General features: G+C 40.9%; 4 protein-coding genes across 14 annotated transcripts in view; all 4 read left to right on the top strand.

Moving 5' to 3' along the window:
* Positions 1 to 6,404, top strand: part of TRIM6 (tripartite motif containing 6) — a 15,119-nt gene extending 8,715 nt beyond the window's left edge. For 2 of the 4 annotated variants that reach the window (XM_004779000.3, XM_004779006.3), the window contains 6 exons: positions 1 to 46; positions 731 to 961; positions 3,448 to 3,470; positions 4,766 to 4,866; positions 5,143 to 5,169; positions 5,379 to 6,404. The exon at positions 1 to 46 is cut by the window's left edge and continues 50 nt beyond it. In XM_004779000.3, coding sequence (XP_004779057.1) covers positions 1 to 46; positions 731 to 961; positions 3,448 to 3,470; positions 4,766 to 4,866; positions 5,143 to 5,169; positions 5,379 to 5,938 — 988 coding nt within the window. In that variant the 3' untranslated portion in view covers positions 5,939 to 6,404. Of the gene's footprint in view, positions 47 to 730; positions 962 to 3,447; positions 3,471 to 4,066; positions 4,188 to 4,765; positions 4,867 to 5,142; positions 5,170 to 5,378 lie in introns of those variants that run through there. The other 2 variants (XM_004779003.3, XM_013049245.2) reach the window with 2 other exon arrangements.
* Positions 6,405 to 19,147: 12,743 nt separating this feature from the next.
* Positions 19,148 to 20,110, top strand: LOC101692528 (olfactory receptor 52B4-like). Its single transcript, XM_004779053.2, has one exon. The coding sequence runs from the start codon at positions 19,148 to 19,150 to the stop codon at positions 20,108 to 20,110; it is 963 nt and encodes a 320-aa protein (XP_004779110.2).
* A 10,652-nt stretch (positions 20,111 to 30,762) lies between these two features.
* Positions 30,763 to 48,034, top strand: TRIM34 (tripartite motif containing 34). Of its 6 annotated transcripts, none has more exons than XM_004778997.3 (8): positions 30,764 to 30,909; positions 35,976 to 36,464; positions 37,505 to 37,600; positions 38,466 to 38,696; positions 44,404 to 44,426; positions 45,654 to 45,754; positions 46,060 to 46,086; positions 46,400 to 48,034. In XM_004778997.3, the coding sequence occupies exons 2-8, from the start codon at positions 36,045 to 36,047 to the stop codon at positions 46,963 to 46,965; spliced, it is 1,464 nt and encodes a 487-aa protein (XP_004779054.1). In that variant the 5' UTR covers positions 30,764 to 30,909; positions 35,976 to 36,044; the 3' UTR covers positions 46,966 to 48,034. The 6 variants fall into 6 exon arrangements, with proteins under 6 accessions (XP_044927460.1, XP_004779055.1, XP_004779054.1 ...); XM_004778995.3 differs by having other exon boundaries at positions 35,885 to 36,464; XM_013049242.2 differs by lacking the exon at positions 30,764 to 30,909 and adding an exon at positions 30,933 to 31,108.
* Positions 48,035 to 49,087: 1,053 nt separating this feature from the next.
* Positions 49,088 to 69,563, top strand: LOC101675922 (tripartite motif-containing protein 5). Of its 3 annotated transcripts, XM_004778999.3 has the most exons (7): positions 49,088 to 51,408; positions 59,474 to 59,960; positions 60,847 to 60,942; positions 61,575 to 61,805; positions 66,509 to 66,531; positions 67,899 to 67,999; positions 69,505 to 69,563. In XM_004778999.3, the coding sequence occupies exons 2-7, from the start codon at positions 59,535 to 59,537 to the stop codon at positions 69,516 to 69,518; spliced, it is 891 nt and encodes a 296-aa protein (XP_004779056.1). In that variant the 5' UTR covers positions 49,088 to 51,408; positions 59,474 to 59,534; the 3' UTR covers positions 69,519 to 69,563. The 3 variants fall into 3 exon arrangements, 2 of the variants coding, with proteins under 2 accessions (XP_004779056.1, XP_044927461.1); XR_006604225.1 differs by lacking the exon at positions 66,509 to 66,531 and having other exon boundaries at positions 69,505 to 69,522; XM_045071526.1 differs by lacking the exon at positions 69,505 to 69,563 and having other exon boundaries at positions 49,088 to 51,437; positions 67,899 to 69,471.
* The last annotated feature ends 1,007 nt before the right edge of the window (positions 69,564 to 70,570 follow it).

Raw genomic sequence — 70,570 nt, 5'->3', positions numbered from 1 at the left:
TGAGAGACTGGCCGCGGTTATCATAAGGAAGAGGACATCCTGGAAGGTAAGAAGGATTCTTCCTGAAGGTCTGAAGGTGTCCTGGGAGAAGAATTGGGGCAGAGCATGGGAGTCTGGGTCCTATCTCTTCCTAATTTGGCTGGCAGAGCTGCTCTTTGCATAATCCTTCACTGCAGCCCTTCCCAACAGGGTGTTATTCATAGCATAAGGATAGAGAAGGGGGAATTAGAGAATGAACATATCAAAAAGGAATTCAGATTTTTAAAGATACTTACATAGGAGGGGAACTGTGGCCATTGGCAGCCGGCAATTCCTGACTCCAGACTTTGTTCTACAGTTGGAAGTTCTGGAAGCTCCTGGAAAGACAGGTCACACACCAGCTTATCATTCCCACATGAGTACTCAAAATTGGAAGGGGAGATGGATGCAGAGGCCCAGGAGGCTGGGGAGGCAGCTTTAAATCGAGACCTTCCCCAGGAGCCACAGTCTATGTCTTAGAGTCCTAGGTAAGGTAGCCTGGGGCTCATGGTTTGGGAAGAGCTGAAGAGAGAGTAGAAGGAAAGAACAGCTTCTGAGGGACTTCCTTCCCGTCTCTGCTCCTCCTTTCCCCGTGAGACCTGGCCAGGAGAGCGGGGCTGAGCCTGACCCTCCACCCCTGCCCACCCCCAGCCCAGTTCGAGAGCAGAGACCCTAGCTCAGCAGAGGCTTTTTCTCTTGCATGTTCCCAAAGAATCAGATGGAACCTGAGAGACACCGGATCCAGACAGAGTTTAATAAGTTGAGAAGCATCCTGGACAAAGAGGAGCAGCGACAGTTGAAAAAGCTGGAGGAAGAAGAGAGGAAAGGGCTGAGTATTTTAGAAGAGGCTGAGAATGAACTGGTCCGGCAGAGCCAGTCACTGAGGGAGCTCATCTCGGATCTGGAGCTTCGGTGTCAGGGGTCAGCAGTGGAGCTGCTGCAGGTAAGGCTCATGAGGAGCCCCCACAGGCTGAGAGTCATGGCAAAGGGAGACCAGCATTCGTGACCTGGTAGGGGCAAGAAAAAGATTTATTTGGCCCTGGTGTGCTCCTTGCCTATTAAACCGTATGGAGTCATGGGTAAAACATAGGATGATTTGTACTTGTCCCCAAGTACAAATGCTTGGGGACTGTCTCATTTTTATTTATTAAATACAATGTGTAGTCCCAAAGATTATTTGTTACCGTGGAGATCTGTTATACCCACTGATGTTCTAGAGCAACATTTCTGAATCTCAACACTACTGATACTTTGAGCTGGAAATTTGTTGCCATGAGGTACCTTAGTAGGATGTTTGGTACCTTGTAGGATGTTTGGTACCTTGTAGGATGTTTGGCAAGCCTCCCTGGCCTCCACGTACTGGATGGATGTCAGTAGCATCTCCCCTTAGCTGTGACAACCCAGAATCTTCCAGATATTGTCAGATGTCCCTGTGGGGTAGGTACATAATCCTCTCTCCCGCTGTTGGGATTCACTGGCCACGTGGTACCTGTTGTCTCTGAGGCTGTGTTGGGATTTGTCGGGTACATTTACCCCAGCTTAGTCACAGACCATCACACATCAGGCTCAAGTACTTAGAGATTCTGTATGTCATCATCATTCCTTCTTTGCTTTCACTCTCTCCTCTTGGGCGGAAACATTTAACGTGTTGTAATAGAAGTATAAACAGGTCTTTTTAAGGCACAAAAAAGGCTGGGCTCTGGGGTGTGTGTGCGCTAGGAGGGTGCAAGGTGTCAAACTTGGACAGATTTGATGCAGGAGCTTGAACAGAAGTTGAAATCTTTGCAGGTGCTTTCTACGTAGAGTGAATGGGGTGACTGATGATGGAGACAGGATGTACTTTGTAACATGCTGGAAACTTCAGGCTGTTCCTTACTTTCTTGCTTTCCTCTTGCTCTCCCTTTGTTGGTAGAACAATCACTTCTTGACTTATTTTTGAGCCTTGGCGTTGGGGTCATGCAGAAGCTACACTCTACCTATTGGGGCTTTTCTAACGCGTTGCTTCTGGTTTCCAATCTTTATTATTCCTCTTGCCCTTTTTCTTCAGCTTGGGTATTGGGTTACCCTAACGCTTCTCCCTGCCCCATTCTAGCCCCTCCACAGATTTTTCAAGCTGTAAAAACTTGCTCCATAAGTACAGAGATCATCAGTTTGTATGATTTCACCCAGGTCCCTGTCGAGACCCTCACACCTCTTCATATGACTGCCCAATGGGTCTTTTAACTTGAGGGCTGTTTCACACTCAGGTTTTCTAGAGCTCATCCAGCACACTATCTTCCTCCTCTTCTCCATATCTGTGTGACTTTGTTGCTCATTAAGATTTGATAACCGATGGAAGTCTGCAGCTCTCAAGTTTCGGTGTGACCCTTGAGAATAAAGTTAATGCAAGAGAAGGAGCCAAGGAGTGGCCCCAGATCTGGCCATTTGAGTTCCTCTGTACAACCATGCCTGAAGGCTGATGCATCCTGGATATTCAGTATAAATTGACACATCTTCTCCCTTTGTTTCTTTCTGTATTCAAGCCGTTTGACCTGTGTTTCTGTCAAATGCCACTGAAAATAGCCCTAACGCAGAGAAAATAGTTATTCCTGTGTTGCGTAGATCAAGCCTTTTCTTCATTCGGTGTGGTGTGTAGAACAGAAGTCAAGGGGGAGGCCATGAGGTAGTTTTGCTCCAGGGAGGCTGGCTGTGGCAGTAATGACAGTGAAGCGCAGGTGGCTAGAAGATGGGGACTGGCTTTGTTTGAGATGGGACATCAGGGTGAATAGAAGGTAGTTTTTAGGCTCATGCTTTGTCTGAATTTAGTCACTAAATGGATGGTGGCAGCACTGAGGGAGATTAAAGGAAAGAGACCTCACAGTTGCAGGAAAAGTAAGTGTTTTTTGTTTTGTTTTGTGTTGTGTTGTTTTTTAAATATCTTGATTTTGTGATGCCTGTGGCTCATTTGCTAGCATATGTGAGAGAGATCTGAGCAGAAGGACAGGTTTGGGAATCATGAACATGGGTGTGTTGAAATCAAGAAAACTGGATGAAGTCAGCAAGGGTAGCATAAACGGTGAGAAGAGGTGAAGTTTGAGAAATAACCACTTTTAAGGCTCTTGAATCCTCAGCAACATCTCATCTTTGAGAATGGCAGCATCTCAAAGACAGAAATTATGACTTAATAATGTGGGATTCTCTAGTGCTAATAGATGATGCACATATACACACTCTATCATCAAAATAAAGGTACCAATGAATGAGTTCAGTCATCTCCCAACATCTCTACATGGGGTCTCAGGGACAGTCTACTCTGAGTTTGTATTCTACTTTGTGGCCTCCATTTTGGGTCCATCTTTATTGCCATCATACCATGGGGTGGTGGGATTGGGATAAGGAACATGGATGAACCTATTACTCCCTGACTTAACATTTCTCTTTCCTTCCTAGGATGTGAGTGATGTCATGAAAAGGTATGTTTAGGAGTGAATACAGGGTGGTTCCCTTGGGTTGACAAAAGATTCCTATACCCATAGAGTTATCTTATGGTCAGTGGAAAAGAAAAGGAGAAAAATCACAAGGCAGGGAAGGTTTAGGACTGTGATGTCATGAGTTGCTTATCTTGAGAATTTTTGGGTTCCCTGAAATAAAGGGAATTACCTAGTTTCTATGGTAAGAGAATTTGGGGTAATTTGGGGGGGGATGGTCACAAATTGGGGACAGTAGTGTTCTTAAAAATAAAATTTGCAGCATCACTAACTCCTGTGGTAGCCCATGATGCTACCCTTTGCTACAAAACTACCTGTTTCCAGCCCTGATTTTAGGAGCTTTTAGTATTTTATTGGGGAACTTTCCCATCTGTCTTTCCAAGGTCCAAGAATCAGCACCTCGGCAATTTGCTTTCAATTACCCTTTCTCTCTTGGCTTTAGAAGAGTCCTGCCTTGCTACTTGTTTTTCCTCAGACATCCCATTTTTCTCAGTTCCTGTAAAAACATAGACATGAGGTCTTGAGAAGATTGGTTTTGGCCCTGGAACAAAACATTTTCTCTTCTCTGTCCCATACTCTAGATTCTCATCCATCAAGGTGACCTCTGAGGTTCCCCACACACCTGGCACCTTTAAGCTTCTCACAGACACATGAAATATGGAGCCTGTTGTCACTTCTGAAGTGTTCACTCATGGTTTGGAGGTGAAGATGTCTCCTTTCTCCAACTGGCATGATATTCCCAGAGACTGCCTCCTCAAACACTGTTCTGGAGGCCTTTGTCCCTAGGCCTCTGACAGATCTTAAGGCCTAACCTCACTGTTCAGAAGGAAGCCCTTTACTCAGTACTCTCAGAGCCCCACCAAGCAGGTTCCTGGTGTTCTCCCTGTCAACACACACATTTCCAGCCCCTTACACTAGACCCTTAAGATGGCACTGACTGTAAGTATTCAGTATCTTTCTTAGAGTTAGCAAAAGATTTCCCAGCAATCGTTTAATTTTATATAATCTTAGGATGTAGAGAGAGAGAAGGGGAAATGGTATTTTACAAAAACAAAACAATCCTTTGCAGGATTAGATCTTATCAAAGTTTTCAGATGGTGAGAAGCTATTTTCTAGTCTAGGTCTTCTGGTCCCAGTGCCAGAGCTCTTTGAAGAAGGATGCTAATTTTCTTCAAGAAAGAATGCTGAAGTTCTTCCAGGGGCTTGGTCGATGAGGGGATGGATATTGGAGAAACCCAACACGAGCAGTGTAGGACATTCATAAGGTTTCTTCTCTCTAGAAGTGAGTTTTGGACCTTAAAGAAGCCAGAAGCTCTCCCTACTAAGCTGAAGAGTATGTTTCGAGTTCCAGATCTGAAAAGGATGCTGCGGGTGTTCAGAGGTGAGGAGATTCAGGGGACAGCTTTTTGGAGGTGGAATTATTGTAACATAAGCAATAAATAGAATAGAGTATAGAGTTGGTGTTTGGGAGTAGTGGTGCAGAGAGAGGACAGGGAGAGAAGGACATTCAGTGCTGAAGACGATGCAGTTCATACTTAAGGGGGAAGCAAGAGGGCCAGCTCGCATCCTTATAGAACTCCCTACCTCACCCCTCAACCAAGCAGACCTGACCTGTGTCCATTCTGTACAATATAATTGACTCTATTTATCATTACAGAACTGACGGATGTCCAGAGCTATTGGGGTAAGTAGCAACCATGGCATCTTTGAGCTGGCATGTCCTTATCCTTCCTCATATGCTCCCCCCTGGACATACCACACACACAAGGCGTTAATACCATCTCTCCATCGCCCCACATAGTTCCAATTCCTCCACTTCTGTGTTTTCTCTTCTCAGTGTCTTAAATCCCTTGTACCCATCGTCATCTGCTGATTTTGTACCTTTTCCCACAGTGGACGTGACTCTGAATCCACACACAGCTAACTTAAATCTTGTCATGTCTAAAAACCGAAGACAGGTGAGATTTGTGGGTGCCAAGCTGGCTGGGTCTTACCTGGAAGAGCATTATGACTGTGGTATCCTGGGCTCTCAGCACTTCTCCTCTGGGAAACATTACTGGGAGGTGGATGTGACCAAGAAGACTGACTGGATCCTAGGGGTATGCTGTAGTTCAGTTGACTCTACATGTTTCAACCAGTTTACGAACAACCGGAATGTTTACTCCAGATACCAACCTCAGAGTGGCTACTGGGTGATCGGGCTGCATCATAAACATGAATATAGAGCCTATGAGGAGTCTTCCACTTCCCTGCTCCTCTCCATGATGGTGCCCCCTCGCCGTGTTGGGGTTTTCTTAGACTATGAGGCTGGCACTGTCTCCTTTTATAATGTCACGAACCATGGCTTTCCCATCTATACCTTCTCTAAATATTACTTTCCTACCACCCTTTCTCCATATTTTAATCCTTGCAACTGTGTAGTCCCAATGACCCTGCGTCGGCCAAGCCCTTGAACGTTCCTTTGTCTGCCTCCACATCTGAGCAGGATCCTTCATTCTGAGATTCATCTGTACCTCAGTCTCTCCTTTCTGAACTTCCATTTTCTCATATTCTTACATCTTCCCTTCAGACATTTGCTTAGAGCCAAAATATACCCAGAGGTGATAGTGAACATCCCTAATTAATTACAGATCTTGGGATAGGTTGGGGGGTCGCTTTCAACATGTTAGCATTAAGCATGATATTTGACAGAGTTTTTGTTGTTGTTGCTGATTCATGGGAGCAAATTCAGCAAATTCTTTTCTATTAATTTGTTATACTTTTTGGTACTGAATGGAAAATTGAATTTTAGCAGATAGTATATATAATTATTGAGATAATCCTCTGTCATTTTTATTCTATAACTGGAATACATTGATTTGTTTCCATTTTTAAGTGTAACACCAAGCCCTGGAATAAATCACTGTTCTTCATATTCAATACTGAATTTGTTTTTGCTAATACATTGTTTAAGTTTTATTTCTATCTCCATTTATGAAAAAAATTGACCTGCGTTGTAACATTGTTCTCAGGTTTTATAAAATGCAATAAATAAACAAAGAAATTACTGTATTTCTGTGTAAGTATATATAGGATAGAGTGCTAAAAAGCATTATACAAGTTAACTTTGGTGGATTTAAATTCAAAGAAAGAAATCTTAACTTCCGTTTTCACTGCAACCTTCATGGATTTAAAAATTTAAGGGTAGTAATTGAAATTTAAAACAAATCTCCCAAATTCACTGAAGTAGATAAAGGAGAGAAGAAAATGATCAATCCAATACAGATTTTTCTCCCAGAATGGGAGGGAAACGTACCAAGAAAATATAAAGTGGTTTTAGGAAGAGAACGAGTTTTTCGGGCTTCATGGCCCATCTTTATGCTCAAATGTGAACAGCTTGTGGGTGAGCTGCTATGACTTTGCTAGAGGTGGTGTATGCTTTTGAGCCAGCTCTAGAAGAAATTAGGAGGTGGATGTGAGTGTGGAAACAAATATTAAGGAGTCGACTAGAGCTGCTGTCCAGTATGGTAGCCAAGAGCTACCAGTGGCTATTGAGTACTTCAGATGTGACTAGTCTGAATCGAAGTGTGCTTTACGTATAAAATATACACCTGACTTTGAAGATTTAATTTTAAAAAACAATGTAAAATACCTTTTAGCTTTTCTGTTGTAGATTGCAATGATAATATTTTGCATATTCTGGATTAAAAAATACATATTAACTTCACCAGTTTCATTTTGCTTTTTAGATACTAGAAAATTTAAAATTACATGTGGCTTATATTGGCTTTCTATTGGACAGCTCTTTCTGTAATGTAGTCTCTATCCCTACCAGGGCCCTAGTGTGGGGCAGATAGGTTCATCTCTATACAGACCCCTTACCCTGCTGAGGTATTTTTGTAGAAGGTAATGGCAGAGAAAAGAAGATCTCAACATGTTTAGAAATTTACGAGGTGGAAGATCATAGAAAGGGATCATGGCCAGAGAAAATGATTCTGCCTAGTCCAGGCCCTATCTTTAGCCCTCAGTCTGTTGGACATTTGATGTTTCTTCATGGTTTGAGGAAATAGTAACTAGTTCATCCTCAGGGCTCAGCTCTGGTGTCTATGGGGACATGAAGTACAGGTTACAGTAAAAACCCCATACTGGTTTGCTCTAGGGCAGAATTCCCTTTGGGAGATGAAATTTGTGGGAGGCCAGAGGCCAAATGCACTCTTCATCCTGATTTGCCCTTCAGTGATGAATGGATAAAGAAGATAGGGTCCATATATACAATGGAGTATTATGCCTTCATCAGAAAGGATGAATACCCAACATTTATATCAGAGGGGTAGACAAACCATGCATTTCAATTAGATCTATGAAAGGAGATAGAGCAGGCGACTCGTTGCCTACAGAGCTGATGGGGGTCTGAGGATGAGGGATGGTAGAATCTGCCTGAGTAATTGCTCTCTTCCACTTATTTCCCATTTAATAAGTTCCAGATAAAAAGGAGTTAGCCCAACTGTCCTCTGCCAGTGGAGGTACTCAGTGAATGGCCTTAGACAGTAAGGAAAGACAAAGTACTTGCTGGGATTGTAGGTGAGATCTGGGGAAAGTGGTCCAGTGAGATTTGGAGGAATGAATTTGCAGCCCTGACTCTCCTGTGGGTCTGGGCAGAGGCATAGTGGCCTTGACATTAGACTAACCTGCTACTAAAAGTAAGCCCCAAAACAATGGATCAAATAAAAAAAAAAAAAATTCTTACAAAAATCAAACCTGAGTGTATTTAGTGCTGTGTGGCACTGTTCCATGTGGGTTTTATGTACCAAGCTTACTTTCATCTGAGTGCCATCCCCGAAGACAGTATTGTCTTAAGCATCAAGCCTGCAGAGGGGTAAAAAAAACCTGGGGAGGCAGTTTGGTTCTTAAATTCCTCTCTTACATACGGGATTCATAATTTCTGCTTACTTTCTATGCTGAGAATAGCCACAGGGCAATACCTACTGGCAAGGAAAACTGGTTCGAACTGTCTAGCCATATGCAATTATGTACAATCAAATTTCAAGGAAGGGAGAGTGCACAGATTTTTGTGGAGACCTAGTGGTCGGTTACATGGGCTACAAGAAGCACCTGGAACTTTAGGGTATTCCTCTTTCTCATAGAAGACCCAGAACCTTAGCGTTTTTTTTTAGAACTATGTTTATTCCATCCTGTAGCCTAAAATTGTGAAAGAAAGGGGAAGAAATGAGATGTTTTGCTGTCATACACATGGGCATAGGCCAAGTAACAACCATCTTTTTAAATTAAAGGCCAAGCTAAGATCAAATATTAAATAAGTTAAAGGAGACAGAACAAAAGGAATGGAACTGGTGGAGAGTGTATCAGGACTTTAAGGAGGTTGGAGGACAACCAAATTTGGAATGCATGCTCTGCTTTGATTGGATGGACCCCTAAACAGATTGCAAATGGGTTTTGTCTCTTACCTTGTCACTTTCAGGAAAGATTTTGCAGAGATTGAAGTGAGATCTAGTGAGAGCTGAGCTGAGGAGGTTGTGCCTGTGGACATACACAAAGAGATGAAATACTCAAAAGGAACTACAGGAACAAACATGGATGGATAGAATAATTTATTTAAAAAAGAAATAGATGTCCATTTAGTTACTGAATAATGAAGTTAGAGGGGAACGAAATAGTTGTTAAATAATCAGAAGAAGTTGAATGTCAATAAATTATTGACATGTTTACCTAAAGAAAATAAGAGGTCAAACTTCCTCTGCCTTCCCTTAAGTTATTGATGTGATAATTCCATATTACAGGTAGAACCTCTGTTCACCAATAACAGTAAAATGGTTGATAGGAGGACAAACCTACAACATTAGAAAAACTTAGAGAAGTAATACCGAGAGAAAAACTTAGAGAAGTAATACTGAGAGATGACAATGTGATGGCCTGACGGTCTCAGGGGCAGCTATTTTGCCAGGAAACTCAGAAGTAGAACCACCTTTTTAATATCTCTCCCTGTGACCCACATACAGGGCTACATATTTATGGCTTTTTAAACCTGCACATCCCTCCACAATACCATCCCTAAATGAGGGTTGCACATGTGTTATTTCCAGCAAATGAATTGTTAGCATTAGTGCATCAAATTTCCACTTGAAAGGGAATTAATAAATATTCTAAAATTTGTATGGAACCAGAAAAAATCCCAAATAGCCAAGATAGTATTGAAAAAGAAAGCCAAATCTGGAGGCATCCCAGTTTGACTTCAAGTTGTATTACAAATCATCAAGACAGCATGGTTATGGCACAAAAACAGAGACATAGATCAGTAGGACAGAATAGAGAACCCAGAAATGGACCCTCAACTCTGTGGGCAACTAATCTTCGACAAAGCAGGAAAGAATATCCAATGGAAAAAGTCTCTTCAACAACGGTGTTGAGAAAACGGGACAGCCACATGCAGAAGAATGAAACTGGACCACTTTCATATACCATACAAAAAATGAATTAAAAATGGATGAAGGATAGCAATTTGAGGGGGCGCCTGGGTGGCTCAGTCAGTTAAGCAGCCGCCTTCGGCTCAGGTCGCAATGCTGAGGTCCTGGGATCCAGCCCTGCATGGGGCTTCCTGCTCAGCGCGGAACCTGCTTCTCCCTCTCCCTCTGCCTCTCCCCCAGCTTCTGCTCCCTCACTCTCTCAAAAATAAATAAATCTTCAAAAAAAAAAAAAAAAAGATAGTGATTCAAAGGGGCATCTGCACCCCAGTGTTTGTAGCAGCAAGGTACACAATAGCCAAAATATGGAAAGAGCCTAGATGTCCATCAATGGATCAATGAATAAAGAAGATGTGGTGTAAATGAAGGGGGAAAGCAGGTTTCTTGTCTCAGAGTTGAAGAATGAATCTTGTGGACAATGGAGAGTGAGTAAATCAACCTTTTATTAAGCAAGGATACAGAGGGTCCCAACAGTGTCACTGCTGAGAGCTTTTAGGGTTGGTCTTTTATAGAAAGTTAACTAGGGAACTTAAATCATTTTGGCTTCTCTGCTGGCAGCACCATTGATTAAAGACTACTGATAAAACATCTTTACTTCTTTTTCAGGGTCTGGTTATTTTCTGTTGACCACAGTAGATGATCATAAGACTTACTCCTTGGACACCTGGGGTGGGTGGTCTGAAGAGTTCCCTTATCTCTTGTTTCCTTATATCTCCACATTTTTGGGTATTTCTGTGAGCTTGATCATGGAGCCCATCTTTCTATCTTTCCCAACCCAGCCCCACCTCTTTCTCACATATATACGCATGGGGATGGGGTAATTGAGTGATGAGCATTAAGGAGTGCACTTGATGTAATGAGCACTGTGTGTTATATGCAAATGATGAATCACTAAATTCTACCCCTGAAATTAATAATATCTTATATGTTAACTAAGTTAATTTAAATAAAACAAAAAATCAATATTTAGAACATGAATTACAAAAAATGTATACCTTCATAATTTGGAAAAACATGAACTTAAATACATACCGTATTAAGTAAGTCATTTAAACTGTTGGCATTTTTGATAATAATGTTTTAATATTTACATGAGAATACTGATATTTTGTCTTAATCTATTTATGCTACCTTTATGAGCCAAAGTTATTAGGATGGCTGTCATCAAAAAAACAAAACAGAAGAACAACAAAGTAACTCATAGGAAATTGTAAATGTTGGAAGAAATGTAACCCCTGAGCACTGCTGGTAGGAAGGTAAAATGGTGCAGGTGTTATAAAAAACAGTACGGTGGTTCTTTGAAAAATTAGTAATAGATTTACCATATGATTCATCAAATCCATGCTGGGTATATATATCCAAAAGAATTGAAAAACAGGGTCTCAAAGATCTATTTGTATACCTGTGTTCACAGCAGCATTATTTGTAATGGGCAAAAGGTGGAAGCAAACTAAGTGGTAATCAATGGATGAATGGATAAACATGATGTGGTTGCAATATTGTAATTTATAAGAAATACATGTATCTGGTCCCCCAGAGGCCCAAAACCCAGTCCTCATTTGCATTTGGTCTTCATTTGAGGTTCGTGCCTCCCAGCTCTTTCTAATCCTTGGAATTTCCTGTGATAAGGGCAACAAAGGTATCTTTGTTATGTTAATGAAGGTGACATTAGGACTCCACCCAGGAGCAAGGGCTGGTTCCCCTAAGGACCAGTTTGTGATTAAGGGGTTGGAACTTTTGGTTCTGGAAGGGAGAAGGGCTGGAGGTTAAGTCACGCAATGGCCATGACTTAGTCAATCCTGACTATGAATGAAGCCTCCGTAAAAACCCTAAGACTAAGATCTTGGCTCTTCCAGGTTGGTGAACCTGTGGAAATGTAAGCAGAGTGCTGTGCTCACAGAGCGTGGCTGTGCCTTGTCCTTTCTCCATACTTCACTCTGCATCTTTCCCATCTGGCTGTTGACTTGATCCTTAAGCTGTTACATGTGTTTCCCTGCCTTTTGTGGGCCACCCTAGCAAATTAAAGGACCCTAAAGAGGAGGCTGTATGAGTCAGAAGCCAGGGTAACAGCCTGGGGCTTGCACCTGGCTTCAGAAATGGGGGTGGGGCTTGTAGTAGTCTTGTAGTCTTGTAGTCTTGTAGGACTGAACACTTACTCTGTGGAAGCTGACGTTATTATTTTGAATGTAGTGTCAGAATTGAATGGATTTTTTTGACACCCTGGTGGGGGCCTAGAATTGCTTGGTGTTGTGTGGAGGATCTTCCCCATGCTAGAACTAGGTCTGGGAAAGCTTAAATGAGTGGTATATACATATAAGAGATTATTGAGCCTTCAAAAGGAGGGAAATTCTGACATATGCTACAACATGGATGTATCTTTAGGACATTATTATAAGTGAAATAAGCCAGTCACAAGACAAAGAGTGTATGATCCACTTGTATGAGACCTTTAGAATAGTCACATTGATAGTGACAAAGAGTAGAATTACGTTAGCCAGTGGCTGGAGGACAGGGGAGATTGGTAGTTATTTTATGAGTATAGAGTTTCAGTTTTGCAAAATGAAAAATTCTGGAGTTTGATTGCACAACAGTGTGAACATGCTTAACACTACAGAATAGTACACTTAAAAATGATCAAAATGGTAATTTTTTTTATTATATATGTGTACACACACACACACACACACACACATATATATATATATATTTTTTTTTTTTTTTTTGAGAGGGAGAGAGAGCAGTGGTGCAGAGTGAGGGGCAGAAGGAGAGAGAGAATCACAAGCAGGCTCCATGGCCAGTGCAGAGCCCAATGTGGGGCTAGATCTCACAACCCTAAGATCATGACCTGAGCCAAAATTAAGAGTTGAATGCTTAACCAACTGAGCCACCCAGGAGTGACTTATGTTATACGTATTTACTACAATTAAAATTTATTAAAAATGTAAAAATAATAATTATGAAATGGGTAGGTAAAATATGATTTTATCTTAAATTGACATCTTTTGCATATATATTGCAGAAAATATGTTTGAAATATAATAACTATTATAAATATCTGTAAAAGATTGTCTATGAATATAAAAAATATAGAGAAAAGAGCAAAGAAAAATAAATTAAGCCATACTAACAACAGCTATTTTTCATTATTTCTTATTATTTTAAAGTGAAAATTTCATGATTTTATATGCCTTAAAAAGAAAAATATTATAGGCATCTTAATGTAGTGCCTATTCTGTCAGATGATCTAATAGACTAATGGAGCAATATATATGGAACTCTGAACCTCCTGTCGATTGGACATGTTGGGGAGGAAGAATTTCTTCTACCCTTCAAAGTCCTAGCTGGACTAAGAATCAAATTGACATGAGACAGATTAATAGGACAAAATCAAACTTAATAGCAGTAGTGTAGATATGGGGAATCCACACAGACGTGGAAATCCCAGACCGTGAGGCAACATGAAGCTTATATGAACTAAGGAGAGAGATAAGGGTCTGAGGATACAAAGGAGAGAAAGACCCTTAGCAAGTAGGTGAAAGGAGGAGTTTGGCAAACAGGCTGTCCTTTATGCAGACGGGATTCTTAGGTAAAGAGGAATCTCTCTGTTAATAGCTCTCCTAGTAAAGCTGGCTGTTGAAGGAGGGTAAAGAGTTTTTCCTGAATCTGCTGGGTTTGGGTTGCTTTTTACTCAAAATAATATTCATGACAAAGTGCCTTATCTTGGGGCAGCATACTCTTGTTCCCTACAAACACAACAATAAATAACTAATTACAATGATGTGTGAGAAATGCTTTTTAAAAGAGTGTACTTGGGGGCACCTGGGGTGCTCAGTTGTTAAGCATCTGCCTTGAGCTTAGGTCATGATCCTGGGGTCCTGGGATTGAGCCCCACATTGGATTCACTGATCTGCAGGAAGCCTGCTTCCCTCTCCTACTACCCCTGCTTGTGTTCCCTCTCTTGCTGTGTCCCTCTCTCTGTGAAATAAGTAAATAACGTCTTAAAAAAAAAAAAAAAGAGTGAACTTGGCTAAATTATACATGGGTAAATTATAAATGTCTGCAGAAGTCCATATGTTTGTCGTGGTTATATGTCCACTTTATATTGTTAAGTGAGGAAAATGTGTTCCAGAACAGTGAATTGTATTTGGTATATTTTAAAGGCAAATATGTGTCTAGATAGAACACATACAACACAGAAAATATTTAGCAATATTATCTGAAATGATAGTAGTGTATATCTCTACATTGAAAAAATAATGATTTTTTTTAAAAGAAGTAGCCTATGTTCTTTTTTTTTTAAAACATATAATGTATTTTTATCCCCAGGGGTACAGGTCTGTGAATCACCAGGTTTACACACTTTACAGCACTCACCGAAGCACATACCCTCCCCAATGTCCATAACCCCACCCCCCTCTCCCAAGTCCCCTCCCTCCAGCAACCCTCAGTTTGTTTTGTGAGATTAAGAGTCACTTATGGTTTGTCTCCCTCCCAATCCCATCTTGTTTCATTTATTCTTCTCCTACCCCTTTAACCCCCCCCATGTTGCATTTCACTTCCTCATATCAGGGAGATCATATGATAGTTGTCTTTCTCCAATTGACTTATTTTGCTAAGCATGATACTCTCTAGTTCCATTCATGTCGTCGCAAATGGCAAGATTTCATTTCTTTTGATGGCTGCATAGTATTCCATTGTGTATATATACCACATCTTCTTGATCCATTCATCTGTTGATGGACATCTAGGTTCTTTCCATAGTTTGGCTATTGTAGATAATGATAAGCACTTTATTTGGACTCTTGTCAAATTGTTCTATATTTACCTGCCTTACTAAAAAAATATATTTTTTTAAAAGAGGAATGTGAACATGTTGTTTTCTCATCAAGACAGCATGATTTTAAAATGCTGCATTGGGAAAATGATTTATAACATGGTCTACAAAGAAGCTAAGATTTTAGATGGTTGAGATCTGAGTACAGGTTCACCCATCAGTCAAAGAAAACAGGATATTCCTGGAAGAACAAAATCAATGATAATATGGACACAGAAGTAGTAGAAGCACATGGCGTGACTAAGGAAGGATGAATGATGAATTATGCACTGTGTCTGAGGAACAGTTATGAAAGATGAAATGAGAAATATTTCTGGAAAAGTAACCTGCAGCAAAATGCCTAACTACCGGAGGTGGGAATTCTTGAGAAACTTCCCTATGAATCGAATAGTGAGAGTTTCTCAAATCCCATTCCCTGGCATCATCTAACACCAATCAAACATTCTAAAACTACCAAACTGTCCCTGAATGTGGGATCACCAGGCTTCAGGGTATCCAAGAACCTTAAAAATTATACCCAGCGACTGAAATATTTCTATCCTTCAGATAAAGGTTATTCATATTTCATTCAATGAATATCATGTGCCTACTGTATGCCAAGAACAGTTCAGGTTTATGCTATGAAGAATAGCATAGAATCACGAATAATGGTTTTTTTTAAAGATTTTATTTATTTATCTGTCAGAGAAAAAGAGCACAAGCAGGGGGAGCGGCGGGCTAAGGGAGAAGCAGGATCCCCACTGAGCCAGGAGCCTGATTCAGGACTCGATCGCAGAACCCTGGGATCATGACCTGGACCGAAGACAGATGCTTAACTGATTGAGCCACCCAGGCATCCCTGTTATCAAGCTTTTGACCATTTGTCACTGATAATTTATCTAGTGTGGCTGGCCCCTCTGCAAAAATGGCTGACAGTAATTTTTGCAACTATAGCAAAACCCTTTCCTTTATGGCAGCTGGTGTGCTTCTGTTGTCCAGGTGTCTCTCCACCTGGTCTCTTAGTCATTTGTCTAGCCTGAGCTTTTTAATGGGCTGCTGGCTTCCAAAAGGGCAAAATGGAAATTGCAAGGTCCATATGCCCTGGAACTCACAGACCATTTCAACCCTATTTTACCGGTCAAAACAAGTCATAAGGCCATCCCAGATTCAAGGGGATGGGGAACAGACTGCACAACATGACGGTGGGAACTGGCTTATGCGTGCTGCAGAGGAAAGAATTACTGTCAGCCATTTTTGCAGAGGGGCCAGCCACACTAGATAAATTACCAGTGACAAATGGTCAAAAGCTTGACAACAGGGATGCCTGGGGGGCTCAATCAGTTAAGCATCTGTCTTCGGCCCAGGTCATGATCCCAGGGTTCTGGGATTGAGTCCTGCATCAGGCTCCTTGCTCAGTGGGGAGCCTGCTTCTCCCATAGCCTGCCACTCCCCCTGCTTGTGCTCTCCCTCTGACAAATTAATAAATAAAATCTTTAAAAAAATCATTATTCATGATTCTAAAATTTGCAACTTATTAAAATCCAGGGGATGAATATAACTTCAACCTAAATCTTTATGAGGAACAAAACTTTACAGATAGAAATCATTGGTACATATTTTTTATATTTATATTCCCTTTGAAAATGAGTTAACATTCATTAAATAGGCCTCTAGGAAGGCTAGATTAGGTGGAAAAGGCTTTCCAGAAGAGAAGATTCTCAAGAGGAGAGGAGGGGAGATGGGAAAGGGTTTGACAGAGCCAGCCTATTTGGGAAGAAGATGAGGCTGGTGGAGACTGGCTCTGTCCCTGTAGCCCGAGTGGAAGTGTTCCCTCCACCGTTCCACAAAAGTGGATAAACAGCCCAACTCCAGACCCACAACCTGAATTTTATTATGGAGCTATGCTCTCCACTTTTATTATGGAGAGTCAGCCCAAGGCTGGTGAGTGAATTAGACATCTGAGGGTAGGGAGGTTTCCGGATCAAGGTAAGGACTGGGCTGGTGTTCTGTCCCCAAGAGACCAGAGGTGACAGGACTCTTGGAGGCTATTGATACATGTGGACAAAATGGTAAAGACCCAGGGGCAAATCTGATTGGTTCTAGCAGACGCAGAAAGTGAGGTCTGGGAGGGGAGCTGAGTATATGGGCCGGATGGAAGCTCCTGACAAGTGGCAAATCAGGAGAAGCCATCCTGTCGGTGGCAGATGCCCTAATAATTACACACTAGAGATGAGCAAACAGAAAATGCATTTGCTTAGACTACAGACTCCTGGAAAACCGTGCAAGGAACCCTGAGAATGGCAGCAAGCTGGCCACCTGCCCCAAGCTGGATGTCGGAGGCGACTCTGGGAAAGGAGCCAGAGCATCTCTGCAGATGTGAGAACTAGGAGCCAATTTTCCTTCCCAGAAAGAAAAAAATCAAGGCAGGAAGAGAGGGAGCTGGAGTGGAAGAAATAATGTTAGTAAGTGTACGATTTTTCTTGGCCCCTGAGCTAGATATTTTAAGATACCCCTTCATCTAATATCTTCAGAATTAGGTAAAGTACCTTCAGAAGAAGGTACTTTATTATTGGCTCCATTTCTTCTTCATTCTGGAGAAAACTGGATGAGATATGGCGCTCTTCTCAGGAGCTGCCCTCTGAGCCACACCTGAAACATTTTACTGATCCTGTCTATGTACATACCCAACACTCTCTCAACCCATACACCCAGTTAGGACAGATGCCTGAAATACAGCCCACACTCCAAACAAGCTTCCTGAATGATTACGCTAATGAATGAAGGAAAGTCTGCTAGGAAGCAAATAGTAAAATTACGTGTTAGTTTCTAGCAGAAGAATCTTCCAAATATCAAGTATTGCACACCCTCCCGCAGAAATAATGCCTTTCCCCCCCTCAACTTTGTCATTTCTTATTATTTTTTAATTCTTTTTAAATTTTTAAGTGTCCTTTACACCCAATACAGGGCTCAACCTACAACCTCAAGATCAAAAGTCGAACTATCTGCTGACTGGTCCCCCAATTTCAGTCATTTCTACACTTAGCTCCCCGGGGTGTGAACATTGAGACACAGAAGTCCTGACTGTTACCTCTGAAAGTCCTCATGATTATCTTCCCAAGTGATCAAAATGTATGTGATGAAGTCCAAGAAATTTCAAACCCATTCCATCAATTACTGTTGTGAAATTTGGCAAGTGATTCATATTCTCTGAGTCTCTCTTTAGGTGTGAAATGGACACAATGAAAATATTCATTTCCTAGTGTAGAGGTCTGCTTGCTACATGATGCTACATGCAATGTGGATACTATAGTTCCTGGAAAAACAATGACTAGTAAATACTAGTTTAATTCCTCTCTGACTGTATTACATTCAGTTCCTAGAACACAACTTACTTTTTAGCATCCAGTTTCTCAGTCAATTACAAGTCTAATAACTCTTCAAGACAGATAATGGCCGCCCCCTGGATAAAGGATGAGGTCTAAGTATGAAGTTATGATCAAGGCTCTTCACTGCCTGTGCTCCCCTCCCTGCCTCTCAAGCATTGCCTATGCACCTGCCATCCTAGGCTGGAAATGTTTCACGAACATTCATGCAGGGATCTGTATATTCACCTTTTCTTATGCTGCCTCCCTTCTGATAAATTAGTCAATTTCACAGTGTCTTTTACACTCTTCCTGGTCATGCATAATGAGTTTCCCTGTTTATGTATAATCCTCTGTTTGAAAGTGAAATACAGGGGAGCCTGGGTGACTCCGTGGGTTAAAGCCTCTGCCTCCGGCTCAGGTCATGATCCCAGCATCCTGGGATCGAGCCCCGCCTCGGGTTCTCTGCTCAGCAGGGAGCCTGCTTCCTCCTCTCTTTCTGCCTACTTGTGATCTCTATCTATCAAATAAATAAATAAAACCTTTAAAAAAAGAGTGAAATACATACAGTAATGTTTCTGACTTTGGTTAGTTGGAGGTGAGTATAATTGGCTGTCACTCACTGAGGCACACACCATGTCCTTCATCTTTGCATACTTTCTATCTGCATGTTCCGAGAAGATGAAGAGTGTGAGATATGCCAAAAGCTCTACTATTCACAAAGAATATTAGAATAATTCCCCTTGAGAATATATTAAAAAGAATATGTATTTTCAGGGTACCCGAGTGGCTCAGTCAGTTAAGCATCTGCCTTCAGCTCAGGTCATGATCTCAGGGTCCGGAGATTGAGCCCTGTGTCAGGCTCCCTGCTCTTGAGTCTGCTTTTCCCTTCCCTTGGTCCCTCCCCCTGCTCTTGCTCACTCACTCTCTCTCTCTATCTCAAATAAATAAATAAAACCTCTCTCTCTCTTTTTTAAGAATATGTATTTTGTAAACAGAAAGTAAGATCCCAGGCCATCTGCTCCAGGCATGACTGCCTTAAACCACACTGGTGTTAGCCACACGGTCTTCCACTTACTGGGCGTCCCCGGGCTAGAGGACCAGCACATGTGGATTTCCATCCCCTTCTTCATTTCCTATGTCATCACCTTGCTTGGGAACAGCCTGCTCATCGGCATGATCCTCACAAGGCGCAGCCTCCAGGAACCCATGTACCTCTTCCTCTGCATGCTGGCTGGAGCAGACCTCATGCTCTCCACATGCACCGTACCTCAGGCCTTGGCCATCTTCTGGTTCCGTGCTGGTGAGATCTCCCTGGATCGCTGCATCACTCAGGTATTCTTTTTTTCTTCCACTTTTGTTTCTGAGTCAGGGATCTTGTTGGTGATGGCGTTTGACCGCTACATTGCCATATGCTACCCCCTGAGATACATCACTATTCTTACACCTGCTCTGATTGGGAAAATTGGAGTGACTGTCTGTCTGAGAAGTTACGGTACAATTTTCCCTGTAATATTTCTTCTGAAAAGATTGACTTTCTGTCAAAATAATATTATTCCACACACCTATTGTGAACACATTGGTTTGGCCAAGTATGCTTGTAATGACATTCGTGTGAACATTTGGTATGGATTTTCCATTCTAATGTTAACAGTGGTTTTAGACGTTGTGTTAATTTTTGTTTCCTATGTGCTGATTCTACATGCTGTCTTCCGCATCCCTTCTCGAGATGCTCGCCACAAAGCTCTCAACACATGTGGCTCCCACATCTGTGTCATTGTCCTCTTTTATGGGCCTGGGATCTTTACAACCCTTACTCAGAGGTTTGGACGCCACATTCCTCCTCATACGCACATCTTGCTGGCTAATGTTTGCATGCTTGCCCCACCTGTGCTGAATCCTATCATTTATGGGATCAAGACCAAGCAAATCCAGGAGGAGGTGGTCCATGTGTTGTTTCTAAAGCAGAAATCACTTCAGTTTAAAATCTGAGTTTTTGGATTCTCCAGCCATCAGTGAGGTGATCTCTGGAAGTGGAGGGTGGGAAGGATCTGTTGAAATACTCGGAAATGGCTCAGTGAGTTCTGTCTGTGGGGCAAGTTCACCACGGTGTTGCAGGACTTACTCCTTTGTTGTCAAAACAACCTGAGCACAGCACTCCCGTTGGAAGGAGCAAGCCTGCTCCCACAAAGACCCTGGGACAGGATGTTTGATTTGCAGAAGTCTTATATCCTTAATGACTCTAACATGATCTTTAGAAATAGATGAAGTGAGAGCTGTGCTCTGGGCTGGGATTTGGTTCAACTCTTCCTCAGTGAGCTTCCTCAAGCTCTGAGATGTCTTGTCTTGTGATGTCTCTAAACAATCATATACCCCTTAATGCCCTTCATTTTGACTAATGATATTCTTAGAATCAGTGACTCCTATGTTTTGTAGTTATTCCTATTACATTATAATTTATATCCTGTCCACATGCATGTCTGTAATAAGAGAATGTAAATGAATTGTGTGTTTTGTATTTGGCAGAACAACCTCTGAGGGTTGAAGGAATGGACACTGGTCCCTCCTGTGGTTTCTGAGGGGTGATGTGTCTTGTGGGATGATGAGGGAGGGGTCCTCCAATCTCAATGTCAGGCCATGTTCTTCAGTGATCCCCTCCTCGGTGGGACATTCAAGGCCTTTAGTGACCTGTCTCCTGATGTCCTTTACTGAAACACTGCCCATGTCACCTCCATCGGACACCAGGCCATTAAGATCTCACCATTTCCAGATCATGCCACATTCTCCATGTCCCTGCTCTGCCTTGGAATAACCTCCATCAGCTTGTGGAAACGCCTGTTCCTCCTTCTACACGCAGTTCTCACCTGCTCTCCTCTGTGACACGTTCTCCAACCACAGCTCCTTCCCAGTGTGCTCTCTAGTTGGTACATCCTCTCAGAGAAAAATCGTGTGCTGTCCATGTTTCTTTTTAAAATATGCATTTAATTAAAAATCTATGTCCCTTGTAGAAAATATTAGAAATTATGAAAAGAGACAAACATGCCATAGAATTCATAACACCATAAACGTACAGCCCCTAAGCAATTTTACTGTTAAAATTTTGTCCCCTATGGTTATAGATCTGTATCTGTATACGTACATATCTTTATCTGCATCTGTATCTACATCTGTGTCTGTATTTTTTTTTTCTCCATCTGTATCTATAGCTTGATCTACTCCTTTATCTACCTGGAAAATATTATATGATACATATATAAAATACTGATTGTACTATGCATATGGTCTATAACTACTTTTCTGCTCTGGCAGTACTTGTTGACACTGTTTGTTTCTAATACATATGCATTTATATAATCAATTACTGTGCCTGCGTAGTATTTTACTGCGGGGTTTTACTGTATTTTATAAAACACTATTTTTTTAAGCCCTTTTTGTGTGGCATTATGACTATATATTTACAACTTCAAGGCTGAATTCTATTTGCTGTTTAAGTATGTAGTCCAGATACATTTAGATAAATTATTTTTTAAGTATTATCTTTCAATATAAGGTGCAAATACTCAGTGTAAGAGAGCTGGAAAACAGCAAATGTATAGAGAAAATCCCTAGTCAGGAGAAAACCACTGGTAACATTTTGGTATATTGCCTTACATTCATTGTTGTTTGCATATATTTTTTTAAAACATTTTAAATTTTATTAGACATTTGGAGTGTTCTGTTGTTTTTTTTTAAGATTTTATTTATTTATTTGACAGACAGAGATCACAAGTAGGCATAGAGGCAGTCAGAGAGAGAGGAGGAAGCAGGCTCCCTGCTGAGCAGAGAGCCCAATGCGGGGCTTGATCCCAGGACCCTGGGATCATGACCTGAGCTGAAGGCAGAGGCTTTAACCCACTGAGCCACCCAGGCGCCCCTGGAGTGTTCTGTTTTTAACTATGCATTTTATTGTACTTTTTTTTCTTTACTTTTTTTTTTTTTTTTTTTTTAGTGTAGTTGACACACAATATTAGATTAGGTTTGGGTGTGGAACATAGTGATTGCACAAGTCTAGACACTGTTCTCCGTTCACCACAAGTACTGCAATAAACACTGGGTACATGTATCTTTTTGAATTAGTATTTTCATTTTCTTTGGGTAAATACCCAGTAGTGCAATTGTCAGGTCATAGAGTAGTTCTCTTTTTATTTTTTGTTTTTATTTTTTAAAGCTTTTTTAAAAATTTTATTCATCTGAGAGATATACAGAGACAGAGCACAAGCAGAGGGAGAGGAAGCAGCAGAGACTCCCCTCTGAGCTGAGAGCCAGACATAGGGCTCCATCCTAGGACTGGAAATTGTGATCTGAGCCAAAGGCAGAAGCCCAATTCTCTGAGCCTCCCAGGCACCTTAGGTTAGTTCTATTTTCAATCTTTTGAGGAACCTCCATACTGTTTTTCACAGTGGCTGCACCAGTTTGCATTCCCACCAACAGTGCATTAGTGTTCCTTTTTCATCATGTCCTCACCAACAGGTTGTTTTTTGTGTTTTTGATTTTAGTCATTCTGTTCATCTTTTTTCTTACTATAACATTGGAAGTAATGACTTTCATGTTCTCTGCCTGTTGGAACTAAAACTGCAAGTCTCTGATACTCTTCTCTAATTCTCAGTAGTTCTCTTTCACTAGAAACTCTTATTCTCTTTGCCCAACTAAGTGTTCATTTTTCAGCTTGCTTGCTCACATTTTGACTGACAGTGGCAGAAGAAGGTTCCGGAGTGCTGGGATGGGTGCCGTCAGCAGCCGTGTAGGTGGGTGGGTCAGCATTGCCTTTCGCCTGAAGAGCCTTACTCTTTCTGGTCAGGAATGAGGTGAGGCCTGTTCTGTGCCTCAAGCAACAGAGGTCAGATGGTATCGCCATACTTGGTAATATCCCCAGGTCTTCCGGCATTTTCACTGCGGGTTATCCCTTAACCAACTTCTGAACTGACACAAATAGAAGTAATGAGCTGCTTGACCAAGTTGTTTCTGCCAGGAATTTTTCAGTCCCGCTGCTCCCAGTGGATGACCTTTGCTGAGGGAGGGGATATCAAATAGACACAGCCAGTCTCTCTGCACATGGACACACACCTTTATCTCCAGCACTCATCCATGGAAACTGACAGCAATCAGCTTGTATCTATTTCCTTTGGACCCTTGCATACCAGTCAGCTTATCACCACAATGCAGCACAGGCTCTTGAATTATTGACAAAAAAACTCTCCAGGGACAATCAGGTCATTCATTCTTTGAAATTCCCAATTCCTCAGTTCGAGATGAGAAAGTGGTTACAGAGTTTTTTAAAAAAAAAAAAAAAAAAAAAAAGAAAAAGACTTGAAACAGCAAACCCCAACAAAAAGATCTGCCTGTTAAGGGTCCTGCTCTTTTCTACAGAGCCCTCAGCCCTAGAAATGGCGCCCTCTGCTGACAATACCAGGAAGTCTGCGAGCTGCTTCCAGTTGTTCCATTTTCAGGGAAAGACCAGAGAAGGGATCTGAATTAAAAAATAAATAAATAACTAAAAAAAAAAAAAAAAAAAAAAAAAATTCCTGTGGGTACCAAGTGTGGATTCTCACCACCCAAAAATCAGTTTTAGGACTTTCTCCTTCTCATTATTTCTGAAAGTGTATGTGACAGGAATGCCATCTGGTATTTCTGGGGCCTTAGGACGACGCTGGGCCATAGTTAGAGATAACATGTCCACCATGAAAGTTTGGGGGGATTCAGGAGAAACTCAGGGCATAAGGAACCTTCAGTCTGCAGGACTGAGCAAGCAGCAGTAACTAGAACCACCACCAGAGGGCGATCAGAAGTTTCTCAACCCTGGGAACCTGAGTTCCTCACTGGAATAGACCCAGGATCTGCACCCTTGTGTGAGATTCTTATACGATCTTCCCTTTGTCTGAGGACGACGTTTAAAAAAAAAAAAAAAAAATCTTTCCAGCACACTTGGGAGCTTTCCATGTAAGAAGGAGCATATAATCGTTTGGCTGCAGAAGGCCCCTGATCATCAAGATTGAGAAAATTTAAAACAGAGCATGATTCAATATGTTATCAGGTGTTTGGGGATGTAATTCCCCCTTCTTAATTTTTTGAAGTTGGCGTTTTATTTTTTTTTTTTTTTTTTTTTTAAAGATTTTATTTATTTATTTATTTATTTGACAGAGAGAAATTACAAGTACACTGAGAGGCAGGCAGAGAGAGAGAGAGAGAAGGAAGCAGGCTCCCTGCTGAGCAGAGAGCCCGATGCGGGACTCGATCCCAGGACCCTGAGATCATGACCTGAGCCGAAGGCAGCGGCTTAACCCACTGAGCCACCCAGGCGCCCGGCGTTTTATTTTTTTTAAATATTTTATTTATTTATTTGACAGACAGAGATCACAAGTAGGCAGAGAGGCAGGCAGAGAGAGAGGAGGAAGCAGGCTCCCCACAGAGCAGAGAGCCTGATGTGAGGCTCGATTCCAGGACCCTAAAACCATGATCTGAGCTGAAGGCAGTGGCTTAGCCACTGAGTCACCCAGGCACCCCGAAGTTGGTGTTTTAATGTACATCGAGCACATTCCACAATAACTTGACCCTGAGGGTTGTAGGGAATGCCTGTTTGTAATGTGACCTGAAAAGCAGCACAGAAGGACAAAAAGGCTTTACTAGAATAGGCAGGGGCCTTATCAGTCTTAATAATTTTCCAAAAACCTAAAATAGAAAAGGCATAGAGGCAATGATCATTTACATGCTTAGTTGCTTCTCCCATTTGGGCTAAAGCAACCGGGAAATAAGAATAAGTGTTGGTAATAACATGGACATAAGATTGTTTAACAAAAGATGGGACTTCAGCAATAGCCATCTGCTAAAGGTGACCTTAACAAACCCCGAGGGTCAATGCTAAATGACGGGACAGGGAGAAAGTCAGGGCAAGCAGGGCAGGACTTTATGATCTGATGAGCATCCTCTCCAGCGAGAGAGAACTGTTTGTGAAGAGTGGAAGCATTTTGATGATGAATAACATGAGACTGAATGGCCTGATCGACCTGTACAATTGTAAGGAAAGGTGTATGCGTGAATCTTCTTCTTTCTCTCTCTCTCTTTCTCTCTCTCTCTGCCTACTTGTGATTTCTGTCAAATAAATAAATAAGAATCTTCAAAAAAAAAAAGTTGGATTACGTTGGCGACTCTGTTCAGCTTGCTGGGAAGCTTCTCGGAACAATCTGATTTCCATAACAAATAGTCTCGGGAAGAGGCAGGCACAGCAAAGCATCACCCATCCTTAGGAGGAATAGCTTCAGTAGCAGAGCTACTCACCAAAGTTAAAGTAAAAAGAGCTCTAGGGCCGTGCTGAACCAAATGGTCTTTAATTCTTTAAGAGTCTTAGAAGGTAGTGGTTGATGCTCTTGAATGACCTGACCTTGAGTGTGGACAGGCTCCTGGGAAGCAGCTAAAGCCCGTGGTCTCCTCCCCACATCCCTGTGCCTGCAAAGTGCCCACAGTGAAGGAGACTCGACCAGAGCTTTGAGACAAGCTCCAGCCCATGGTATTTGAAGCAGAGGAGGAGGCCGTGAAGGGCAAGCCAGTGCCAGGGTGGCAGGAAGGTGTAGAGGGAGCAACAGTAACAACTAATTTAGAAAAGGTAGCAAAAGGCTCCTCCTTAGGATGAGGCTCCTCCTCATCCTCCTCCTCAGTATCAGAGGGAGGAGGCAATTCCCTTCCCTTTTCATACTTTCCTTCCATCCTCTAATTCTCTTTGGTATTCCTCTGGCAGAGGCTCATCCTTTAGCATTGGCTCCAGAGGAGCAGAGGGCTCCATTTGAGCCTCTGCATAAGTCTTGACCTGTGTATCCATAGGCCCATTGTGCTTTCCATGCTTCGGATCAAGACACTCACGGACCAGCCTCCACAAGGGGAAGGTGTCTACTGGCACGCGCAAGGGGCCGTGAACGGTATAATGAGCTCGCAAAAACAATGCCCAGCCTTTTCCCAAGTAGCCGAATTAACTGTGTCCTCCTCTGGAAACTAGGGACAAACATCCTGGACATGTTGTGAAAAATGTTCCAGCTGCGGAGTGTGAACCCGACAGCCTTGAACCTTACGCATAGATTTCAACATTTGAACTAAAAGCTCTCTCATCTTGGAGCCTAACTGTCCCATAATTTATTACTCCTAACTAAACGTCTCCCCACAATAAGAACCTACTGCGCGTGCATGGGAGTTCCTTAACCTCTTCACTTTCACTTTAAAGGCGTCTTCTCCTTTGTGGGTCCCTGTTGAGGCGCCACTTGTCACCAGCATGAGAAGTCCAAGGGAAGATGGAGAGAGATGGGTGGGGAATTAAGAAAGACAAGTTAGGAAGCTGGGATCAGGAGGTCTCCATGAGCTGGTAACCCAGTGGAGTCCCAACATGCAATAACAAGAATGTTTATCAAGGAACTTGAGGTCAGACGACCACAAGTTCCACACAGCTGCCTTGCTTCAAAACAAAAGAGTTTATTTGAGCATATTTACAGAGAGACTCAAGGACCCTGTCAGCCTGACCCAGAGCACTTATGTAAGCCAAAGCAAATAGTGAGTTACCTGCAGGCATTTGCTGAGCTAGCCCTTGGCAAAACTCCCTTGACTGCAAGGACCCTGTCAGCTTGCAGTCCGTTCCTCACATATACCAAATTTGCTTGTCCTTCCTTTCAGGCCATTCTCGTCTCCTGGAAGCATAGCTCAACTGACAGTGACATGCCAGAGAAACTCTTGATATCCTAAGAGGAGTTTTCATAAATGCTATTTTCTTCTATGTTTAATATATTACATGTTGGTAGATGGATGTTAAGGAAACAATAAAAAGATGGCAAAGTCATTGCATGGTTGCAAGCCCACTGAATTCATAAAGAAATCAGGTATAAGAAAAATGGAAAAAAAAAGTGAATAACATTAGTGATGAGAATCGGATGTTACTCACACAGAAGTGATGGACAGTGCTGAGGTAATTTACACACCCGAACTAGTGATTTACACACCTAACCTAACAAAGCTGTCTAATGACTTGTTATCTGAATGATGTAAATTACCAATATTGAATTAAGGATAAGCAAGCCTAAACGGGCAATTATTGACTCCTTAAAAGTGGCCAAAGCATATGTCTAAATAGAATAGATACAGAAATTTTTATGGGAAAGTTGTAAAAATTTTGAAGCATTTTTTTAATTGTCTTTCTGCCCTTGGGCCCCAAGAGTGAGCCAGGTGATGAAGTAGAGCAGAAAGAACAATGGTACCTTGGAAAGCAATTCCAGAGGTGGTGCTTTTTATGTAACCTGCTCTCCAGGAGCCCAGGAAACTAGGATTTCCTTGCTGAGTACAACATATCAAATCCATCAATTTATTCTCCTCATGTGCTCTGCATGGAGGCACAATGTGTGCTGGGATCATCCTGCACCCAGAAAAGGTGGCGACTCCTAACAGGAACACCTACCTCTGTTCAAAATGATGTCCCATCAAGTGTGGTATCAAAGCTTATCTCAATTTCAAAGCAGTCCTTTCTTTCCCAGGCCCCCCAAAGCATAATTCACCATTCCAGGCCAGTGGTTCTCAACCTGACACTCAAATAAGAATCGCTTGGAGAGACTATATCAAAATAAAAGGCACAGTGAAAAATATTTTGACTATATCAAAATAAAAGGCACAGTGAAAGAAACATCAACAAAACTAAAAAACAATCTAGGGAATGGGAGAAGATACTTGCAAATGACATATCTGACAAAGGGTTACTATCCAAAATCTGTAAAGAACTTATAAAACTCAACACCCCAAGAAACCAGATACCTAACTAAAAAATGGGCAGGAGGCATGAATGGATTTTTCTCCAAAGAAGACCTACAAATGGCCAAAAGACACATGAAAAGATGTCCATCATCATTTACTGTCAAGGAAATGCAAATCACAACTACAATGAGGTATCACCTCATACCTGTCAGACTGCCAAAAATCAACAAGAAACAACAGGTGTTGGTGAGATGTGGAGAAAAAGGAACACCCATGCATTGTTGTTGGGAATGCAAACTGGTGCAGCCACTCTGGGAAATGGAATTGTTTCCGCAAAAAGTTAAAAATATAGCTACCCTATGATCAAGGAACCACATTATTGGGAATTTACCCAAAGAATACAAAAATGCTAATTCAAAGGGATATACGCACTCCCTTATTTACAGAGACATTATTTACAATAGCCAAATTATGAAAGCAGCTCAAGTACCCATCAAATGATGAATGGATAAAGAAGAGGTAATATATATCTACAATGGAATATTATTCAGCCGTAAAAATAATAAAATCTTGCCATTTGCAATGATGTGGGTTCAGCTAGAGACTATAATGCTAAGCACAGTCAGTCAGTGAGAGGGACAAATGCCATCTGCTTTCACTCATGTGGAATTTAAGAAGGAAAACAAATGAGCAAAGAAAAAAGCAAAGAGATGCAACTACCCCTCAGAACAATGTATTACTTAAAATATAACCCCTGGAAGATTTTCCTAGTTACCAAGGACATTTAGATAGAGCTTTAAGAAAAACACGTACTGGCAGCAGGTCTTTGGGGAGAGGACGATATATTTACGACCTTGAAGCTGAGCAGCTGGGAACGTCCTCCGGCCTCAGGGCGGACCTCCGCCTGCTTCCCTTTTCCGTTATCACCCCCTTCTCCTCCCAAAAGCACCTGTTGTTAGTTAGATGAATCCTTTGAATGTTCTTGTTTAGCTATAAACTTTACACTCCTTTTTGTTTGTCCACAAGACCTGGAACTAATGTTTGACCTTCATCGACTCTGCTGTTGGTTATTCATTCTATCTAATAAAAGTGAGACTGAAGCCTTGCTCGTGGCCCCAGTCTTTTCTACTGTGTCCGCTGCTCCCTTTCTCTTGCAGCTGACTTTTTGTGCCTCATTCTTCTCCCGTTCACCGACTGGAAGCAGCAAAGCGAGAGAGAAACCGAGAAACAGACTCTTAACTATGGAGGGCAAACTGATGGTTACCAGAGGGGAGGAGGGTAAGGGGACAGGTAAAACAGGTGCTGGGGATTAAGGAGTGCACTTGTGGGGCACCTGCGTGGCTCAGTTGGTTTAGCAACTGCCTTCAGCTCAGGATATGATCCTGGAGTGCCAGGATGGAGTCCTGGCATCAGGCTCCCTGCTCAGCAAGAGAGCCTCCTCGTATGCTTTCTCTCCATTTTCTCTTTCTCTCAAATAAAATCTTAAAAGGAGTGCACTTGTGATTGAGCACTGGGTGATGTATGGCAGTGTTGAATCACTGTATTGTACACCCGAGACTAATTATAGTATACTTGTTATGCCCCAATAATGGGTCCGTGATTAAAGGAGCGAGACTAATACAAAGTGAAGGTCAAGCAAAGCTTTATTTCGCGCCAAACATCAAGAATTTAACTGAACATTTGGGCACCTGGGTGGCTCAGTGGGTTAAGCCTCTGCCTTCGGCTCGGGTCATGATCCCAGGGTCCTGGGATCAAGCCCCACATTGGGCTTTCTGCTCTGCAGGTAGCCTGCTTCCTCCTCTCTCTCTGCCTGCCTCTCTGCCTACTTGTGATCTCTGTCAGATAAATAAAGAAAAAATCTTAAAAAAAAAAAAAAAGAATTTAACTGAACATTCGGGGACGCACCTCTTACAAGAGAGGGAGACCCTTCTCTGTTTCACAGTCCTAGCTTTTAAGGACAAAGGCCATGTGGTCGGGTCTGGCCACGCACAGCTGACCAATGAGATTGTAACACACACAGGAAACTCCATAGTGATGCTAGGTGACCAATTGAGTTACAATTTACCCTAGTAGACATCTGACCCAACCTATTACACCTTGATTAGGATTGGCGCCAAAAAGGGTTCCCAAAGGGTGGGGGCCCCTACTCCTTGGTAGCTCGGGAGACAGTATGCAACCCTCCACCTGGCCTGACCCACTCTTGTGTCTGGGCTTTGTTACCTGAAGCTGGTTTCGGGGACTTGTTTTAAAGTGAATCCCCTGGGGGAAGGGAAGCAGGGACAGTTTAACTTTAATGAACGCCTCTTGCTAAATAGGTCCTTACATACTGTATGTTAATTAACCAGAATTTAAAAAGCCAAAAGCTTTAAAAAAGCCAAAAGCTTAAAAAGCCAAAGTTTTGCATCTGTGTGACTACTGCACGAATAGGAATTAGAAAATGATACTCCAAAAAGTTGTCTTGGTCCTTTGTAGCCGGCTCTTCCGACAACCTCCTTCCCTGGTCTGCCCTACTCCTGGCTATTTCCTAGGGGGCGGTGGTGGGCTCTTTGGGGACAAATGGAAGGGGGGACCTGAGGGGATAATTTAAAATTGGTAGGCTGAACTGACAGCCTGTGAACAACCATAAAATGGGAGGAGACCTAGCTGGCTTGGGAAGCAGAGAGGATTAAAACAGCCTCTCCACCTCAGCACCCAGCACCAAGGACATGTTGGACCAGCTCATCCTTCGCTGTGGGAGGTGTCCTGCAGAGTGGTTAGCTGTCCCCCTGGCGTCTACCCACTAGATGGCAGTAGCATAACCCAGGTAGGACAACCAAATCTGTCCTCTGGCTTTGCCCAACGCCTTCCAGAAGCTCCTTCCCCTTTCATTTTCCTTTCAGCGCTGAGGATTTCACTTTCATTTCCCCACCAGCGGCTCAGGAGGAGTGGCTAAAGGCTGACCCAGCGGCCTTTTTGGTGAGGAAACGCTGACCGCGCCTGACCTGGCTTTTCTTCATCACTTAAATCTGAAGCCAAGACTTCTCTGAGGGGGTTTCAAGGTGCGTGGGGAAGTTATGGGGGGGGGGGGCAGGCAGTGGGAGACGCCAGAAGGAAGGTACCATGTGAAGGTATGTGAGTTCAGTGTGTGACCCAGTCTCAGTCTGAAGGGAAGAAGAACCAGTTTGTGGACTTTCTGTTGTGAGTGCAGAGGCCTGATTCTGGAGATGGACGGCCTGGAGAAAAAGGAGTGCCCAAGAGGTGGGAGCGTTGTTTCTTTGCTGGAGGGGTCCTTCTTTCTCCAGGTTGCATGCGCCGCCCTCATTCCCTCCTATTGTGTATTTTGAATTATCTACCTCAAGGGAGGGAACTGGAGTCCTTTCCCTCTGTCACGCTCTCTTCCTCTTTCTCAAAAATGAACAGAAAGTTATCTTTTGTTCTGCCCAGCTCTTCTGCTTGAAGAAAAGCCGGTAGAAGAGGTCCCTGTGTTCTAAACGCTCGAAAACCTAGGCTCCTAGAGCGGAGCACCAGACAGAATGGAGTTTGGGGGGCAAGCGTGGCAGGGCTCGTATCGAAGCTGATTCTCTCATTCCCTGCCCCCTGCCCAGAAGCAACTGAAGGGCTGTTTGTGGCCTTCCCGAGAGGTCTCAGCTGCTGGCCTGTAGGGTGATGTGCCTGCCACCTGCCTCTGTGGCCCCCATTCACCCTGTGTCCTTCCAAGTGTCAGTCTCAGGGGTCTCCCTGCACATCCCCGCATAGGTCCCTGTCCTCTGGCTTACAGGAGGCTTGGCATTCCTCCTCTGCAGATACACCGTTGCATGGTTACCTCAGTTCCTTACTATTTTTCTTCATGCAGAGCTAATGAACAGGAGCTGATTATTGCTCAGAAGGAGCCCAGAGATCCAGTGGTCTTGCTGTGAAATTTGCGTCATGACTGACAGTGATGACATCCCATCTTGAGCTCACTTGGGAGCAATGTTCACATTGATGGGCTGGTTACATACCTTCTGACACATGTACCTCCAGTACCTCTACTTTCCAGAAGTCTCTGTTGCTGTCTTCCTGGGGTCTATGCTTTACTCTTGAATAGGGTCCATTTCTGCACAGATACTGATGTCCCCCAGGGTCCAACACAAGGCCCAACACGTGGCATGAACTTGAACAATTGATTTATAGGAACTAAAGCTGCTGGTGTAAAAAAAAAATATGCATTCAACATGGAGTAAATGTTAAATACATATAGGAGCTTACAGTTGTGTTGGGGAGAGATTGTAAACAGACAAATAATTAGCATCTTCTGATGAACCAATGAGACCAGGAGCAATTTAATAAAAGTGATCCTATGTTATAAAATGAGGTTTTTTTTTAATTACTTTTTAAAAATCACTACTTTCTAAAAACATACTCACCGGAGAGCTAGGTGTCTTGGAGAGAGGGTCATGAATGGAGGTCTTGGAGATGGGGAGGTGCAAACTTAGTCCTGGATTCTAAGGAGTTGCTAGAGCAGGAATTCTATTCAATATAGAGTTATGGGAAGGGGGAATTGCAGTATTTGAGTTCCCCAGGTCTCTCCATGTAAAAAACAGGTCCGACTTTCCCCACAGGCAGTTTTGGCTTAGGAAACCATGAGAAGTGTTCTAGGACGCTGTCTGAAACTTCTAAGAACATCCTTCCTGCCACACCACTTCCTGGAGGTACTTTCATTTTACTGTGTGACCTGGGGAGAGGCAGAGAGTTGCATTATCAGAGTCCAGATGTTAGGAGAAGACTCCAGTGTAGGATACCGTTATCTGATACTTGTGGCAGCCAGTTGACCTGGGACTCCATCAGGCAGATACTACTTGAATTCTCTTCTTACTTTCCTGATCACTGCCGGACTCTTGGGCATTGATGGGGTCACTGACCCTGTGTGGGGGCTCTGGCTCCTTTGTACCTTCCTCCTTCTGGGGCCAATGTGATGACGGTTGCTTTAACATCAACTTCTTATAGGCCCACGGTGAACATACGGGGTTTATAACCTCATAGTAGAATACGTGGTCCACTCCCCTGTAGACTTCAGATGTTTCTCAGCATTGGTTGGATACTGAACAGAATGAAGGATAATCGAGAACCCCACACCTGTGATTGGCTTATAGCTTCATTTATAAGTAGGTATTACAATACTACCATGTTGTATAAAACCGTGCTCTTGCCAGTCAATAAAGCCTAATCTGACGACAGTCACTGCAGCCAGGAGCTGACAGCATGTGGCCTTTGGACAATTTTCAGTACCTGTATCGTTGGCTAGATCACATTGACCAGCCCACTTTCAGCTTTATTTTTCACCAGGTTCACTTCATGGATGATGGGAGAAGTGAGCATATTTCTAGACCTACATTGATCTCCATACAGCATTCATCATGCTTCTCTTCTCTCTTTTTAGAGCAAAGGGAAGGTTATAGTTTATTATAAACCTCAGTTCTTTCATTATCAGACGTTTGTTATTTTCCTAAGGCTTTATAACAAATTATGGATTAGAACCACAGGAGTGTATTCTCCCACAGTTCGGGAGGCCAGAAGTCCAAAGTCAAGGTGTTGGCAGAATTAGTTTCCTCTGTAGGTACGGAGAGAGAATCTGTTCCACGTTTCTCTCCTGGCTTCTCATGGTCTCCAGCAAGCCTTGCATTCTTTGCCTTCTTGCTGCACTGCTGCAGTCTCTGCTGCCATTCCCACACAGCTTTTTTCCCTGTATGTGGTGTGTCCTCTCCTCTCCTTTAAGGACTCTGGTCATTGGGTGTAGAGCCCACCTATTCCCAGCATTGCCTTATCTTAACATGATTATGTCTGCCAAGATATTTCCAAACAAGGTCACATTCACACAGGTAACGTCGATGTAGGGAATAGAGTTCAATCATTGAAGAGTTTTGAGGAGGATCATGATTTAATTGAAAACATTTAATATTTTTAAACATTTAAAAAAAAAGTATCGTGACTAATATCTACTGAAAGCTTCCTTTTTAAAAAAAATTTTTATTTTGATTTTTATATGCTTCACAGTTCTTGTCTGTAATAAGTCTGGGTTCTGAGAATCAGCAGCGTCTCCATGCTGTCATTGTGATACGCCTTCTGACTGACCACCAGCAACAGTTTTAGGTTTGGTTTGCCACTCCCACTCATGTGACTTAGCAGGGCAGAAACCAATCAGGTTCACACAGCTCAGCTGGAGCCTACAGGACTGGAGACTTCCTCATGGAATCCTCATGGCTTCCTCATATGAGCTTTCAGTGAAGATCCATATGGTGCAGGAGATACTTTATCCCCTTCGTCAGGTCATTTATGAGAGAACAAGACCATGTGGTATGTATGAAACTAGCATAGCTTAGGGTGAGTTTTGTGCCAACAGGCTGATTACCTTACAAAAGAGCCATAAGCATAGCTTCCAGGACCCTATAGGCAAATATTTCATTACAGGAGCCACAATGCACTTGAAGTGGAGGTCTGTGCTTACTGAAAATAATGACAAAGTGGTAGGAGAAGGTAACGTCCGTGTCCTTTTTATGGGAAGAAAGGACTTAAGCCTGATGATGACCCTCTTGTTTCCATATGTCCAACCTAACTCCCAGTCCTGTCCCTTTTATCTTACTTACATCTCTGTCAGCCTCATCTAGTTCTCTCCATTCCCTACAACAGCTTGTCCTACAAACTTCTGTCACTGATCCTACTCTTTGGAGAGAGACTGTGTCTTTTACATTGTTCAGAAAGTGTCACATTTTTTGGTCTCTGCTGGCACATTAATGCCAAAAGTCTAGCAGCTCTCTGCACACCAGCCATATGGGCATTTTAAAACCTGTGGAAGATGTTATGCCTTCCATCAACAGGGCATTCATATATGTGACGACTTCTCTCTAAAATGTATTTCTCCTCTTCCTCATTCCATATCCTTTCCCACTACTTTTAGTTCAGTCCTTACTTATTCAAGGAGGATATTTTTGATATTCTCCTGTTTGGCCAATCATTAGTTCCCTTTAAACAGGGACCTCTGGGTGATAGTGTTTATCACACCTACCGGACCTCTGAAAAAGAATTCTGAGGACATTGTTTTCACCTTAATTCAACTTACTGAATGAAATAATCTTTATAAACTACTTCATTCAATTTACACATTTCAATAAAGTACTCTGTTTCTCAAAATGGGTCAAAGTGATGTATAAATTGTAACTGGTTCTACAATTCTGAGTGGTAAAATTCTTTCCCTATTGTGGCCTTGACTGTTTCTGTGAGTGTCTCTGGGAGTAAATATGAGGTAATGGAAGGGTTTTGTATGGGACAGATAATATGTGGAGGTAAGCTTTTCTTATGTGGAAACTATCAGTGGTACCAACATTTACCTACTGGAGAACTGATAATTAATGGAACAAAAAGATGGAATGCTGATTAAAAAAAGAGGTCTAATCAACTATGGAGAAAGGAGGAGGTTCTTTTTTTTTTTTTTTTTAAGATTTTATTTATTATTTGGCAGAGACAGAGAGGGAACGCAAGCAGGGGGAATGGGAGAGGAAGATGCAGGCCTCCTGCTGAGCAAGGAGCCAGCCGCAGGGCATCTGCAGAAGGCAGCCGCTTACCAGCTGAGCCACCCAGCTGCCCCAAGGAGGTTCTTTATATGTTCATCAAAGGTTGTGTTCCTGTGCCTTCCAACGTTAAGGATACAGCAGTGAATAAAAACAATGGGCCTGATCTATGTGTGGATTATATTTTAGGCATAGGGCATTTAAGAAAAAGATACCATAGAGTGATAATAAGAAAGGATGGCAAATGTGTAGTGAATGATGTATTGGTAATTGTGCTAAAGATAAAATAATCATTAGGTCCTTCTGACGAAATGATACTTAAGGAGACCGTTGGATGAAGTATATACGAGGAAGTCAGGCACAGATGAAAGGATGGATCGTTCAGGCTTAAAGAAGAGCAAATGAGAAGCCTGGGGCATTAGCAGTTTACCCAGGCCACTGAATTTCGTTTCTTCTTTTTTTTCTCCCCCTCTTCTTTTTCGTCCTTCAGCATTTTGGTTTTGGCCCATCCTCAGTATCTGCACAATTAGAATCCTTTTTATTCCTGTCGTTCTTACCTCATCCCCTTTCCATCTGCCCAGCCATCCATGAACGATTAGGCAAGAAGAGCTCCAGGACTAAGGACTGGAAGAAACCAGGGGAGACATACTATGGCTTCAAAAATCCTGAACATACAAGATGAGGGGTCCTGTCCCATCTGCCTGGAGCTTTTGACAGAGTCCCTGACTCTAGACTGTAGACACAGCTCCTGTCAAGCCTGCATCGCTGTGAATACCATGGAGGCAGAGATCAGCCCAGGAGAGGAAAGCAGCTGTCCCATGTGTGGTGTCAGATACTCACTTAGAAACTTATGTCCGAATCAGCCTCTGATCAACATGATGGAGAGAATCAGAAAGTTCAAGTTGAACGCAGAGGAGAAGCTGAAGAAAGACCTCTGTGTGCGCCATGAAGAGAAACTCCTGCTCTTCTGTAAGGAGGATAGGAAGGTTATTTGCTGGGTTTGTGAGCGGTCTCAGGAGCACCGTGGTCACCACACGTTCCTTGTGGAGGAAGTAGTCATGGAATATCAGGTAGGGCCCAGGATGGAGGGAGGAAGAGGGGAGGGTGGTACTTTGTGGGAAATCTCACCTTTCCATCCTTCTGTACACACCTTGGCACCATGGTACTGAATCCTGTAATCTCCTTCCATGTTTGTCTCTTACACTATGCTCAGCTTCCAATGCATGAAGGACATTTCTGCGTATTCTTTCCACATACATAAAGGATGAGCCTTGGGATGCCTGTATGGCTAACTCAGTTGAACCTCCCAATTCTTGGTTTCAGCTTGGCTTGTGATCTCAGGGTCATGAGATCTGGCCCCACATGGGGCTCCCTGCTCAGTGGGGAGTCTGCTTCCCCTTTCTCTCTCCCTCTGTCCCTTCCCTCACTCCCATTCTCTCTCTCTCTAAATAAATAAATCTTTAAAAAAAAAAAAAAAAAGGATTAGCCTGGAGTCTTGAGCTTACTCTTGGCCAAGGGTGAGAGATTTTCCCTTTTTTTGCCCCTTTTGTTATGTGGCTCTCATTTTTCCCCTCAGCAGGATGGTTGCTCTTCAACACTGTGGACTGGATTTGGAAAGAGTGTCACTAAGAGTGTAGCATTTTTCTCATGACATCAGAGTCCGTTCTCAATGAAAAGAGAGAACTAGGCTACTCTTGGTGAGGATGGTGACACCCAGGAACAAAGAATGTATCCTCCTTAGTTTTTCTTCTGTATCTTAGATTCTAATCACAGTTTCTGTAAATGGTCTCTTCAGGCATCAGCCTGATTTCTTCCCCATTTATTCTTTTTTTTAAAGATTTTATTTATTCTTCAGAGAGAGAGGGAGAGAGCAAGCACAGGCAGACAGAATGGCAGGCAGAGGCTGAGGGAGAAGCAGGCTCCCCGCTGAGCAAGGAGCCCGATGTGGGACTCCATCCCAGGACGCTGGGATCATGACCTGAGCCGAAGGCAGCTGCTTTACCAACTGAGCCACCCAGGCGCCCCTTCCCCATTTATTCTTTGCTGAGAAAGCTCATAGAGTGATGATGAATCCTGATGTGAGTTATCTGATGTGACTTCTCTTTCACAGGAGAAACTCCAGGCAGCTCTGGAGAGGCTGAGGAAAGAACAGCAGAAAGCTGAGAAGTTTGAAGCAGACATCAGAGAAGAGAGGATTTCCTGGAAGGTAGGAAGAGACTCTTTCTTTCTTTCTTTCTTTCTTCTTTTTTTTTAATGATTTTATTTATTTATTTGACAGAGATCACAAGTAGGCAGAGAGGCAGGCAGAGAGAGAGGAAGGGAAGCAGGCTCCCTGCTGAGCAGAGAGCCCGATGCCGGTCTTGATCCCAGGACCCTGAGATCATGACCTGAGTCAAAGGCAGTGGCTTAAACCCACTGAGCTACCCACGCGCCCCTCAAAGAGACTCTTTCTAAGGGTTTTTTGACACAGGAATCTTGACAGGATCTTCAGTCCAAATAACAAGCCCCTTCCTCTTTGCTGCCTGACACAGAATGCATCCAGAAGCCATTTGATTAGTTTTCCTCTCTGTCCTGTCCCTGTTACGCAGAGGACTAGAGAGCGGACATGTTACAAGCACACACAAGTGTTTGGAATTGGGAATAAAGATAGACTCTCGGTGAGGAAGGATGGAAAATTCTGTCTTCCATTCCTCTTTTCCAGTGATTCTCTGAACCTCCAGTGAAAGACAGTGGGCAAAGGACCAAGATTTTCCCCAAAGTTCAAACTTGGAAGTGTGGTAATGCAGGGAGGCGTTGAGTGTCCAGTACAGCCACCTGCAACCTAAACCTCACTTAGGTTTTACATTTGATCCCAGGGTTGGCCTAGATAATAGTCTGAGGCCTGTTTTGATGGGTTGCTAAAGGGAAAATAGGAAAAATGTCCAGCTTTCCCCAAAATTGGCCCCATGCCTCCATTTCCCTCTTGGTTGGAACTCAGAGAAAAATATTTCTTTTCCTAGTTCCTAACCCCTTATACAGCAGGTTTTCAGGCAGATAGATTCTTTACCACTTTTGTTTATCCAACCTTGCAGTCCCAGATACAGATTGAGAGACAAAGGATATGGGCTGAATTCAATCAGCTTAGAAGCATTCTGGACAGTGAAGAGCAGAGAGAACTGCAAAAATTAGAAGAAGAGGAGAAGAGGATATTGGACACCTTGGCTGAGGCTGAGGCTGAGCTGGCTCAGCAAACCCAGTTGGTAAAAGATCTCATCTCAGATCTAGAGCATCGCTGTAAATGGTCAGCAGTGGACCAGCTACAGGTAAGAGGAATGCCCCAATCTGGAGTTCTTGAAACCCAGTCTAAGATACCTTATTTTCTGTGTCCTTGGGCTCTAATCTTCAGGTCTTCACAGAGGTTCCTTTGGCTTTGTGGAACCCTTCTTTGCCATCCATTCACGATATCATGGACCATTGAATATAAACATTCCAGGGGAGTGTCCTACTTTATTACTTAATGAAGTAAGGGAATACATGGAGAGAAGATCCATGGTATCCAGTGATATTTGCTGGATCCCTGTTATCTGTGATCCAATCAATGTTGGACAATTGTCACGTTCTTTTCATCCATCTTAGCCACAGGCAAATACATGCATTTTCAGGTATAAGAAATGTATCCTTTAAAAAAATTAAAAATCTGTATTTATTATTATTAATATTTTTTAAGAATTTTATTTATTTATTTATTTATTTATTTGACAGAGATCACAAGTAGGCAGAGAGGCAGGCAGAGAGAGAAGAAGGGAAGCAGGCCCCTCCTGAGCAGAGACCCAATGTGGGACTCGATCCCAGGACCCTGAGATCATGACCTGAGCCGAAGGCAATGGCTTAACCCACTGAGCCACCCAGGTGCCCCAAATCTGTATTTATTATTATAAACTTTTCTTGTTAGATTTTTTTTAAAACATGGAAAGATAGAACATTGAGTCTTTTCTTAGGAGGATGGGCAAATGTATAGATAGGAGGCATTATACTTGAGAGGTGAGAGAGTCTGCAAGTGTGTATGTGAGTGTGTGCCAGAAAGTCTGCTGGTGTCAGGAAAGCATGCTAGTGCAAATCTATAGACACTTGAGGGAATTTAAATAAATTCATACAGGTTTTTTTTTGTTGTTGTTGTTGTTTTTTGTTGTTGTTTTTTTTAAGCCTTAATATTGTGACTATGATCCTGAGGCATGGTAGAGAATTCTGGATTTTTCATATTTTTTGCTTGATTATCTGTCTTCTCCCTTTTCTTTTCTGGATTTCCAAATGCTGTTTTTGCTTTTTTTTTTCTTGATGTCAAGCAGAAAGCAGGATAATTGATTTCACATGTTGGCTGCTTTCCTTTGTCTCTGATGCTTGTATCTTAAGTTTTTCCCTTTTCTCTTTCCTAAGTGTAAGTTAAAAGTCAAAAATTCTAAGACTCTTAGGAGAAAGCATAGATAATCAATCTTTGTGACTTAGCATTAGGCAATAACTTTACAGATAGGGCACCAAAAAACAGAAGCACCAAAAAGCAACCAAAAATAAAATAAATTGGAGCTCATCAAAGTTCAAAACTGTTGTACATCAAAGGAAACCATGTAGAAGTGAAAAGAACATCTCACAGAATGGGAGACAATATTTTCAAATCATATATTGGTTAAGGTTTAGTGTTCATGATATATAGAAAACCTCTCACAACTGAACAATAAAAAGACAACCTGGGGCTCCTGGTGGCTCAGTCATTTGAGCATCTGACTCTTGGTTTCAGCTCAGGTCAATGATCCCAGTGTCTTGGATCCAAGCACCACATCTAACTCTGTGCTCACAGCAGTTAGCTTGGCCTTCTCCCTGCTCCTTCCCCACCCCCTCCTCCTGGCTTGCCATTGCCTCTGCTCTTTCTCTCAAATAAACATAACTTAAAAAAAAAAAAAAACAGTAAAAAGTCAACTTAATTTAAAAATAGATAAAGGACTTGAGGGGTGCCTGGGTGGCTCACACTGTTAAGCTTTCACTTGTGATTTTGGCTTAGGTTGTGATCTCGTGGGTCAAAAGATGAAGCCCTGAGTCAGGCTCTACACTCAAGGTGGATTCTACTTGGGATTCCCTCTCCTTGCCCCTCTCCCCACTCACTTGCTCTGTCTCAAATAAATAAATAAATCTTTTTTTAAAAAGGACTTGAATAGCTGTCTCACCAGAGAAGATCTATAAATAGTAAATAAGCACCTGAAAAGATGATTGATATCTACCAGAGAAATGTAAAATCAAAACCACGGTGATAATACTATCAGGAAAATGGACAATACCAAGAGTTGACAAAGATGTCAGGAATTAGAACTCTCGTGTATTGCTAGTGAAGTTGTAAAATGATGAAGCTGTTTCAGCAGTTCCTCAAAAAGTTGAAGATAGAGTTACCATATGGCCCAGCAATTCCATTCCTGGAAATGAAAACATGTCCACACTTAAACTTGTAAACAAAAGTTCATGGCAGCATTGTTCATAAAAACCCAAAAGTGGAAATAAGGCAATTGTCCATTAACTGAAGAATCAAGATAATGTATATATTACAAATAATATAATATATTTTGGCTCTAAAAAGAAATTAGCACTAATAGATGCTACCATATGGAAATATAAGTGAAAGAGGGCAGACACAAAAAGCCCTTATTGTACAATTCCATTTATACGAAGTCTGTAATTGATAAATCCATAGACGCAGACATTAGATTAGTGAATTGCCAGGGACTGGAGAGGAGGCAATAGGAAATGATGGCTACTGAGGGTAAGGTTTCTTTCTTTTTGCAATAATAAAAATGTTCTGAAATAAAATAGTGCTGATGGTAAATGTACATTGTAAATATACTAAAACCTACTAAATTGTGCACTTTATAGTGCTAGGTCATTTTTTTTTTATATTTTATTATATCTGAGTAAAAAACAAAAACTTTGCAGGCTTATTCCTTGTGCCTGGTTTGTAGAACATCCACAGGCTCTTCACAACTCTTTGAATTATCAACTTCACGAAGACTCTTGTGTTTATGTCACTTTCCCACTAAGCCAGCTTAAGTTGGTAACTGGTTACTTGTAATAAAAACAGTGCTCAGTAGATAAATGTTATAAATTTTGTGGGATTAGCCTCCCCTATTTAGGTAACAGCTTCAAAGAATGACAAATGGGCTAAACCAAGGGATTTACTCTTTAACTAGATTAGGGCGTTTGGGTGTTCCTTTCCAACTTCTAAAGATACATGCTGTTGATAGTAGTGATGTCCCTTAACCTTCTCCCAAGAGTTCTTAAACAGCTTTTCTTTTATCTGGATCTTCATCTACAGTGATTGGGGTGGGTCATTTTATCATAGGCTTTTTGTTTGCTAGAGGGGCGGCTGTTTGCATGAAGGCTACACTCAACACTGACTGGGAAGAAAGAGCTAACAGAGAAATGCCAAACTTGAAAATGGATAAAAACTTAGATGAGATTTTAGGTTATTTACCTTAGGAAGGAGGCACTTCTGCTACTAATGTTTTTGTAACAGTTTTATTACATTGGGCCATTTTTGTTTTTCAGATTTTGTATCATGACACGAGTGAATGACAATAGGCAGTTAAATGATGGAGTGAGGATGGCACCAATTATTTTTATCTGCTCAGTGTCCATTCACTCTTGTCCTGGTAACAACACCTGGGATTTCTTTCTGATGAAACGGAACATGTCTTTTTTTATCCATGTACTTGTTTGGGGCTGAGATAATCAGCATCATGGAAGATGGATAGGTTAATCTTACATAAATTAGTTTACCTAATTCCTGTATTTCCACAAACTACACAGTTGGGCATTAAAATTTGGGCGTATGACACAATTTTGGTCAGTGGCTTGAGGCATCAGAATTGTATTGTCACTACATTGAAGAAAATTTTCCTTTTGCATGTGAATTACATCAGTGAAAATAATTTAAACCAGGAGATTTTCAAATTGCTATAAATTAAAGCCTGAGAGTAAAGGCAACAGACAGGGAAGAAAATCCCTGTCCAGATCCATCCATGACTGAAATAGTATTTCTCTGGCCACATGGGTTTTTTTAGAGGGGGTGGCAAGTGGGGGGGTAGTTTAAGGCAGTGTTAGTTGGCTTCTTTTTCATGTACAACCAAACTATACTAATACAGAGGAGCAAAACCATTCCTTTGTTTTGATTGTAAATCCAGCTGGTTGCATTTAAGAGTAAGGCCAAGTAATATTGGTATATATTGTTAAAAACAAATAAATCCATAGTGGTGGTGATGTGGAAATGCAGACTAACCAAAAGAAGTTAAGGATGTGGAAAGGATTGGCTTGGTAGGATGTTTAGTGTTTGGGACAGGAGTAAGTGAATATTGGTAACATACTTGACAAGTGGGCATAAGAGAGGACACAATATACTTGGTGAGTAGTAGGTTATATTTTAGAATTCTGAGCTTGTGGCACCTGTTTCTTTTCCATTGTGTATTGTATTAGCCTGTATACATGATTTGAGACAACAGACCATGATTAGATTATATAAAGTTTGGGATCAACAGCAACTCATGTGAGCTGAAATTTCTGGAGTGGAAGAGGTTACCTAAAAGTAGTGTATGGAGCAGAGCTTTGTTATATATAAACTATGTATTCTGCAAATAAATATAGTTTTACTTCCTTCCAATATAAATGCCTTTTATTTTCTTGCCTAGTTGCCTTGACTAGAACCTCTTTAAATAGAACCACTTTAAATAGAAGTAGTAAGAGTAGACATCCTTGTCTTATACCTAATCTCAGGGGGGAAAATTCAGTTTTTCATCATAAGGATGATGTTAGCCACGAGTTTGATGCCTTTTATCAGCCTGAGAAAGTTCTCCTCTGTCCCCCTCTATTTCTGTTCTTACTCCTTTTTTATTTTTTTTTTCCCCAATCATGAAGGGATACTGAATTTTGTCAATTTTTTCCTTGTGTCTATTAAAATTATCATGTGGTTTTTACCTTTATTCTGTTAACACAGTGAATTACATTAATTGCTTTTCTTATGTTAAACCAACCTTATAGTTCTGGGATAAGTCCCACTTGACTATGGTGTATATATATATATATATATATTCTTTCATATTGTGCTGGATTCAGTTTTTTAGTATTTTGTTGAAGTTTATATCTATATTTGCTGGTAGTTCACTTTTCTTGTGATGTCTTTGTCTTATTTTAGCATCAGAGTAGTATTGGCCTCATAGAATGAGTTGGGTACTATAACCTCCTTTTCTGGTGTGTGGTTTTTTTTTTTTTTTGTTTTTTTTTTTTTTTTTTTTTTTTTTTTTAGTATTTGTAAAGTATTTCTGATATTTCCTCCTTAAACCTTTAGCAGAATTCAGTAGCGAAGCCATCTGGGCCTGACTTCTTTCCAGGGAGTTCTTGATTTCCAGTCTAATCACGACATGTTTTTAGGACTACTTAGAATTTCTATTATTTTTTGAATCAGTATTGGTAGTTTCTGTGTTTCTAGGAATTTGTCCATTTCATGTGGATTATCTAATTTGTTGGCATACAATTGTTCATAGGCTTTATATTCCTATTAATTTTTGTAAAAGTAGGCAGTAAAGTCTTCACTTTTATTCCTTATTATAAGATTTTTTTTAAATTTATTTTTGAGAGAGAGAAAAAGAGTTTACGAGCAGGGAGAGGGACAGAAGGAGAAGACAACTGCCTGTTGAGCAATGAGCCTGAGGTGGCACTCGATCCCAGGACCCTGGGATTATGACCTGAGGCTCATGTCTGAGCCTAAAGCAGATATTTAATCTACTGAAGCACCCAAGTGCCCTCATTCCTGATTTTAATAATTTGTATTCTCTGTTTTTTTCATGGTATGTCTGCATAAAAACTTGTCAGTTGTTGATATTTTTAAATAGTTCACTTTAGATTTTTCTGATTTTCTCTAGTCTTTTTTGTTCTTTATTTCATTAATCTTGCTCTAATCTTTATATACTCTTTGACTCGTGTTTTCTCTCTTCTTCCTAGGACATGAGTGGAATCATGAAATGGTACGTTTGGGTGACCAAGAGTGGTGCTTGTGTGTTATGAAGAAAGGTTTGTAGCCATAAGAGTGTTCTGATGGTCAATCAGAATGAAAAATATTCCAAATCAGAGATATTTGGTTGTAGTATTCTTTTAAATCGCTGGTCATGGGCAATGATTTGAGTGTTCCCTATCTATGGAGAGTAGATCAGAATTTGTGCTAGTAAATTCAGTGGTTGGGGTTCATGGAATTAGGGACAGTAAGGGTAATAGGGACCAGGGATTTCAACTATCAGACTCTTGTGACTTGACTTTGCCCTTGTGCTCATTCCTGTATTCTATAGGTGCCTGTGCTATCACATGGAAGTTTTCATCAGGCCCCAAAATAGGTTATAGGGTCAGCTCCTTTATATTTATTTCATTTACATGGAAATACAAAAGACTAGGTTATTCTACAGTGTTCTGTTTAGATTTCTAAAAACAAAACCTGAACCTCAGGGTTAGTGACATTGACCTTGGTGCCATAACTAATCTCTGTCTAGTCACGTGTTAAAAACCTACATGGGAAACTGTAGTTGTTGTGGCTTAAGTTGCTAACCCATCTGACAATTAAGTTCCTTAGAAATGCATGGAATTCTAACCATTTGTATTTCCGTGGCCATAACTTCTCCTTTGCCAAGTGTTTTCTAACTTTTTTCAAGAGCGACTGAAATCTCGAATGTTATTTGCAGGTCTCACCAGTGGGGTTTAGGTTCTGGACTAGAGCACAAGCTCACAGGCTCTCAAAAAGAGACTTATGGATCTCACATTATAGCTAGGAACTGCAGCCTCAGTACTAATCCATCTGCCTGGGAAGACACACATATGGCCGCCATGAAAGACCCACTATAATTGACTTGCCCATATATTACATATCTTTTTTAGGGGTAGCAAAAGCTTTTTCTGCATGTTATTTTATCAAATTTTCTACTATGTCCATGAGATATCAAGAAAAAGGTTAATTACTCCATTTTTTGAAGAAACTGTTTCGTTGAGGTAAAGACCTTCCCAAGATTACACAAATAGTAAATGAGAAGATCGACATGAGCACATTTCTTCTGGCTTCAGCATCAGAACTCTCCCTACTCCCCGGCTCAGGCTTCTCAGGGAGGAAGGTTCACGTGCATCTGTGGCATGAAAGGAGAGAGAAAGGCAGTTGTATTGGAAGAATACAAGGTAAGAGATGTAGGGTCAACATTTTTTGTCATGCCTAGGAGTGAGATCTGGACACTGAAGAAGCCAAAAACTGTTTCCAAAAGACGGACGAGTGTATTCCATGCTCCAGATCTGAGCACAGTGCTGCGCATGTGTAGAGGTGAGGAGAGCAGGACAGGAGGGCGGAAGTGAGATTCCTGTGACGTCAGCAACTAACCTGGGGAGCTGGTATAGTTGCAAAGAGAGGATAGAAAGGAGGAGTGTATTCAGAGAAGGAGGGATATTACTGAGAGAGATGTGGTTCTATCTAAGGGGGAATGGCAAGGTGACTAGTACATTATCTCATTCACCAGTTCATAGCCTCACAGGGCTCCCCTTTGCTGGCCCTACTCCGGAGAAGAGATAGGTATTGGTGCTTAATCATTTGCTTCCAATCAACATCATTGAATCTTCTTATCATTTCAGAGCTAACACATGTCCAGTGCTACTGGGGTAAGAAGCCCTGTGTTTCTAATGTCTTTTCAGAAACTTGTGATTTCAGTGTGATGTCATGATCTTAGGTCCATGCCTTTACATATAATACATATTCATATATATATTTCATATATATATTTATATATATTTCATATATATTCACATATGTGTGTGTATATGTATATGAAATACATTCCCCAGTGTTTCACCCCCTTCCCAATCCATCAATACAAGCTCTACCTAGCCACTTCCCATGTTCCCTCTTCACAATGTCACCAGATAAACCTGCTCCATATTTAATCACCTGATCTTATTTTTTTTTTTCTTGCAGTGGACATCACACTGAATCCAATCAACTTAAATTTAAACCTTGTCCTTTCAGAAGATCAGAGACAAGTGATGTTTGTGCCAATTTGGCCTGTGGACTGTACTAATTTTGGTATCTTGGGGTCCCAATATTTCTCCTCAGGGAAACACTATTGGGAAATAGAGGTGTCCAAGAAGTGTGCCTGGATTCTGGGGGTATACTGTAGAAAACGTTTCCATAATAAAAAGTCTGGTGTTAGACAAGGCACAAATCATCAAAGTGCTTACTCTAGATACAGACCTCAGTGTGGCTACTGGGTTATTGGGTTACAGAATGAATTTGGGTATAAGGCGTTTGAGGAGTCTTCCACATCTCAACCCATGGTCTTGACTCTTTCCATGGCTGTTCCTCCCCATCGTATTGGAGTTTTCCTAGACTATGATGCTGGCATTGTCTCATTTTTCAATGTAACAAACCATGGGTCACTCATCTACAAATTTTCTAAATGTTGCTTCTCTCAGACTGCTTATCCGTACTTCAATCCTTGGAACTGTCCAGGCCCCATCATCCTGTGCCCACCACATTCCTGAACCTTTTTAGCACCTCACCCACTTCTGTGTAGAGCCTCTTTTCCTGAGGCTCACCTACACGTAGCTTACCTGCACCCTTCTGAACACCTCTTCCTTCCAGAATGGCTTTGTGCAATGCTTTTCTGCATGTATGGAAATGAACATGCAACTTTTCTCCGTTTAATTCAACTACCTTTATAATTTTGTTATCATTGTAGTTTAATAGTTAGTCTGTGGTTAAGCCTATGTTGTTAGTACCTTGATTCCTCCGCCCCTCACAGATGACTGAGGTTCTGTTCATTTTAATACAGGTTAATTACCCTTAATCTAATCTTTATGTTCACTTAGTCTTTCTTTTGTGTTTCTTTTTTGAAGTTCTCTTAATCCAGTCCTAGATAATTTTTTTGAGTGATTATAACTTTTAGTTGTAGCATTTCAATCAACGAAACTATTTTTATTTGTTTTTTGACATTTCCTATTTGCTGCTTATTATAAACATATTTTCTTTCATAGTATTTACCCTGGATATGATAGCTGCTTTCAAGTATTGTCTTCTTGTTGTAAATCCTTGTCATAAATTGACATCTGCGTTATTTTGGAGTTGATCACCATTGATTGATTGCCTTTGTTCTTGAGTAGGGGCCTCATTAATTTCTTTGTGTGTTAAACAATTTTAACATATATCTAAAATTCCCCCAGGAGAATTGTGAATGAGATGTAAAGACTTTGGATTCTGTTCATTTTTCTGAAGAATGTTTTTTTTCAAGCCTTTGGTTGAAATCAGATTCAAAATTCTCTCATGCATTTTGCAGAAGCTGAAATCTCTGGTCGGTTCCTTCAGCTCCATTTAGGCGGCTTGGTATCTGTCAAAAGTGTAGTTCAAAGAGTTGGTCAGTGTGTATGTACAATTTGAGAGTTTCTCCTCTGAATCTCTCTTTACATTTTCCTACCATTTTTCAGCTGTTGCAATAGCCACAAATCATTTTTCTTGCTCGTCAAGCTAGTAAATCTGTATGCTGCTGAGTTTTAACTGTCCCACTCATTACCAATTGAGTTTTGCTTTCAAATAAAAAGCTATAAAACCAGAAAACTTGTCCAGTAGTATTCCCTTCTTCCAATTGTCTGTTACACCCTAGATTCTAAGTGTTTTGTCAGTCTCTAGTGCCTTCATGTTTTTGTTTGTTTTGCTTCATTTTTACAATTGTTCACGGTTTATAGTGTTGATCTGTAGGTTATAGGTATAGGTGCTGTTTTCGTTGAAATAAATACCACCATTTATGGAAACAGAACATCAGTTTTGCTTGCATTGGATATTTTAAGCTGTAAGTTCAGTTGCTGAATTCTAGTTTTTTTTTTTTTTTTTTTTTTGTTAACACAAACTGATAGATTTTATTCAGTGATTATACCGTTTTGGATTACCACAAATTCAGGAAGGGAACAATGATGGCATACAGTTGGGTGGTCAATGCAGAGATACTAAGAATAGATGTATTTTTTGGTATATTTGGTTGAAATTGAAGGGGATCAGAGAGCTCAGAGTCCGACTGTCTGATGAGGACAGCATAGTGGTATTGATTGTAGTGATCAGAAGGAAGGCACTTCTTAGCCAAAGACCTCTTCTCTGTCTGGTACTTAACAACACAAAACTCACTGATACAGAGATCAGATTGGTGGTTGCTAGAGGCCAGGGTTTAGGGGTTGGCAAAATTGGTGAAGAGGATCAGGAAGTAAAGGCTTCCAGTTATAAAATAAGTCCTGGGGATATAATGCATAGCATGGTGACTGTAGCAAATAGTATTGTATTGCAAATTTGAAAGTTGCTACAAAAGTAAATCTTGAATGGTCTCATCACAGGAAAAATATTTTTCTCATGACCTCCTATGGTGATAGATAACTTGATTTACTGTGGTGAACATTTCACCATGTATACAAATGTTGAATCAGTATGTCGTATACCTAAACTAATGTATGTTAATTATACTTAAATTAAAAAAGTATCAAAGGGGAATTATATGTATGTTATTGATACCAGAAGAATAACTGAATTTTTAAAAAGGATTTTATTTATTTGGCAGAGAAAGAGTGAGCACAGGCAGAAAGGGGAGGGTGGAGAAGCAGGCTCCCTCGGGAGCAGAGAGCCCAGTGCAGGACTCAATCTCAGGACCCTGGGATCATGACCTGAGTCAAAGGCAGGTGCTTAAATGACTGAGCCACCCAGGTGTCTCAAGAATAACTGAATTACATGATGTGACAGCAACTGTGTTCATAGCAAGAATGTATGATTTAGCATCAAGATGTTCCATTCATTTATAAAGATTTTCATAGTTACATATCTGCATATCTATCAATCCTTATATGCATTAGCTTCTATTAGATTTGAGGCAACAAGCAACAGAATAGAGAAAGTCCCTCCCTGACCTCATGAAACTTAAGTTAGGGGTGTAATGTGAGGTAGGGATGATTACCACTGATAAGATCAGTAATAACACTAGGTTTCCCATGCACATCTCTTTCTTGCCTTCCACTCATGCATTTTCATTTCTAATTCAAGGAATAGTGACTGAGTCCTCACCTCTAAGAGTAATCCTAGTTTTGGCAATGACTTCCCAGAAAAATTTTAACAGGGGAAGCCCTAGACAAAGCGCCTGTGGAGTGTCTGGGGGGCCACATCCCAGGCTACTGGATCGGTTCTGCACTGAGAGCAGCAGAGAAGAGAACTAGCCTGGCTCTGCTCAGGGATGAAAAAGGTACTTTGAGGAAGACAACAGAGGAAAGTCAAAGTTTTTTGAAGCTTACCAATTTAATGACTCAGTATAATAATGTAGGATTTCTGCATGACTCTCCAAAAAAATTCCTAACACCCTGTCCTACTTGGGTTTGGAAGCCTTAATGGGGTGATGGTTGCTCTGCTTTGCAGTTTATTTGGTGTTTCCTAGTCTTAGAAGCTTTCCAAGTTCAAACTGAGGGATCTACAGCAGACGAAAAAAACAGAAACAACAACGAATACGCTAACTTTGCTCCTTCTCCTCCTCCTCGGGCCATTTCTGCCACCCAGAAGCTGACCTCACCTGGGGGATCAGCCAGAAGAGCACATGGGAAGAATTTCCATAAGGAACATCTTGACAACTTTTAATAAAATGAGGGGCATCTGGGTGGCTCAGCAGGTTGAGCATTCCACCCTTGATTTTAGTTCAGGTCTTGATCTTAGGGCTCAAGGACCACCACCAACAACAAAATGAGGTGCATGCTTGTTGTTAATAATATGAAGAGACCTCAGAAGTAGTAGCATGATAACAAGATCCTAATGGTGAAGTTCTAGAATATAGGTGAGGTCTGGAGCTGATGACCAAGAAAGAATTCCTGAGATACCTTTGGTGCAAAATGGTTTATTAAAGCATGGGCACAGGACCTGAGAGCAGAAAGAGATCCTGCCCCAGGGTTATATACCATGGAGTTGGGGGAAAGTAATGGAAAGGGAGGTTTCAACAGAACTTTTGTATTCTAAAGAGGACCTACAAGATACTGGATACCAAAGGCCTTGCCATTGCCAAGGTCATTTTGCCCTCCAGCAAGGTATTAGTGGATGGGAGATTCCTAGAGAAGGTCACATATGTCCCACCAGGAGTGGTGGTGGGGGAAGGTTGGAGGATGTCAGCTTTTGCTTTGTCCTCAGCCAGCCTTCTGTTCCCTCACCACTCCACAATGATTTTCCTGATTCCTTTTTATTATGCTAAGATTATAGAGATTGTTAAATAATAGTAGATGGCATTGCCCAGCAAATGACACTGCCTACAGTTTGATCTTCCCAGCATCTTTAGCAGAAGGGTTATTTTGGCAGTACTGAATTCAAATTCTGAAGGTCAGCCTCACTGTGCTGCCAGTTTGGGATGGTCCCTGACTGTCCCCTGGAGGAAATTTCAGAGTCCCTTAGCCCTTCCCTCTCACATGCCTAATAGGATTAATTTACCTTAGGTGAACATGTAAGAGTAGAGAGCATGTCCCTAGGGCTGCCTTAGGGCGACCTTCAGTGTGGGTCTCCTTGTGGTAAAGGAGGAATTTTATTCCCCTCTACAGGAAAGCTCATTTCTCGGATAAAAGTTAGGCGGATTTGTGTGAAATTATCTTGTTCAGGTAAGCCTCGTGCTCCAAAGGACTGATTACCTTGAAAAGACAGGAGAGCATCCTCTAAGAGTGGAACAGATGAGGAGTTCCACCACTGGTTCATCGGACTGGCCCTGGGCAGAGCGTCTAGTCACTTCCTGGAGTCCCATGCGCAGGCCTCCCATTGGTCTGTGGTGTCTCTCCTTTCCTGCCAGTCCGGGAGAATTTAATTTTCATTTTCACTTAGCACTTCAAGAGCTTGGTGGAGATTGGCCCCTAGTTTGCTGAGAGAATCCTGACCACACTCTGGCCTGCCTCCACGCTTTCCCCGAGGAGCCACGACTTCTCACCTGGTGCCTGAAGGTGTGTGGACTGGTTTGCGGAAGGCAGAGGTGGGGGAGAACTGAGTTTTGGAGTGAGTTTAATGTGTGTTCAAGCAGCTGCGGTGAAGTGTGGGTGGGGACAACAACCAGCTTGCAAGCTTCCTGCTAAGAGTGTGGGGGTGGGGTGGGTGCGAAGAGGCCTGGGGCAGTTGGGGGAAGGGCAGTCCTCAAAGAAGGGAAGTTTGATGGCTTGAAAGGCTTTGTGCTTTTCTGGAGTTACCATTATTTCTAGAGGTTGAATCTACCCTGGAGATTCTCCTTCTCATTCTGTAATTCTGAATTGCATGTCGCTGAGGACCAACCAGAATTCTCTGTTTTTCAGAGGTAGAAAGTTCTTCTCTCCACAGCAAGAACAAAAGCAGAGGGATCTTTGAATCCTAACATTTTAGTGTCCGCTGGGTAACAGTGTAGCGTTTCTGCATGACTCTAGATAAATTCTCATCACTTTGGTTTGGCCATGCTTAGGAGTTTGATGGGTGACAGCTGGCAAGCCCAAGTCACTAACCTTACTCATCCTCTGCCAGGGCCATATCGGCCACCCGAGAGATGAGGGGCAAAGGAATAACTTTCCAAATGTGGTATCTTTTTAAAATTTAATTTAATTTAATCTTATTTTATAATGTTCAGTTAGCCACTATATAGTATATCATTAGTTTTTGATGTAGTGTCCAGTGATTCCTTAGTTACATATAACACCCAGTGCTCATCACATGTGCTCTCCTTAATACCCATTACCCTGTTACCCCTTTCCCCATCCTCCTCCCCTCTAAAACCTTCAGTTTGTTTCCCAGAGTCCATAGTCTGTCATGGTTCCACCCCTTCTCTGATCCTTCTTCAGTTTTCCCTCCCTTCCCCATGGTCCTCTGTACTATTCCATATGTTCCACATATGAGTGAAACCATATGATAATTGACTTTCTCTGCTTGACTTTTTATTTCACTTAGCATAATCCCCTTCAGTTTCATCCATGTCAGTGCAAATGGTGCGTATTCATCTTTTCTGATGGGTGAGGAATATTCCATTATATACATGAACCACATCTTCTTTATCCATTCATCACCTGAAGGGCATCTTGGCTCCTTCCACAGTTAGGTTATTGTGGACATTGCTGCTATGAACATTGGGGTTCTTTTCACTACATCTGTGTCTTTGAGGTAAATACTTAGTAGTGCAATTGCTGGGTTGTAGGGTAGCTTGATTTTTAATGTCTTGAGGAGCCTCCACACAATTTTGCAGAGTGGCTATTGTAAAGTTTTTTCTGACGAAATAAACACAACACCAGGCGAAGTGGGTATAAGGCAAGGTTTATTAAAGGTTCTCTCCGGTGAAGTTTCAGGGCCCAGGTGAAGGGGAGCCTAGAAAGTTGCACCAGGAGGAGGTGGGCACTCTCGGGCGAGGTTCTGTAACTCTGGAAAGCAGAGTGGGGGAAGTCGCGCCCAAGGCAGGGAGGAGGGGGGCTTTTAGGGGGTCTTGGGGAAAGCTCAGGCGTCTTTTGGCAAGTTTCCCTTATTCAGATATCCCGCCTGCTCGTCGGGATCCCATTGGTCCACAGGAGCCCGGGGCGGGGGTCTCCGATTCCTGCTTGGGCCTTTGTTCTCCTGTCCGAGCTCAGGTCTTGTGGCGGGAACTTTCGCCATCTTTAGTAGGCCTTCCTGCCAGCCCAACAGCTATAGCAGCTTGCACTCCCACCGACAGCATAAGAGGGATCCCCTTTCTCCACATCCTTGCCAATATTTGTTATTTCTTGCCTTGTTAATTTTTGCCATTGTAACTGGTGTAATGTGGTATCTCATTATGATTTTGATTTATATTTCCCTGAAGGCTAGTGATGTTGAATATTTTTTTCATGTGTCTAGTTAGGCATTTGTATGTCATCTTTGAAGTGTCTGCTCATGTCTTCTGCCCATTTTTTGGCGTGATTATCTGTTTTGTGTGTGTTAGGTTTGAGGAGTTCTTTATAGATGTTGGAAACCTGCCCTTTATCTGTAATGTCATTAGCAAATATCTTCTCCCATTCCATAGGTTGCCTCTTAAGTTTTGTTGACTGTTTTCTTTACTATGCAGAATCTTTTTATCTTGGTGAAGTCCCAAATGTTCATTTGGAAATGTGTCTTGAAAGAAGTTGTTGTGGCTGATGTCAAAGAGGTTATTGCATATGTTCTCCTCTAGGAGTTTGATGGATTCCTGTTTCACATTTAAGTCTTTCATCCATCTTGAGTTTATCTTTTTGTTTAATGTAAGAGAATGGTCCAGTTTCATTCTTCTGTATGTAGCTGTCCAACCACCACTGGTGCTGTCCAGCACCACTTATTGAAGAGACTGTCTTTTTTCAATTTTTTTCCCCCTGATTTGTCAAAGATGAGTTGACCATAGAATTGAGGATCCATTTCTGGAATCTCTATTCTGTTCCATTTGTCTATGATTCTGTTTTTGTGCCAATACTATGCTGCCTTGGTGATCACAGTTTTGTAATATAGATTGAAGTCAGACAACATGATGCCTCTAGCTTTGTTTTTCTTTTTCAATATTCCCTTGGTGATTTGGGGTCTTTTCTGGCTCCATACAAATTTTAGAATTGTTTGTTCCAGGTTCTTGAAAAATGTCAATGGTATTTTTTTAGGGATGGCATTGGAAGTGTTGATTCCTCTGGGTAGGATGACATTTTAACAATGTTTATTCTTCCAGTCCATGAGCATCGAATGTTTTCTCATCTGTGTCTTCTCATTTGTGTCTTCCTCAATTTCTTTTGTAAGTGTTCTGTAATTTCTAGATATAGATCCTTTACCTCTTTGGTTAGGTTTATTCCTGGGTATCTTACATTGTTGTTTGTTTGCTTGTTTGTTTTTTGTTTTGTTTTGGGTTTTGTGCCGTTATAAATGGAATTGATTTCTTTCTACAGTTACACTGTTAGTATATAGAAAAACAATTGATTTCTGTGCATTGATTTTGTATCCTGACACATTACTGAATTGCTCTATGAGTCTTAGTAATTTGAGGGTAGAGTCTTTTTGGGTTTTCCACATAAAATATCATGTCATCTGTGAAGAGAGTGAGTTTGACTTCTTTGCCAATTTGAATGCCTTTTTTTTTTCCTTTTTTGTTGTCTGATTGCTGATACTAGAACTTGTAGTACTATGTGGAATAGCAGTGGTGATAGTGAATAGCTCTGCCATGTTCCTAACCTTAGGGGAAAAGCTCTCAGATTTTCCCCATTGAGGATGATACTTGTTGTGGGCTTTTCATAGATGGTTTTTATGGTATTGAGGAATATTCCCTCTATCCCTGCACTCTGAAGAGTGTAAATCAGGAAAGGATGCTGTATTTTGTCAAATGCTTTTTCTGCATCAATTAAGAAGATCATATTTTTCTTACCTTTTCTTTTATTAATGTACTCTATCATGTTGATTCATTTGTGAATGTTGAACTACCCTTGCCTCCCAGAAATAAATCCCACTTGGTCATAGTGGTTAATCTTTTTAAAGTATTATTGGATACTATTGGCTAGGATCTTGTGGAGTATTTTGGAATTCGTGTTCATCAGGAATATTGGTCTATAATTCTTTTTGGTGGGGTCTTTGTCTGGTTTTGGATTCAGAGTAATACTGGCCTCATAGAATGAGTTTGGAAATTTTCCATCTGTTTCTATTTTTTGAAGCAGCTTCAGAAGAATAGGTACTATTTTTTCTTTAAACGTTTGGTAGAATTTCCCTGAGAAACTACCTGGTTGTGGACTCTTGTTTTTTGGGAAGTCTTTGATTACTGCTTCAATTTCATTACTGGTTATTGGACTATTCAGATTATCTATTTCTTCCTGTTTCAGTCTTGGTGGTTTTAAGTTTCCAGAAAGGCATCCATTTCTTCCAGGTTGCTTAAGTTGTTGGCATATAGTTGCTGATAATAATTTCTAATAATTGTTTCTATTTCCTTGGTATTGGTCATGATCTCTTCCCTTTCATTTATGATTTTATGAATTTGGGTCCTTTCTCTCTCTCTTTTTTTTTTTTTTTTTGATAAGTCTCATCAGAGGTTTCTGATCTTATTAATTCTTTCAAAGAACCAGCTTCTAGTTTTGTTGATCTGTTTTACTGTTCATCTGGTTTCTATTTCATTGATCTCTGCTCCAATCTTTTATTTCTCTTCTCTTGCTTGATTTAGGTTTTATTTGCTGTTCTTTCTCCAGGTCCTTTAGGTGTAAGGTTAGCTTGTGCATTTGTTTTTCTAATTTTATGAGAGAGGGTTGGATGCCTATGTATTTCCCCCTTAGGACCACCTTACAGTATCCCATAGGTTTTGGACTGATGTGTATTCATTCTCATTATATTCCATGAATTTAAGTTCTTTAATTGCCTAGTTGACCCAATCATTCTTTAGCAGAATGTTCTTTAGCTTCCAAATGTTTGAATTCCTTCCATTTTTTTTTTCTTCCATTATTTATTTATTTGACAGAGAGAAATCACAAGCAGATGGAGAGGCAGGCAGAGAGAGAAAGAGAGGGAAGCAGGCTCCCTGCCGACCAGAGAGCCCGATGCGGGACTCGATCCCAGGACCCTGAGATCATGACCTGAGCCAAAGGCAGCGGCTTAACCCACTGAGCCACCCAGGCGCCCCACTTCCTTTTTTTTTTTTTTTCTTGTGATTGAGTTCAAGTTTCAAAGCATTGTGGTCTGATAACATGCAGGAAATAATCTCAATCTTTTGGTATCAGTTGAGACCTGATTTTTGACCCAGTGTGTGGTCTATTCTGGAGAAAGTTCCATGTGCACTCAGGAAGAATGAGCGTTCTGTTTTTTTAGGGTGGGATGTTCTGTAATTATCTATGAAGTCCATCTGATCCAATGTGTCATTCAAAGGTCTTGTTTTTTATTGATTTTCTGCTTAGATAATCTGTTCATTGCTTAGAGTGGAGTGTTGAGGTCTCCTACTATTAATATGTTATTATCAATATGATTCTTTATTTTGTTTAATAGCTGGTTTATGTAGTTGGCTGCTTCCACTTGGGGGCATAGATATTTACAGTTGTTAGATCTTCTTGTTGGATAGACCCTTTAAGTATGATACAGTGTCCCTTTACATCTCTTACTACAGTCTTTGGTTTAAAGTCTAGTTTGTCTGATATGAGAATTGCTACTCCAGCTTTCTTTTGAGGTCTCTTGGAATAATAAATGGTTCTCCATCACCTCACTTTCAATCTGAGGGTGTCTTTAGGTTCAAAGTGAGCCTCTTGTAGAGGGCATATGGGTGGGTACTATCTTTTTATCAATCTGAAATCCTGTGCCATTTCATTGGAGCATTTAGGCCATTCACATTGAGAGTAACTATTGAAAGATACGAATTTAGTGCCGTTATTCTGCTTCTAAAGTCCTTGTTTCTACAGATTGACTCTGTAAATTTCTGATCTATATTACTCTTGGGGTCTTCTTTTATAGAATTCCCCTTAATATTTCTTGCAGGGCTGACTTGGTGGTCATATTCTTTCATGTTTCACATATTCTTTCATGTTCAGCTGGTCCTGGAAGATCTTTGTCTCTCCATCCATTCTGAATGACAGCCTTGCTGGATAAAATATTCTTGGGTCCATGTTCATCTCACTTAGTACCATGAATATGTCTTGCCAGCCCTTTCTGGCCTGCCAGGTCTCTGTGGACAGGTCTAAGATTACTCTGATATTCCTCCCTCCATACATAAGAAATCTCTTCCCCTAGCTGCTCTCAGCATAGCTTCCTTGTCTCTAAGATTTGCAAGTTCCACTATTATATGACTGGGTCTTGGTATTACTGATCTTAGAAGGGGTCCTCTCTGCCTCTTAGACATGGATGCTTATCTCCTTCCCTAGATTAGGGAAGTTCTCAGCTATGATTTGGTCAAATACACCTACTAGTCCTCTCTCTTTCTCTACCTCCTCAGGGATACCAGTAATTCTGACACTGGAGCATTTATGGCATCCTTCATCTCTCTAAGTCAGTTCTCATGGGCTTCAAGCTGCCTATTCCTATCCTCCTTGGCTTCCTTCCTTCCTATCAGCCTATCTTTTAGATTAGTAATTCATTCTTCTGACTCATTTTCCTTGGCTATTAGAAAATCCAGTTTTCACTGCACCTCATTCATAGTATTTTTAAGTTCAGCCTGATCAGATCTCATTTCTGCCCTTAGAGTTTCTGTATTTTCATTAATACTTTTTTTAAGCTTAGCTATTGACTTCCTGATTGCTACCCTGAAGTCTATCTCTGACATCTTGCTTATATCCATATCCATTAGATATGTGGCAGGAGACATTGTCTCTGGTTCTCTTCTTTGTTGGGAGTTCCTCCTCATACTCATTCTGTTGAGGGATGGTTGAGGGAATGTACAGAATCCAAAATACCAACCATGACCCTCGAAAGATGCACCCTAGGAAGCTCCAGAGCAGTTGGAAACCACCACCAAATAAACAAAGCCAAAATGAAACACAAGAATAAAATTTATAAAATTAAATTTTTTTTAAACATTATTATTATTATTTTTTTTAAAGTGGGGTGAGGGGAAGGAGGGCTATAATCACTCAGTGTGGACAAGTAGGGTGTTTCATTTGTTCCTGGGCATATTTTGGTTTGTTTGTTAGAGGACACTACTTCTCAAAATTACAGGGAAAGTATAACTTGTGTGTGTGTGTGTGTGTGTGTGTGTGTGTGTATAAATATATCATATTGAATAGGAAAAAAAAGGACCACAATGAAGCATATAAAAAATATAGGTGTGAACAAGTACAGGTTAAGAAGCTACTATGAGGGGTGCCTAGGTGGCTCAGTCAGCTAAGCATCTGCCTTCAACTCAGGTTGTGATCCCAGGGTCCTGGGATCAAGTCCCATGTCAGGCTACCTGCTCAGCAGGAGGCCTGTTTCTCCCTCTCCCTCTGCCTGCTACTCTGCCTACTTGTGCTATTTCTGTTAAATGAATAAGTAAAATCTTTTTAAAAAGTAACAACTGCTATGAAATACAAGTTGTATTAAAGAGCTGGTTGAAATGAAAAAAAGGTAAAAAGAAAAAACAAGTGAAAGAGAAAGAAAAACAAAAAATAAAGAGCTGTATTTGAAAAATAAATAAGCTTTGAGGCAATGCCTGGAGCTTAATATATTTTCCCCTGATATTGGGATTTTACAATCTTATGAGATCCATAGTGTTGTCCCTTTGTTTTTCCATCCTGTCTTCTGGGGGGAGGGTCCTGCCATGCCGTTTCTCAGGCAACCATGCTTAGGAGGAGTTGCGCGGCCCCTGACGGGATGGGCTCACTGGAGCTTTTGTTTTTATTTGAGCTTTTGTTCTCTGATGGCTTTCTGCACCTCTTCAGAGGGTCAGAGCAAAAAATGGCTGCATCCAAATCTCTGTCTCAGAACAGAGAAATAGCAGTCTGCTCTTCACGGAGCCCTCCAGGACAGAGTCTCTGTTTCTGTAAGTGCTGCTGAGAACTGTAGCCTCCTGTGGTGCATGTCCAAAGTGACTCTCCCAGAGGTCATCCTAGGAGTCCCTGCATGTCCCTGCCCTTTGTGCTTCTAAAATGTCAAGGAGCTGTGGGCTTGTGCATGCACCCTCAGCTCCTGGATCATGTCTGGGCACTGCTCTAAAGCCCCTTCTGAGCTGCTACTGCTCTGAAAGTTTTTGCTGACCCTGGAGCACTATGCTTTTGTACTCCAGTATTATATCTCTTTCCAAAAGCCAGCTTATGGTAGTTCCTGCCCCCTTCTGCTTATCTTCTGATATCTTCCCACAGAGTCACAAGTCATGACTCTGCCCTTCCCACCTTGTGACAGGCCCTGCTTTTCTGCTTGCAGAGATCCCAGTACATTCTTACATCTCGGGCTGATTTTGCAGGTGTTCAGAATGGTTTGGTAGATATCCAGCTAAATTCAGGGGACTGGTTGAAATGGGGTCCCCTACTCCTCCCTTCTCTACCTTTTCTTTCTTGTCCTTCAATATTATGATTTGGGCTTGTCCTTAATCTCTCCACAATTAGTGTAATTTTATTCTTACCTTTCCAACTCTGCCCCCTTTTAACCTTCCCAATGATGCAGGCATCTGTGATCAAGAGGAACCACTGAGGTCAGGAGAGATAGGAGCAAGGGAGCAGCTACTATGGCTTCTAAACTCCTGACAAACATAAAGGAGGAGGTGACCTGCCCCATCTGCCTGGACCTCCTGAAGGAACCCCTGAGCCTGGGCTGTGGCCACAGCTTCTGCAAAGCCTGCATTACTGCAGCAAACAAGGAGTCCAAGACAAGCCAGGAAGAGAAGAGCACCAGTTGCCCTGTGTGCCAATTCCATTACTGTGCTAAGGAGCTGAGGCCTAACTGGCACGTGGCCAACATAGTGGAGAGGTTCCGAGAGGTCAAGGTGAGCTCTGAGGAAGGGCAAAAGAGAAATCTCTGTGAACGCCATGAAGAGAAGCTCTTGCTCTTCTGTAAGAAGGATGGGAAGGTCCTTTGCTGGGTTTGTGAGCGGTCTCAGGAGCACCGTGGTCACCAAACGGTCCCCATGGATGAGGCTGTCCAAGAGTACCAGGTAAGAGACCAGGATAGAGGGAATATAGGGCAGAAAATAGAACTTGATGAGAAATCTCCACTTTGCATTCAACTTTCATTACCTTGTCATCATAGACCTGAGGCCTCTGATGTCTTACCTTCTAAAGGCCTGATGAACATTAAAAAAAAAAAATTTTTTTTTGTCTGAAGGACATTTTTGTGCATTCTACTAAATTACAAAAGGATAAACCTATGGTACAGATTTAGTCAAAAGTAGATACTTTGTACCTTGTGCTAGACGGGCGGAAATGTAGTGCCCAAGAGAGACCCTCATCACTGAGTTGAACAGGAAGGTAGAAGGAGATGTAAGTTCATTCTTTGCTGGAGGGCTTGGTTTGTTCTAATAGTTGCCCTGATACAAACAGAATCAACGCCTCTTTTTGATGACAGCTGGTGATGTCTATCACCTGGGTCTTTTTTTTCCCTCTTGATTAATTTTGGTTTATTTTTTTAAACACAATAATTCAACACTGGAAAATCTTCTAATATAGTTTTCTGAATAGAATGCAATTTTGTTAATATAATTGGTACATTTATATATAAAAAGTGATTATTTCTGTAGATGCTGAAAATATTTTTTTAATTATTATGTTTAGTTAGCCAACATATAGTACGTACATCACTAGTTTTTGATGTAGTGTTCAGTGATTCATTAGTTGCAAATAACACCCAGTGCTCATCACCTGGGTCTTAAAGAACACATTTATCACGTCAAGTTTTCTTCCAAGTCATAGTTTCTAATTGCTGTTCTCACTGATTCTGTAAACTCTAGTCTCTTTGGACATTGGCCTAATATTTTCTCCATTTATCCTCTACGCTGATACTTAGAAATCTGACAGCTTTACTCTGGTGACTCCTCTCCATAGGAGAAGCTCCAGACAGCTCTGCAGAAGGTGATAAAGGAGCAGCAGGAAGCAGAGATGTTGAATGCTAACCTCAGAGAACAGAGAACCTCCTGGAAGGTAGGGCGAGATCCTTCCTGAGACAAAAAATATAGACAGGACCTTGGGTGTTAGTCACAAGGAGCCCCCTTCCTTTTTGTTTCCTGATAGTCAATATGTCCAAAAGTCATTTGGTTAGTCCCTTCTCTTTTCCCTGATAAAGGTGGGGACTGAAAAATGAACATGTTACAAATGAACACAGACATTTAAAGAGAGGTATTCACATAGAGGATGACGAGTGAGTTCTGTGTTAAATTCCTGTTGTGATTTTGAGTCTTTGACCTTCCTGGGGGAGGACTGTTAGCAACGACTGAGGGTTCTGTCTGTATTGTTCAACTTCCAGCTGAGGATGAGGGGATGGAGTCAGGAGTAAAGCATAGAGAACTTGGTTGTCCTGGACAGCTGTGTGAAAGCAGAGCCACACCCAAGGCTCCTCTTTGGGTTCAGGTTAGCCTCAATAACGTAAACTTGAGGCCATTATTTTGGAATGTGATGGAGAAAAAAATAATGAGAAAAGTCAGGATCCCCAAGAATTGCTCCCTTGCTTCTCTCTCATTTCCCAGTAAGAAGTTTCTAAAGAAAATAGTTCTCTTTCTGGCTCCCAGTCTCTGGCTGATAGCCTGACTACCACTCTCTCTTTCTCATTCCTGAAGAATCATATGCAAAATGAGAAAAAGTATATCCATACAAAGTTTAAAAAACTGAAGACTATGCTGGAGCGTGAGGAGAAGAATATAGTGCAGATGCTGGACAACGAGGAGGAAACTATTCTCAACTCCTTTGTCTCAGTGGAGGATGAGGTGGCCCAGCACAGCCAGATAGTGAAAGACCTGATTTCAGAACTAGAGCATCGGCTTCAGGGGTCAACAGTAGGCATGCTGCAGGTAAGACTCAAGAAGAAGCCCCAGCATCTGAGATTTGAGAAAAAATGAAGACCGAGTTTCCTTCTCTCCCGTTTCTTTGCACTTCCTGATGATAACACTAAGGTTCCTTTGGCCTTGCAGTATCCCCTTTCCTGTATCTGTGACAGAGGTTATAGGAATAAATAACAAGGGACAGTCTCATATTTATCAAGTGCAGTGCAGAAATCTGACAGGCTGAATTTGCATGGTATCCAGGGATAGTCTAGAGGCTTCTGTTCAGTGATCTAGTGCTAAGGACTTCTCAGGTACCTCTTCATGAATCAGCTTGATCACAAACAAGTGAATGTCACATTCTAAGACCCTATTTTTCCCCCTCATAGAATAAACTGAGATTTTTCTCCCTTTTTTTCCATTTCCTGAAAAACAAACAAAAAAGTGTGAAGTACTAGTATTATTTTGTCTTTAAATATTCAATTGAATTCACCAGTGAAGCCATCTCATCCTATTTCTTTTTCAAAAGGGTTAAAACAATATTTAAAAATATGTATTAGGATTACTTATATATTTTACCGTTATTAAGTCAGATTTTGATAATAAATGTCTTTGTAGGGATTTGTCCACTCTAAAGTTGCCTGATCTGGAGACATAAAGGTAGTCATAATAATCTCTTATAATCCCTCCGGTTTCTACAGCACACACACGAATGTCCCCTCTTTTAGTCCTGATTTTGATGATGTGCTTTTTCTCGGACAGTTTAGTTGTCTTTGGTCAATTTTTTTAAAAATTTTCTTCAGAATAAACTTCATTATTTCATTGACTTTTTAAATCCTTTTTTTCTTTTTTTTTTTTTCTTGAAGACTTTATTTATTTGAGAGGGAGAGAGAGAGAGCATGAGTGGGGTGAGGGGCAGAGGGAGAGGGAGAAGTGGATTCCTCACTGAGCAGGGAGACCAACTGGGGCTCGATCCCCGAGCCTTGAGATCACCACCTCAGCCAAAGGCTGCTGCTCAGCCAACTGAGCCTCCCAAGCACCTGGCTTTTTTTTTTTTTTTTTGACATTTCTATTTCATTTGTGTCTGGTCTCATCTTTATTGTTTACTTTGTGAGTGAATGTGTATATGAATGTACGAACATGAAACTGTATGCATACATGAACATGAGTGTGTACACATATGAACAAAAGTGTGTGTGTATATTAGGATTAGTTTGCCATTTTTTCCCTAGATTCTTAAAGAGAAAACTTTGATTACTTATTTGAGACCATCATTTCTGATACAGTATTTAGTGATATAAATGCAGTGATTTAGATATATTCCATATATTTTTAAATTTTATATTATTTATTTACTTATTTAAATTCCAGTTAATTAACACATAGTGTAATATCAGTGTCAGATATACAATATAGTGATTCAGCACTTCCATACATTACCAGGTGCTCATCACAAGTGGCCTCCTGAATCCCTTATTTAACCCATCACTTATTTAACCCATCCCCCACTCACCTCCCTTCTGCTGACCAGTTTGTTCTCTATGGTTAAGTGTCTCTTTCTTCGGTTTGTCTCTCTCTCTCTCTTTCCTCATTTGTTATGTTTTTTAAATTTGACAAATGAGTGAAATCATATGATACTTGTCTTTCTCTGACTGATCTATTTCACTCAGCATAATACTCTCTAGTTCCATTCATGTTGTTGCAAATGGCAAGATTTCATTCTTTTGTATAGCTAAGTAATATTCCATGGCATATGTATCTTTATCTATCTATCTGTCATCTATCATCTATCTATCTATGCATGTCCCCCACACAAATATATACCACAGCCTCATATATATAAAATATATAAATAAATTATTATATATTATAATATATATACAACACATCTTCTTTATCATTTGTCAGCTGATGGACACTTGTGCCATTTCCATAATTTGGACATTGTAGATAATACTGCTGGAAACATTGGGGTGCATATAGCCCTTTGAATTAGTATTTTTTTTTTAAATATTTTATTTATTTATTTGACAGAGAGAGATCACAAGTAGGCAGAGAGGCAGGCAGAGAGAGAGGAAGGGAAGCAGGCTCCCTGCTGAGCAGAGAGCCTGATGAGGGACTCGATCCCAGGACCCTGAGATCATGACCTGAGCCGAAGGCAGCGGCTTAATCCACTGAGCCACCCAGGCGCCCTGAATTAGTATTTTTGTATTCTTTGGTTAAATACCTATAAAGTGTGCAGTTCAATTTAACAATACTTGATTTCTTACTTTTTTTTCTAATGTGTATTTCAAATATAATTTCTTCATAATCTGAAAACGCATATTTTTTCAGTATTTAAATATATTGATACTTGTTTTATGGACTAAAATATTGTATGTCCATAAAATTTTCCTATGTGAATTGAGAAGAATGTGTATTCTGTATTTGTTAGATTAAATAGTCTATAGATGTCTGTTAGGTCAAATTAGTTAATAGTATCATCCATGTCTTCTGTATCTGATGATTTTCATACACACGGTTCTATCAATTATTTTGAGTGAGCTATTGAAATCTACAACTACTGAGTTTTCTATTTTTCTTTTTAATCCTTTCGATTTCACTTTGTGTCTTTTGAAGCTCTACTGTTGTGTACATTTACATTTGTAATTGTTACATCCCTTCTTGATTTACTGAACCTTTTATCATTCTGAAATTATCCTCTCATTCTCTCATAGTATTTATTGTCTTTAAGTCTATTTTCTGTAATATTAATATAGGCACTTGAGCTATTTTATGATTACTGCTTGCATTGTGTATATTTTTCTGTCTTTTTAGTTTGGCCATATTTGTGTCTTTGGATCCAAAATCATCTCTTACAGATCACAATAGTTGAATCTTGCTTTTTATCCAGTCCAACAGTCATTGCCTTTAAATGGGGGTGTGAAGACAGTAACATTTAGTGCTAATGTTGATGTAGCTGTATTTACATGTTTCATATTGCTGTTTTTTTTTTTTCTCCCATGTGTCACCTGTAGCTTCCACTGTCCTTTCTCCTTAATTTGTTTTGCTTGAGTATGAAATGTTAAGTTTTCCTATTTCTGTGGGGGTTTTTGTTGTTGTTGTTGTTGTTTGTTTGTTTCATTTTTTTTTTCCTTCCCTAGTGGTGGTTCTAATGATTACAGTATGCATCTTACTCTCTTGTGGTCTACTTCAGATTAATACTAAATTAATTTCAGTAAGATATAGAAACTCACCTCCAACATTGCTTCATTTCCTTCCAGCTCCAACACAGGCATAATTTAATATGGGTACCTAATCAATGCAGAGCAATGGCATGCAGGCATAAGAGTTTTTTGGTTTTTGTTTTCTGTTTGTGTTTTGTTGTTGTTTTTATTCTTATTGTTTATTGTTACTGTTTTTAACTGGGAAGAGAAGTTCTCTTTTCTTCTGGAGTTTATGTCAGGAGATTCAAGTTTCCTTCATGGACGGAGAGTCAATATAGAGGGAATAAATAAAATTTGGAGGACATAGACCAGATCATGATGATAGGATTTGAGATTCAAAATTCATCTTTGATTAAAGTTATAGCTGCCCTCCCAAATCCTTTTCTCCACTTAATCTGGTTTTCTTTTTTGGCATATACAACATAAAAGCCCTAATACAGAGAGCAATTTTTTTTTTTTTTTTCACTTATTGATCCACCTGTTGGCCTGTTTTTGGTGACATGAAAGAAGTAAGGCTGAGGTAAAGGAAACCAAATATGTTGGTAGATATATATTCAAACAACCAAAACAATACCTGTGAGGATAAAGAAAATCAGATAGCTAAAAACTGTTAAGAATGTGCACTAAACTGAACTAATATTACATTGTTAACTAACTGGAATTTTAAATAAAAACTTCAAAAAATTAAAACAATAACAAAAAAAAGAACGTGGATTAAATTGCTCAGTAGAGACTGAAGTGCAGGTAAAAATTGTAATTTTAGGACAGTGGTTGAGTGGATATTGGTAACATTATGAACAATGGAGTATAAGAGAGGAGATGATTTGGTAGGTGAGTGGTAAGTTACATTTTATACATCCTAACCTACTAGTTCCTGTGGCTTCTTTACTACTGCCTATGTTAACAAGTATCTAAGAGACATGCAAAGAGTTGGAAAAAAGTGCACATATGTGTGTATTGAATTTAAGAGACTGGACAAGGTCAACTGTAAATAGTGTTTAAAATGAGGAGATAATTGAAAATTGGAAAACACCGAACAATATATTTGCTTGTATCCTCCTCAAAGCCATGTAAACTTCTTCAGGGATACTACAGTTATTTACTTTTTTCTTTTCTTTTTTTACTCATCTTTGAGTCTCCAGAGTCTGTCCTGATGTTTGGCAAATAATAGTGTATCACTTTACATTTCTACTGAGTAAATAAAAGAAGCATTGCATTATTCAAACCATCTCATGCATTTAGGAAAAAATTATAGAACTGTTGTTTTCCTCATAAATAAGTCTCATTTCCAAATACTAGAAGCTTCATGCTATAATTCTGCAAGGCTCAAAGCTGTTTCTACCTTTTAGGAAATCTGAAAACCTCAAATGAGTTTTCTGGAATGATTAGCCTGGATCTTATTTTTACTTATTTGCTCTCACATTGGGCCATCTTTACTCCTACCATGGGGTTGGTGAGGATGTGATGAAGCTTTGTAAGGGGGAGTTTCTATTACCTCTTGACTCACGTCTTTCCTTTTCTCCCTAGGATGTGCATTCCGTCATGGAAAGGTATGTGGGGGGAATCAGAGATGGTCCTTTTGTGCAGTAAAAAAAGGTTTAAAGTCATTAGAGTTTTGTGATGATCAGTTAGAATAAAACATCTCTCAGACAATTTGGGTGTAGTTATATGCCAAATTTCTTTCTTTCTTTTTTTTTTTTTAAAGATTTTACTTATTTATTTGACAGAGAGAGATCACAAGTAGGCAGAGAAACAGGCAGAGAGAGAGGAGGAAGCAGGCTCCCTGCTGAGCAGAAAGCCCGATGCGGGGCTCGATCCCATGACCCTGGGATCATGACCTGAGCCTAAGGCAGAGGCTTTAACCCACTGAGCCATCCAGGAGCTCCTATATGCCAAATTTCTGTTCACAAATCGTGGTTTGAGGGTTCTGTAACTATTGAGAATGGACCAGTGTGGGTCAGTAGCAGTACAGGGGGTAAGAGGTGGCAGATCTCTTAAATTTTATCCACCTGTATGCCCGTATCTAACTCAGGTACTTGTATTTCATAGCTGTTTGTCTTATCGTGGTAAGTTCATGTCTGCTTCACCTGCCAAGCACCTGGAATTGGAGAAAATTTCCTTATATTTAAACTTCTGCCCTGGGAATTGAAGAGACCTTCTATATGGCTCTGTTTAGATCTCCAAAAACAGACTTGAATCTCAGGGAATATTTTGGCTTTAGTACACACAAGTGATCCATCTTGGTCACATACTTTAGAAGGCAGAATGGAAAGGTAACATCCTTGTGTCTAAATTTGCACACCTACCTCACAGCATCAAGCTTTTTTCTAACACCTGAAATTCAGGCCATCATTAGTTTGGTGTTTGTGTCCTCTGTTCTGAGTGTTTGCAAATTTTCCCAGAAAACTTAAAAGCTCAGGTGTTATTCTGAGGGCTTCCCTACTGGGCAGAATTTAAAGAGCTTGGTTCTCCCCAGATAATATTCCACACGTGGTATGTTCCAGACACTCAGGAGTCAGGTTCTGCAACCTCACTTTCTGATCATCTGCCCTGGGAATCCACATCCATGCAGTGACTTTTCCATACATTAAGTTTTTTTCAAGGTACCAAAGTTTTGTTTTGTTATATCCATTATTTCGTAAACTTCTAGGAGATCGAGAGGGAGAGGTTGATTTAATTTTTGAAGGAAGAAACTGTGTCTCTGAGACCTCAAGACTTTCCTAAGGTCACAGAAAGGGAGACTGGGAATGTAGACATGAACACATTTCTTCTGGCTCCAAGGTCAGGAGTCTGCTGTCCCCTTTCTCAGGGTCTCTGGAGAGGAGGGTTCAAACTCTTCAATGGGGTGAATAGGAAGTCAGTCATTTTGGAAGGACAAAAATTCAGAAGTGTGGGTTTCAATTTTTGTCATCTTTAGGAGTAAGAACTTGTCTCTGAAGAAACAAAAAGCTTTTCTCAAGGAACAAAAGAAAGTGTCCGGAATTCCTGATCTGAAAGAGTTAATGCAACTGTTTATAGGTGAGGAATGCTAGAGCATGGTAAGTGGCTGTGAGAGTCTTGTGGGCAGGGGCCTAAAGGAGAAAGGGGTACAATTTCTAGGTATGGAGAGAGAACACAAAGGACATCACATGATGATATGGTCATATTTGATGGGGAGTGGCCAGGTGTCTGGGGCATAATCTCCTTCACCAGTTCACTACCTTGCCATAGTCCCCAGTCCTTCCCCTATACTTTAGGGGAAAGAGATTTCAGGGCTGCCTCCTTTGCTTGTCTTGATTATATATTTTTTTTTATTATTTGAGAGCTGACAATATGCAGTGCTACTGAGGTGAAGAGAAATCAGTGTCATCAAGCCACCTTGTTCTCATCACCTTTCAGAATTTTTCATTCCTAGTAGGTCTCATGTTCCAACACCCATGTTTTCCTTTCTAACACATACATGCATATTCTGCCTCTGAGAAGAACAAGAACAGAACAGAATTCTTCTGAGTTCTCACTCAAGTTATTCCCAAAATCCCTCTCACAGTGTCACGAATAAAGCTATGTCATGTCTTTCACCCAGCCCCAATTTTTCTGCAGCTCACATGACTCCAAATCATCTCGAAAATACAACATATACTGCCGGTTTCTACAGATAAAAAGACAAATGAGACGTATGCGCTGTTGGAAACGGAATAATGCATATAATAACAATTAATTTGTCCTGGGCTCCCTGGTTATTGGGTTTTGGGAAACATTACTGGGAGGTAGATCCTGGAGGTATAGGAAGGAAAATGCCCAGAACCCAATGTGAAATTTCATGATAGACATAATTAAAATGACAACATCTTCATTCTGTGTTTCTACCACATGTGATTACTGCATTAAAAGGTGACACATCAACTTGAATATAATGCTTTTGAGGAGTCATCCTTCTCTGATCCCTTCATCTTAATCCTGGTCCTGTTTGTCCCTCCCCACTGTGTTGGAGCTTTCCTAGACTATGAGGCTGGCACTGTCTCATTTTTGAGTGTCACAAACCACGGGTTTCTCATCTATAAATTCTCTTCATGTTCCTTTTCTCAGGAAGCTTTTCCGTTTTTCAACCCTGTGAAATGTAATGACACATGTAGTCTGTGACAACTGTAGTCTGTGCTCACCAAGCTCTTGAACCTTCTTACACCCCTGCTAATTTCCTTGTAGTGCCTGTTGCCTTGGGTGCAGCTGATGCTTCAAGCTTATCTGCACCATTCTCACCATCTGTTCCTTGCTGCCTTCTTTCCCTCCATTTGAACACCCTTCATTCAGGAGAAGATATAAAAATTAATAACTAAGAGTGATAGTTTTGTGTCCAGAGTGTCTGGGTTCCTGTCCTGTCTCTCCACACAATTCAATGGAACTTTGAATAATGTACATGAATGCTGTGTTTATTTTCTTAAAATCATCCTGGTGTGAAAACTGCAGCATATTTAGAATTACTATAAGAAAATAAATAAATGTCATTATAAACATCTAAGTGTTTTTATTTTTTATTTTTGTAAAAGATTTAGTTTTCTGAACAAGAGCAAGAAAGAGAGAGAACAGGAGGATGGGCAGAGGGAAAGAGAGAAGCAGACTCCTCACTGACCAGGGAGCCGACATGAGGCTCCACCCCAGGACTCCCAAGATTGTGACCTGAGCTGAAGGCAGATGCTTAACCTACTAAGCCACCATGCACCCCTGAGTATCTTGATTTATTAATAAATATTTGCTACTAAAAAATACAAGCTGTGTCAGTGTCTCATGAAATTCTATGGGATTCAGTTTTCTCATTTGTTAAAAAAAAGAAAGAAAGGTAGAAAGAAATAGAAAAGAAAGAAAAAAAAATGTACCTGATGTAGAATTGTGAAAATTAACCAACAGAATGTTTTCTAGCACTTAAGAAGGGATCTAGTAGGTGTCTATTTTTTGCCCCCTCTCATTCTGACTAAAATAAATGATTTCAAGAATACATATTAGCTTAATGTATTCTTACATTAAGAATATAAGTTCTTACATTCTTGTTTTGTGTTAAGACCCTTGGTAATCTTGTTTTGTGTTAAGAAATAAAATAACTGGGTTAAAGAATTACAATTTTCTTTAAATTTTAGCTAATGTTTTTCTATAGCTGCCTGGTTTTTTCTTTTATTTTTTTAAGTTTTTCTGCAGTAATTCTATTTCATTGAAATTGAATTTCGATTTGGGCAGTTTGCCCAGCTTTAAAAGGTTATTATTCACAGTGATACAGTAAGAGAGGTATGATCGTGGGATTTCTTAACAGTGGTGTAGGAAAGTGTTTTGCTTGCGTGATCAGCTTTCCTTTTGCAGTGACTTGGAAGTTCTCAGGAAGGTAGAGGAAACTTACTCTCCTCCTTCAGTAAGATTGGAGCCGTGTTATCACTACAATGGATGTTCATTTGGGGCTTGTTCATAAAAGACATCCCTATGTCTTTCAGCATTCTTATTCTCAACTCTTCTTTAATTATATTCAGAGCTAGGAGAAAAAAAGTGGGCTGTCTGGTTAAACAGTATCTGCTCTCACTCCTGCTTGTCCCCAGAACCCTATGGGCCTCATCTTTGGATGACCTTTGA

The sequence above is a fragment of the Mustela putorius genome, unplaced genomic scaffold, assembly GCF_011764305.1.
Source record: "Mustela putorius furo isolate JIRA1106 unplaced genomic scaffold, ASM1176430v1.1 tig00003987_pilon_pilon_pilon, whole genome shotgun sequence".
Taxonomy (NCBI): Eukaryota; Metazoa; Chordata; class Mammalia; order Carnivora; family Mustelidae; genus Mustela; species Mustela putorius.
Note: the sequence above shows the minus strand (reverse complement) of the source record. Positions and strands in the feature narration are given on the sequence as shown.

Bases quoted from the DNA above. Each gene is read 5' to 3' on its own strand.
- TRIM34 (XM_004778997.3), top strand. From the start codon at position 36,045: ATGGCTTCAAAAATCCTGAACATACAAGATGAGGGGTCCTGTCCCATC. The intron at 38,697-44,403 runs GTAAGAGGAATG...TCTTCTTCCTAG, and splicing joins CAGCAGTGGACCAGCTACAG to GACATGAGTGGAATCATGAA. The intron at 45,755-46,059 runs GTGAGGAGAGCA...TTATCATTTCAG, and splicing joins AGTGCTGCGCATGTGTAGAG to AGCTAACACATGTCCAGTGC.
- LOC101692528 (XM_004779053.2), top strand. From the start codon at position 19,148: ATGACTGCCTTAAACCACACTGGTGTTAGCCACACGGTCTTCCACTTA.
- LOC101675922 (XM_004778999.3), top strand. From the start codon at position 59,535: ATGGCTTCTAAACTCCTGACAAACATAAAGGAGGAGGTGACCTGCCCC. The intron at 59,961-60,846 runs GTAAGAGACCAG...TCCTCTCCATAG, and splicing joins AGGCTGTCCAAGAGTACCAG to GAGAAGCTCCAGACAGCTCT. The intron at 60,943-61,574 runs GTAGGGCGAGAT...TCATTCCTGAAG, and splicing joins AACAGAGAACCTCCTGGAAG to AATCATATGCAAAATGAGAA.